Source organism: Micromys minutus, assembly GCF_963924665.1.
Source record: "Micromys minutus genome assembly, chromosome: 9".
Lineage (NCBI taxonomy): Eukaryota > Metazoa > Chordata > Mammalia > Rodentia > Muridae > Micromys > Micromys minutus.
This window is the reverse complement of record NC_137978.1, coordinates 54,880,990-54,933,315: the sequence shown is the minus strand read 5'-3', so window position 1 is coordinate 54,933,315 and position 52,326 is coordinate 54,880,990. Positions and strand designations below refer to the sequence as shown.

General features: G+C 45.3%; 1 protein-coding gene across 4 annotated transcripts; it reads left to right on the top strand.

The window, feature by feature from the left end:
* The first annotated feature begins 1,908 nt into the window (after window positions 1–1,908).
* Window positions 1,909–44,360, top strand: LOC308424511 (protein DDI1 homolog 2). 4 transcript variants are annotated; one of them, XM_080921504.1, is made up of 10 exons: window positions 1,977–2,250; window positions 11,185–11,314; window positions 16,820–17,053; window positions 19,231–19,357; window positions 22,334–22,461; window positions 25,757–25,885; window positions 27,729–27,832; window positions 30,830–31,019; window positions 36,325–37,791; window positions 44,292–44,360. In XM_080921504.1, exons 1-10 carry the CDS (start codon window positions 2,113–2,115, stop codon window positions 44,300–44,302), a joined length of 2,658 nt encoding a protein of 885 aa, XP_080777630.1. In that variant the 5' UTR covers window positions 1,977–2,112; the 3' UTR covers window positions 44,303–44,360. The 4 variants fall into 4 exon arrangements, with proteins under 4 accessions (XP_080777631.1, XP_080777630.1, XP_080777633.1 ...); XM_080921507.1 differs by lacking the exon at window positions 44,292–44,360 and adding an exon at window positions 33,778–33,839 and having other exon boundaries at window positions 36,325–36,373; XM_080921505.1 differs by lacking the exon at window positions 44,292–44,360 and having other exon boundaries at window positions 1,909–2,250; window positions 36,325–39,680.
* The last annotated feature ends 7,966 nt before the right edge of the window (window positions 44,361–52,326 follow it).

Genomic DNA, 52,326 nt, shown 5'->3' with positions numbered 1-52,326 from the left:
AATACTACTTGATTTAAAGTCTTATATTATTTTTTAAGATTTATTTATTTATTATATTGTCTTCAGACACACTAGAAGAGGACATCAGATCCCATTACAGATGGTTGTGAGCCACCATGTGGTTGCTGGGATTTGAACCCAGGACCTCTGGAAGAGGCAGTCAGTGCTCCTAACCGCTGAGCCATCTCTCCGGCTCAAGTCTTATATTTTTAAAGGAACAATTCCTACCACAGTGAACATCTTGATGCCCACTAACTGTAGAGGCACAACCGAGGTGACAAGGTGACTGGAGTTCCCATCCCGAAGGGCATCTGGCGTCCTCAGAAAACTTTCCTAACTCCATTTTGAAAGGTTCTCTAGCTGACATTTTCATTGCAATTTTCTTTTCTTGCGAAGCAGCTGGACTTTCTGCCACTTAGCCTTGATTCCAGCACTGTCCAGTAGTCCCAGATTCTCCACTTACGTCTTTTTTAAAAGTCTGCGCCTAGAAACTGCGTCTTTTCTGCAAATTGAAGTTCTTGCAGCATCCACAGCCACCCTGCTTCCTATTTCCTTCCTGTTCTGCTGGAGGACAGAGACGCCTGCTCCGAGGAGCTAAGAGTAGAAATCCTCATGTTTGTAGTGGTCCTGCAGTTTCTGTTCCTTGATACGCTATTTCTCCGACGGTGAAATGAACCAATTCAAGACAGATTGGCTTATAGTAAATGAGGGTTTGTTGGAAAGCTGCTGTCAGGAGTACGAGTTCACTGGCCCCAAGGAAGGATGCCAGGGAAGTCGCTGTGGGAAGGGAAAGGAGAGGAGGGAAAACAGAAAGCATGCGTGGGGAGAGAAGGAGAGTGTCAGAGAGAGTTTGATTCTGTGAGATGGGCACAGTCCAGCCCCTGGGCTGGAAAGTTGAGGGACGGACAGGGGCAGGTAGGAACTGAGGAATGCTGGGGGAACCTGAGCCCCGGTCTACTTTGATTTGTACACAACACAGCTCAGTCCCTTATCGAGATCTGAGTGCTGGGATCACAAACGTGGACCACCCTAGTGGGTCCCGGAGGAGTTTTTGGAATTTTACCATTCTTATGCCTTGGTAGCTGTATCTTCTAATGAATTGGGTGGCCGCTAAAATGGCAACTATTTACCAAGCACTGTCTTTTTGTAAGACTGAGGGTTGAGCTTGGGCATGGTAGGCAAGATGTTAATGAAGTATTTAGCAACAGCCTTAAAGTAAATTGTTCAGACTGGCCTGGAACTCTTGTAATCCAGGCAGGCTTTGAATTTGCCTTCCCTTCACCCTCCTGCGTAGCTGGGATTACAGGTTTGCACCACCAAGTCCCAGGACACGGAGTAAATTCTAAACCGTACCCAGTAAAGGCCCTGTGCTGGACGCAGTCTGAGGCAACTAAGACAGAACTGACCAGCCCAGAGGTACGCGGCACTGGGTATCCGCCGGCTGCTATGGGCCCCGAGAACAGCAATGTAAAGATTTAGGTTTTTGTCTTACATTCATTACCAAGACGAAAACAAGTTAATATTACTGAATTGACAACGTTTGTTTTAGAAAGATATGCTTAATTAAGTCTCCCATAGCAGACGGAGCGTCAAGGATGAGGATTCATTCGTGTCTTTCATCCATTTTTACATGCACACCAAGCGCAGAGTGCCCCGAGCATCCAGACTTATTCTCTTGGGTGGATAAGTGGGATCCTGGCGTCCTCTGAGCTCAAGTGTTAAATCCACCAACCGTGGGGTTTCTCCACCCCCGCCCATTCCTCCCGCCTCGCCCCACACCCTAGTGTCGCGAAGGCGGCTGCAGCCTGGCGCGCTTTACGGCAGCCGCGTTGCGACGGGGCGGGGCGCCGGGCGGCCCGCGCGCTTTACGGCAGCGGTGGGAGGCAGGCCGGCAGGCAGACGGCCTCGCAGGCGGGTGGCGGCGGCCGCGCTGGCTGCCGAGGGCGGGAGCGAGTGAGTCACTGCGCGCGTGTGAGGGAGGGAAGGAGCGAGCGAGCGAGCGAGCAGCCCGCGCCCGCCACCCTCCCGCAGCTCCCGCCAGGCCCCCCGCCGCCGGCTGCCCTCCGCCCAGCGCCCAGGCCGGGCCGAGCCGAGCCGGGTCGGGCCCGGGCCATGCTGCTCACCGTGTACTGTGTGCGGAGGGACCTCTCCGAGGTGACCTTTTCCCTCCAGGTCGACGCCGACTTCGAGCTGCACAACTTCCGCGCGCTGTGCGAGCTCGAGTCCGGCATCCCCGCCGCCGAGAGCCAGGTACGCCGGGGCAGCGAGCGGGGCCTTCAGCCGCTGCGGCCGGGGAGCTGGGAGGCGGCGGGGGCCGAGTATTGCAGCCGCGCGTAGATGCACCCACTGCAGCTAGAGGGGCACGTGTACGGGTGGGCAGCCCTTCCCCATCTTCTGGCCTTCGGGAGCTCTGGCTCCTCATCTCGTACCTCCTGCCTTCCCAACCAGAAATACCAGTTTGGATCACTGGGAGAAAGACGCTGGCCTGGGGTTCGCTTATTTGGACCGCTTCAATATGCGCAGTTTACCTGGGAGAGTGCAGATTTGCAGTTGAAAGTGAGGGGGAAAAGTTTGAGACTCGTCCGGCCATTGACGTCTCTGGAAATGCCTCCCTATGGCTTGCGTTTCTGGTTAATTTATGATATATATATATATATTTTAGAGTAATGACTGGGTCAGCTCAGTCTGTTTGCTTCTCTCGGGCCAAAGGCCTCCTCCTTTCTGGCCCAGTTCAGTTAGGTCATTTCAAAGCTCAGTGCTTTCGAAGGATATTAGCTTGAAAATGGCCCACTGAAGACCCCCCGAGGGACTCGGTGGCTAGGAGTTCAAGCCTTCTTTTGTTTTAACAAGAAAATATATTCTCAAAATGCTTTGGAGTCCTTAGTAGACTTCAAACAATAGGTGGACTATTCTGTAACCTTTGCACTAAATCCCTTAAGATTCTAACCAAAGTGGACCTGGCTGGGTGTAGTAGTCTAAACATCAGAAAATTATAGACGGCTCCCAAGGCCCCAGGATGTAAATCTTGATTTCCTTCTGCAATTATGAAATAGTTCCAAAAACTATTGCCCAACGACTGCTTGTTCTGTCCTGACTTATGGTAAACGTGTCAATATTTTGTTCAGAAGTATGATTTCTTTACACAATGTGAACTTTAGAACCTTGGCATGCAACTCTTTCTGGAAGGATCTATTTTAGGGAAGGAGGTGTCACTCACATACACAGTCTGGTAAAAGTTTGGAATAAACAGTTCCCCCAATTTCCATAGAAAAAGTAAGTAACCCACAAAAACCTTGCTCTGTCGACCTCATACTGGTGGCAGGGGCAAGCAGGACCAGGGGGTTTAGAGAGGGGTGAATTTGACTTTTAGAGGATTGATTGGGGGTTTTGTTGTTTTGTTTTTAAGGCAGGTCTCACCAAATAGAGTATGTTGGCTCCCATCTAAACTCACAGAGATCCCTGTTGACTCTGCCTCCCAAATGTTTGTAATAAAGGCCTGAGCCATCACAATCAACTCCTTTTGTTCTTTTTTGAGAGAAGGTCTCAACTGTGGGGCCAAGGCTGGCCTCAGACAGCAGCCTTCTTGCTTCAGGCCCCTGTACTGCTGCTGTACTGCTGGGTTACAAGAATCCACGATCACACCCAACTTCACTTTTCAGTTTTGAAGTTTTTTCAGTTGTTTTTGTGTGTTTGTGGGGGTGTTGATTACCCAAGTTATAATTTGCCAGTTGGTGGGATAATTTTAAGTTGTTTGTTAGTAAGACTTGAAGTCGACAGAGGTCGAAGCTGTTTCGCTGTTTCTCTTCCTACATCCTGTCTACAGGACATGCAAGCAAGGGCTACCCCTGGGTAACATGCTCCCTGCCCAGCCCATGGCACTCAGATGTCTGTAAAAAAAAAAAAAAAAAAGTTAAGTAAATTAAAGGGATATCAGATTGAATCATCATTGTATGGTTAAGGAGGGTTCTGTCTCCTCCCAGGTTGGGTTGTGAAGGGTACTATTCGAACAGTTAGGCTAGCTCTAGGTTCTCCTCCAAGTAAATTTGACATTTATTTTCTTTCTAACAGAAATTAGTGTACAGAAGCCTGGACTCCAAGTAGTGTTAAGCCTGTATTAAATAGCTGTAAACAGCACCCTGTTTTCCAAGGTAGTGCTCTTGGCTCTCTGTAACCTGACAACTTAGTGTCTATTTTAAGAGCTGGTTTTTAAGTGGGGGGCTGCTTGTCTAGTTCACTGGCTAGCCCCCTCAGGCAGGAACAGGATCCACCCCAGACACTGAGTCACTTCCTTTTATTGGATCATAAAAGTAAACGTCTTTTGTTTTGTTTTTTTAAGTCCTAGTCTGTCTTATTTGAGCTCCCCAACCAGTTTTTCTGTTTTGTCCCTTACTCTCAGCTCTCTTTCAGTCTGTTGACCTTAGTTCCTTCCATCCCAGTGTTTGGCTTGGCTTCAGAGTCCTACTTTAATCACATGTGAGGCAGAGAATCTACTATATCCCCATAAGTAAAGTGTTGTGTTTCTGATCCTGCTCACAGTACCTTATACATAAATGCCTGTTTTATGTACTGTACGTGTGTGTGTGTGTGTGTGTGTTCAGTTGTGTAGTACATGGCATGGTACACAGCTAACAGGCATTATATACCTGTTATATAATGTGATGCGTGTACTATACATCAGTTACATTATACTCACTAAGTAATAATGTACATTATAAATAGATGCAAAACAGAATTCAAGAAAAGCTAAGCTAAGTCGAGTGGTGGTGCATGTCTTTAATCCCTGAACTTGGGAGGCAGAGGCCGGAAGATCTCTGAGTTCAAGGTGAGCCTGGTCCATAGGTCAAGTTCCTGGACAGCCAGGGATACACAGAGAAATCATGTGGGGCTCGGGAGAAGGATAAACTAGAATGAATGGAAATGGAGTTCAAGAGACGGATAACCGTTAAGAGCGCTTATTTTACAGTCAGAGGTTTCATTCCCAGCTGCCATACAGTGAGTGGCTCACAACCATCAGTAAGTAAATTCAACGCCCTCTTCTGGCCTCTGTGGGCACCAGGCAGTCACATGGTACATGTACAGACATACAAGCAAAGTACACATAAATAAGTGTACATTTTTTAAAATGTAAAAAAAGAAATAGAAATCAAAGTGGTCATGCTTTCTGTTTCCTTCTTATATCCTTGAAGGATTGTCCTGCATGCGTGTCCCACATGCACAGGGAGCGCTGGTTTGGAGTTCCATCATTCCATCAGCATCATTTCAAGTCACTTGGAAAATGTGTTAATTTTTTAACAGCTCTAGTCTGATTACAGTAGTTCTGATCTAATGACAATAAATTTAGAATAGAAGCCATCTTCACTTGTGCTGCGATTAGAGCAGAACCTGTTCTGTCTCAGAGCGAGTGTGGGCTTGGCAGGCAGGCTCAGGTGAAGCTTTGATGCAGGCTTGGCTGGACTGACCTCAAACAACTATTAGGACTGAGCTTCACGTTAAATTAATGTCTCGATATTTTCGGGACATAATTTACTTCTGTAGGTGGTGTGGAGTAAAAGCCTGTACAGAAGGAAAGGACCCTCAATGAAGGGCATGTTTTAAGTAGCAGCTAACAGCAGTAGCTGTGACCCTAGAAATGCCACTTTGCACATGACCTGTGTGTAGTTTACAATGATGCTGCTTTAAACCATGGAAACTGAAAGTTTCGGTGGCGGCTAGTTTTGATGTGCTTATTTTCTTAAGAACATTTCTTTCCTTTTTCCTTTTTCTGGTAAATGCTGAGTAGTCATGCTAGAAAGTTTGTAACAGAAGAGAGATGGCTGCCACTCACTCCTCATAGCCCAGGGTGACGGCACACTGAGTGTCAGTTTGGTATTTGAGACTGACAGTTCAAGGCCAGCCTGAACTCCATTTCAAGTTTCAGGCCAGCCAAGACTGTGTAGTAAGAATCTGTCTCAAAAATAAACCAAAAGTTTTTGTTGGGGTGCTGATCATGGTGGCTCACACTTAATCCCAGCACTTGGTAGATAGACTTAGGTGGAGCTCTGAGATATAGGATAGCCTGGTCTACATAGGAAACCTTGTTTTAAAAAAGATAAGATGTACTAGGTTGGGGATAGATCTGGTAGAGTACTTGCCTGCTGTGAATTACATCCCCAGTACTGTCAAGAAAAAAGTGTTAGCTCTCCCAACCCCCAATAAATGAAAGCTCTTTCAGATACCAGGAAACTTTTGTTTTGCTTTGCTTTGCTTTGCTTTTCCAGACAGGGTTTCTCTGAGTAGCCCTGGCTGTCTGGAACTCTCTCTGTAGACCAGTCTGGCCTTACATTCACAGAGATCTGCCTCCTGAGTGCTGGGATTAAAAGTGTGAGCCACCACATTCAGCGATACCAGAAGACATTTGATGTCATACTTAAAGGTTTTGGAGTTGTATTGATTATATTAATGAGTCTGTTGCCAGGTGTTGACTAAGATTGAAATTGTGTCTTTAGAATGTTCCTCTGGTACCAACTCTACAGACTTATACCTGAATAATGGATTTATCCTAGTATGCTGTTCTGAGTGACTGGGCTCGGGTTTTCCATACTAGCTTTTGAGGGGGAAGCAGATGTGATAAGAGCTGTACCAGGACCACCACCAGCTTGCCTTTTGTTTGGCTGAAGAGACATGAAGTCACTGATCTAGGCACAGTCACGTTAAGTTGGAAGATGACATGGGTTTGTTTGAGACGGGTGTCATAGCCCAGTCTGTTCTTGAGCCATGGCCTCTGCTTCCCAAGTGCTGGGATTACAGGGTGACCATTTAAGATGCAAAGTTACTGCCTTTCTTGAACTATTTTGAGCTAGGGTCTCAATACCCTAGCCTGGTTTTAACCCCCCTAAGTGTTGGAATTACAGTGTATGTCTCCATGTCCTGGTTACTTCTTGAATTTGGTTCTTGTATTTTTTTCTACCCAGTGTGATGGCTAATTTTGTTGTCAACACAATTGAATTAGCCTTCCCAGAGGATCAGTGAAACACACCTCCACATATGCCTATTGCAGAATTTTCAGGGACAGTTGCATCATGGGGTTCTGACCTAACCCATGGATTAACCAATCTTGTGATGGATTCATAATAAAATGGAATTATTGGGAGGTGGTGAAGATGGTGCCTGGTTGGAGGAAGAGGGTCATTGAAAGTTACATCCTTGGGATGTGTCTTCCTGTGTCCTCTCTGTTTTCTGTCGTGCCACGATGTGAACAGTCCTTTGCTGTGCCCTTCTGACCACGATCCAAATCCTTTGAAACTAGAGCTAAACAAATGTCAACACCTAAGTAACTAAAACACCCATTTTGAGGAGATTGGGTCAAGTATTCCGTAATTTATTTACGTTCCTCACATCAGTGGCTATCTGGAACTTATCATTTCGTTGTTAATCATGTTAATTGTGATTGTCTTCATCATACTCCCCTCACATTTTTTTGAGACAGGGTTTTCTGTGTAGCCTGGGCTGTCCTGGAATTCTGTGTATACCAGGCTGGCCTCAAACTCAGAGATCCAGAGATCTGCCTGCCTCTGCCTCCTGAGTGCTAGGATTAAAGTTGAATGCTATTACTCTTGACTTCTGTTGCCATGCTTTTAAAGAGAAGAAACTGAGACTAGGAAGATAGCTCAGCAGATATGAGCACACTGGCTGCTCTTGCTGAAGCCTGGATTCAGTTCCCAGCATCCAGATGGTGGATCACAAACATTTGTAACTCCAGTTTCAGAGAATCTGACACTCGTCTGGTCTCCACACTCTACCAGGCATGCAGGTGACAGGTGAGATAGATATATAAATGCAGGTAAAAGGTTCATGTGCATAAAAACAATCTAAAAATAAGTAAAAGGAAAAAAATGGGCCAAGAAGAAAGACACTAGGCATTGCAATACCGTCCCCCCGCATTGCCATGCCCTCTGAAGTGTTGCGCCATTGAGCGATGTTACCCCAGCCCCAGGATTAGTTGATGATGTTTAGAGTAGCAGTTGTATATGTGTGTCCCATACCCCCATACTCAGAATTGAACCCAGGGCTTGACAGCTGGCAGGCACTGCTAATGGAGGTGTAGATTCTTATGGTAGAGGATGACTTAGAGGCCAGTCTCAGAGGCTGCTTTGGGTGCTGTAAGAGAGTATCATTTTTAACGTCAAACATATGGAACCCCAGTTTCAGACAAATGATCCCTGTTAAAATGATTGCATCCAGTGAGACAGCCTGAGAGTTAAGGGGAGAATGGGATGGAGGCACCTTAGCTGAGTAGAGCCTCACTCAGTGGTAGCAAGGTGCTCTTTTTAGTTTGGATGTTCATAGTGTGTCCCATGGAAGAGGATCCACGGGCTCTTCCATGCCAGGCAGATGCTTTCCCACTGAACCACAACCTCAGACCCTAAAGTGTTCTTCTCTTCCTGAGTTTGTTTCTTTATAAAAGAATACATTTTCTACTAAGATTATCTTGTGTGTCTGTCTACCTTGGGAGACTAGTCATGTGTCTTTAAATACTCTCTGAGCCTGAGAAGCTAGAGTAGGCCATGGGCTATCGGTGACCTCCTTACAGTGGCTTAGTGGTGTCAATGGCACCCAGGTGCACAGCCTCCCCTGATTGTTTTCTACTTACCCCACAAGTTATGAGTATTACAGCTTTCTCTTTGTATTCCTAAGAGAAAAAGAGGCCATTGCTTTCTACCTCAGGTGTGAGATCTGTCTGCACTATACCTAAATGTTAGGACAAGGCTTTTGGTTTTTGGTTTCTCTGTGTAATAGCCCTGGCTGTCCCAGACTCGAATTGTAGGTTGGCTTCAAAGTCACAGAGACCTGTCTGGTTGCAGTTATTTTTACTTATGTATAAAACTTGTGAAATTGGACAGACAAATTCTGTTCTCTTGTCTCTGGAAGGATTCAGTTTTGAAGGGTTACTTTTTTGCCCCTATTACCACAGACTTTGAGGCAGAATGACAGTGAATGGCTGAGTGGCTCTTGTAAATGTCACTGTAATGTCTGTTCACTCTGTGCCCAGGAACTTTGCTTAGAGAGTGGATGGATGAGGGAGGCTTTGGTGGTAGAGCTCTGTGGTAGACACGTTGCCTACCAGGTACAAGGCCCTGGGCTTACTGTGCAGAAAGAACTAGAAGAGACATCTGTTGTGATCAGTCCTGGTGGCCTGCTAGATACAAGAAATATGACCCTTGGCCCACCTAGTGACAGGGCCCCTCCCAGAGTTCCTGGCTGAGGTAATACCCAGCTCAGGTTGCTCAGTTAGCTTGTGGCCCAGGCTCCAGTCTGTTCTGTGGCTAAGTCAGTGTGCTGCTGTGTATTCCATCCTTCTTCCCCCACGCTGCTCTCCGCAGGTGTGTGTGACATGGAAAGAATGTCTGCTAACAGTACTTTGCTCACATTTCCTTTCCTGTTCATGTTTCTTTTACAAGCATGGGAGCAGTAGATCTTGAGGGATGAGGAGAAAAGCCTGCAAGTGCACAACTCACCTGAGTGCTTCCTGCACTCTAGTCAGCTACCACAGTTGGGGCTTGGTTTTGTGTTTTGGTCTTTTTAAAGATTTGTTTTATGTATGTGAGTACACTGTCGCTGTCTTCAGACACACCAGAAGAGGGCATCAGATCCCATTACAGATGGTTGTGAGCCATCATGTGGGTGTTAGGAATTGAACTCAGGACCTCTGAAATAACAGTCAGTGTTCCTAACCACTGAGCCATCTCTCCACCCCCCCCCCCCCACTTTATTATCGTTTGTCAGATGTTTTGTTTTTCAAATTATTTACATATTGGGAACTTGATCCTTGAGTGCTATGTTTGATCATTTTCTCCCTCCACCATTTATGACCTGTTTTATAATTACTGTTGTTACACGTATACTGGAATTTAGTAGCTGTGGCTGGTACTGGAGACAATTTTTCTGCCTTGGCCTACCAGTATTGCATGTTCTTTCACGGCTGGTTCACCTTGTAGTGAACATATCCAGAATGTCATTGCTGTTTCCCTGGTTGCTTGGAATGAAAGTGAAGTAAGATTCTCTATTATATGACCCCACCCTTCCTTTACCTGAGCAGACTGTGGCATTCCTTCTATAACAGACCTTGTCTAATCCTCTGTGATGGGCAGCTGAACAAATCATGGTTCCATACAGCCTACATTTCACTTGAGCAGAGAGACTCAGGAGCAGATCAGCACGTAGCATATTAGATGAAGAAAGTATAGTTTGCTTCAAAGTACATTGTGTGTTGTTAGGGATGGAACCCCCCCCCCCAGGCTTGGATATAAGAGAAAAGCTGTGTCATTGAGCTACACTCACAGCCTGTGTCCAGGGTACACTTTACATGTGGCTTTAGGGAAGAGCACTGAAGGATAATATTTGACTAGAGCCCTGAACAGAGTAATAGAAGAAAGAAACAAACTGAGAGGATGTGTGTCTCTCATTGAGACAATAGTAGAGCGAGGTCAGAAGCAGCCATCAACCAGGTCTAGTGTAAGGGTCAGAAAATCGCTGAAGGAAGACCCCAGAGTCAGGTAGCATGCAAAGACAGAGTATTTATTCTGCAGAAACAACCAGCATGCGGGGATGTGGGGGGTGTCAGCCATTCTTTGAAGTAGCAATCACAAAGGCTCACAGGCTTTCTTATGGGGGTGGTGGGGTATAGTAGGGAGTGCAGGGGGTACTCTAGAGGAATTAGGTAATCTAAAATTTCACTGGTGGTTGTTAGGGGGTCAGAGGTAGTCAGTCAGTGGTCTGCATTCCTGTATCATGAACATTTAACCATGGGATAACATAGGGTTGCCCAGCACAGATGGCCCATTCTTAGAGCTATTTCCTCATTTTTGTGGTTATCCTCAGGCTGTTCTTTGGAAAGGGGTTTTATGATCTTGTTCTGGATTTCATGGTCTGTCCCTAGAGCTGGTGTCTTATGGCCTAGTTTCTGGGACTTATGGTCTGTTCCTGGAACTGGTGCCTTCCAGCTTTTCCTTAAATGACTGGTCCTTAAATGAAGAGAAATGGGGTTTATGTTGTTCTTTCATGGTAGGAGACAGACAGGATTTTGGATTTTTTTCTTCTAGGCATGATGGGAACCCATGAGAGGGTCTTGCACAGAAAACATGATGAAAGGAAAAGTGTTGCCATGTTGCTTCTCCATACTTGATACCTCTGGATCTTCCCTTGCAGATTGTCTATGCAGAAAGACCTCTCACCGACAACCACAGGTCACTGGCTTCTTACGGTTTAAAAGATGGCGATGTTGTAATTCTACGACAGAAGGAGAATGCGGACCCTCGCCCGTCAGTGCAGTTCTCAAGTAAGAATACTCACCACCTTCTTGCTAATACAAACATCAGCAGGTAGAGCAGAGAGGCTGTGTGAGAATCAGACTAACAGTATAGACCTGACTGCCTGTTGTGTAACCATGGGCAAATCATTAGACTTCTAAATCCATTCTCTTCTGAAGTAAAGTAGGTGTTGTGATTAAGGTAGAGCTGGCACATTGTAAGCCCTAGTCAAGCTAGCTTAGCTTATGCTGTCCTCAGTGATGGTTCCATGATAACAGTTGTCCCTAGGAAGATCTTGGAGGCTTGGTTAGCCTGTGCTTCCTGACTGACTGGCTGTAGTGTATCTAGTCATCAGCCACTTGGGCCCACATTTCACTGATCTCCTTACTTACTTGGTTGTGGGGGATATAATTCCCCCCTTTACCTCATTTGGAGATGAAGCTCAAGGTTAAATGAGGTTGTCAGTTATGCAACTAGTAAGTAAAACAGTGACTGAACTTTGGCTTCCTGTTATTCCTCTTTTCTTGTTATAAGCTTGCTTTGTTTGTTTGTTGTGTATGAATGAGTTCACTGTCATCAAACACCAGAAGAGAGCATTGGATCCCATTACAGATGATTGTAAAGCCACCATTTGGTTGCTGGGAATTGAACTTAGGTGCTCCTAACCACTGAGCCATCTCTCCAGCCCTCTTTCTGTTATTTCAAACTTGGCGGATTTAAGAGGTTAGAGCATCAAGTTTGGGCCCCTCCCTGACACTACTAATCTTGGATACACCATTCAGATTGGGGAATTTCCTTCCCTTTGTAAAGATTTTTTTTTTAATCATATATTTTTACAGTTTACTTTTTTTATTATTTATTTTATATCCACATTGAGGTTTTCCCTTTTTCCCTTTCCCTCCTCCCTCATCCCTCCCTCCCTTTCTCCTCAGAGAAGAGGAGGCCTCCCATGGATATCAACCTGCTTCAGCATATGGAGTTGCAGTAAGACTAGGCACATCTTCTGTCGAGGCTGAACAAGGCAGCCTAGTTAGGGGAAAGGGAGTTCACAGACAGATAACAGAATCAGACACAGACCCTGGACATCTCTTATGTATATGTAGGGGTGTTTTTTTGTTTTGTTTTGCGTTTGTCTGTTTTTGTTTTTTACTCACTTGGAGGTTTTTTTAATGATTTACTTTGCTATGGATGGTTAGTTTGTCTCTTGTAATGTGTATTATGTGGAGGCCAGAAGAAGTGTCAGATCTTCTAGAACTAGAGTTTATTAGTTTTAATTTGTGTGTGTGTGTGTGTGTGTGTGTGTGTGTGTGTGCGTGTATTTGGAGGTTTGTAAACATGAATGCAGGTGCCTGCAGAGATCAGAGGTATCATAGCCCCATAGAAAAAGACAGGTTTCCATAAACCACTGGGGCCTTGGAGCTTTCTGTATGACCCAAGATGGCTTCCAGCTTCATCTTCCTGGGAGATAGAATTACAGGCATGCACCCCCACACAGCCAGCCATGGTGTTCATAGTCTGGAGCCTTCATTTAGATTTAGGAGGTTTCTGTGTCTCTAAAATATTCAGGACTTTGTGGGAGTGAGCACTTTTGTGCTTGATGCTGAGATGGCCTATAGCTTCCTTTAGTTATTCCTAAAGGGGCTCCTGACTCAGTTTCCAAGCCCTGATGTGGAACTGCATGAGGAAGTATGTGAGCCCCTACCCCCTTTCCCCTGACATATTTTTGTGAAAAATTTTCAAATAGTATTTAGGTCTCCTGCTTTTAAAGTTTATGGTAATAGGCTGACAGGTGTGTTAGGTGACCCATACAGCGGCCTGGAACACAGTGCTTCCATTCAGATAGCATGACCATCTTCAGGCACTCCCTGTATTTGTTCTGGAGTTTGATCCATCCCTTGGGCTTCTGCTTTAGAAAGAGTAGCCATTTGAGTTTGCCAGTCAGTTAAACCAAATATTCCCTGTGTACTTTGTGAAGGTGGTGCTTGAGAGTCTGTGTGTTAGTTTTGTTTTGTTTGTGTGTTGGTTTCAGTTTTTGTTTTGTTGTTTATATAGGGACTACATAGCCAGTGGTTTCTGTGGGGGTGGGGGGATTTATGTGGGGATCTGGTTTATTAAGTAAACAAGTTTTCCAGGATTGTTCTGAAGTGAATGGACACCTGCAGAGACTGCCCCACCTGTGTGCTTGGTAGAGGCAGCAGCTCCCCCAGGAGTTCACTATTCAGTTGCCTTTCCATTGTTTGAATGTTTTGTCCTGTATGGCCATTCTCAACTCGAACATACTGACTGCCAGCTGGCATCTGACTTAAGATTATTACTGGTTCAACCTACATATGAGGCTGAAACCTTGAACACAATGTGTGGTTTTTTTGTTTTTTGTTTTTTTTAAGGTTCATTGTCTCATTCTGACTCTGGTGTATTTTGGTTTGTCTTTTTTGGAGGCAGGTTTGTCTCAGACTCCCAGTCCTTTTGTCTCAGGTACAGGCATGAGCCACCATGTCTAGTATCTTTCTCGTGTGTGACATATTTATTGAGATCTGTTGTTGAAGCCACACAACCCATGATTCACCCATTTAAAGGATATGATTCGAGGACTGTTTCACAGCTGTCACCTTGGTTCATTCATCATGTGCACCTTCTCATAGTCACCCGCTGGTTCCCTTACACCCAGGACATTTCATTGCAGTGGACTCATGCATTATGTGGGCTCCTGTGTGAAGACTGGGGTTCTAGAGTAGTCTAGAACCTGGGGTAAAAAAAATTCCTACTCCTTCAGTTCTTCAGTCCCATAAAACAACTGTGTCCACTTACTTCCCAGGACCATGTGTGTCTGGGATGCACAGATGAGCTGTAATTCAAAGAGGTATGAAGACCATCCTCAGGCTTCCTCACACAGTGCTTAGTCATGTAGAATTTGACATGAAGTGTTCGTGCTATTCACTGATAGATACAATATTCTTTATCCCAAGTGTCAGGACTTTCAAGAGCTTATCAGGGGCTAATGATCCCAGATCTAGGGAATCTAGAATATGTTATATGTACTGCATGTGTGCCTGGTACCACTTGGAGTTCAGAAAGGTGTGTCAGAACCATTGGAACTAGAATTAGGAATAGTTGTGAGCTACCATGTTGATAGCTCTAGTTCTGCGCTCTTAACAACTGAGGCATCTCTACAGCCATGGAATATCTCTTAAGAACCTGAGCCTGTAAGGTGGCTTCCTGTGCAGTCTCTTAGCTACTGCTCCAGCACCTGCCTGTATCCCAGTGAGCTCCCTGCCATGGTGATAATGGGCTAAACCTCTGTCACTGTAGGCAAGTCTCAAATGTTTTCTTTTGTAAGGGTTGACTTGGTCATGGTGTCTTTTCGCAGCAGTAGAACATCGACTAAGACAAGGAGTATGCTCTGTGACCCACGTTACATCAGACATGTTCACACAGAAACCGTAAATACATTTCTCCAAAATCTTTCATTCATTAGTTTTGAGAGTTTCTTTATGTAGCCCTAGCTGTCCTAGAATTCACTCTGTAGAGTAGACTGGCCTCAGACTTACAGAGATCCATCCTGCCTCTGCTTCCTGAGAGATAGGATTAAAAGCCTGCACCACCATGCCTAGCTCAATAAAACTTTTTTCTTTTCTTTTTCTTTCTTTCTTTTTTTAAGGAACCATATCTAGAATTAGGCAATTGCAGTTATCAAGACAAGATTTTGTTTAGGACTGTCTCATGTGTCCCCAGGGTGGCCAGAAATTGACTTTGTAGCCTTAACGTCTAATCCTCTTGTCTCCATCTCCTGAGAACCAGGGTTACAGTTATCCACTATCACACACATAGTTCATATTTCATTTCATGTGGTGCTCCGCGTTGCCAGGTATTTGATCTCACTGTGAACCCCAAAATTGTGTTATTTACTGAAAAACAAAGTTTCTGTCGTGTGGTTCAGCCTTTAGCACACACCTTTAATTCCAAACCCTGAAGGGAAAGTTAGTTTATAGAATTAAGCACCCATGTTTGAAAGTGATGGGTAGTTGGGTGGTAGGTAAGTGACGAATCAGAGAAAGATTTGACATAGTGGGGTGTGCTTAACTCTCGAGAACAGAGAGGAAAGGGAAGCTACTTGAGGGGCAGTGCAGAGGGAAGAGGCAGCTGTACAGAGGCAGATTGAAGAGAGAACAAACTAAACACAAGTGGAGACAGAATGAGCCAGAGAATTAGAACAGATTATTAAAGTTAGTATGAAGCCAAGCAGAGGAATTCAGTCAGAAACTGAGACAAGCCAGATTGAGCTGAGAGCGGCTTGGAGAGGAGTTTGAGCCAGAAGAGTTGTGTTGAACTAGCCAGGGAGAGCTCAGAACTAGAACTAGTTATTCAGCACTAAGTCTCAGAGGCTGTAAACTAGGACTCGATTAGATTGTACAGTGGCTAGCAGCTTCCAGGATTAGGCCTAGGTTAGCAGACTGAGGCAGTGAGCCTCAGAGACGACAGCTATTCAGGCAAATAAGTTATATTAACAGCTAGGGAATGAACTCAGGGCTTTGGCATTCTGGGCAGCCTGACCACCCAAGGTAGACCCAGAGGTTCACAGTGAGGGCGGGTGAGAACTGACTTACAGTTGCCCTCTACTGTGCAGCCCTTCCCTCAACACAAACCAAATACATGTAATTAAAGTTTTGTTCTTTCCTTCTTCTCTTCTTTTGGGGGGTGGGGTGGGGACAGTAGCTTACTATATATGACTAGCCTGGAACTCTGTATGTAGACCAGGTTGGCCTGGAATTCATGGAAATTTGCTTTTTTTTTAAACCTCCCAAGTACTGGGATTAAAGAGATGTACTACCACATCCAGCTAAATTTTTTTTTGAACCTTCATTTGTTTTGGAACATTTTGTAGATTCAAACTTGGAGTTATTAGTATGATTAGTTATTGCCTGACACTGAATTATTATTTTTTAAGATTTTTATACACACACACACACACACACACACACTGTAGCTGTCTTCAGACACACATAAGAAGAAGGCATCGGATCCCATTACAGATGGTTGTGAGCCACCATGTGGTTGCTGGGAATTGAACTCAGGTCCTGTGGAAAAACAGTCACTGCTAACTGCTGGGCCATCTCTCCAGCTCCCTCGTTTTAATTTTTTTTTAAGATTAAAAAAAAATGTATGTGTGTGAATGCTTTGCCTGTTTTATGTGTTTTGTATGTGTACCGTGTGTGTGCCTGATGCTCATGGAGGTCAGAAGAAGGTATGGGATACTCTTGGAACTGGAGTTACAGGTCATTTTGAGCCGCTGTGTGGGTGCTGGGAACTGAATCTTGGTCCTCTGCAAGAGCAGCTAGTGTCTCTCCAGTGTACCCCTCCCCTCTCATATTCCTTCCTATGGATTTCCGTCTTGGAGGAAGAGCAAGGGGGAAGCAGCATAGTGTCTGTAGTCATCGCTTGCTGCTGTTCTGTGAGGGACGAGTGAGCGCTTTATTTCTTTCCGTGCTTGTTTTCATGGCGTGCATTATTTGGGTAAACTTGATTGATCTCAACAGACTTACCCCGGATTGACTTCAGTAGCATAGCTGTGCCTGGGACGTCAAACCCCCAACAGCGCCAGCCCAGAACACAGGCTCAGCACTCATCTCCTGGGGAAGTAGCATCGTCTCCTCAAGGCTTAGACAACCCAGCCCTGCTCCGAGACATGCTGCTGGCCAACCCGCATGAGTTGTCCTTGCTGAAGGAGCGTAACCCACCCCTGGCAGAAGCTCTGCTCAGTGGAGATCTTGGTAAGCTCACCCATGTGCAGGCTGACCTGAGGGGAAGTAGTTGTGTCAGAGCAGATTTGTGAGACCTAGGCAACTGTCTCAGGCCATTGGCTTCTTGTGATTCTTGGATGGGCTACTTGTTGATAAAAGGTGAGTTAGCATAATCTCAAAGGCTGGGCTAATTGGCAATAATGTTCGTATTTAATTGGATCATATTGATCCTGAGGAAGGAGTCTTCTAGATCACCCAGACTTCTGGCTGTCATTAAGGGCATATATCCAGCTTCTTATTTAATTTTAAACTTTCTGTATGTCTGAACATGTGGCCACAGCTTACACATAGAGGTCAGAGGATAACTTCCGGGGTGGTTCCTCATCTTCCACCTTGTTTTTTAGAGCAGCGCCTCTGCCGTGTGTCAGAGTCCTACATGTACCAGGCTAGCTGCTGTATGAGCTTATGGGGTTCTCTCACCATAGGAGCACTGAAATACAGTGTGACCGTACCAGCTTTGCATGGGTTCTGGGGGTCTGGACTGGGGATTTTTTTTTTTTTATAGTAGGCTGAACAGCATACACCACAGCCATAGTAGAGGACAACTCTCAAGAGCTGGTTCTCTCCTATCCCCTTCTGGGAGCAAGAGATTGAATTCAGATAATCAGACTAGTTCACAAATCCCTCTACCTCCTGAGTGCTGACTTTAAGGCCATGTGCTACCAAGTCTGGCTTGTTTTGGGTCTTTTTAAAGTGGGGGTTGCATGTATAGACCATGTGACAACCTCAGGTATCACCCCAAAGAATGTCATCCATCCAACAGGCCCCAAAGAGCTTCTGTCTGTCTCCTCAGCACTATGGTAGTGCACACTGTCATTTCCAGCGGGTCCTCATGCTTGCAAGTTAAGCACGTTGCTCACTGAAGCCATCTCAGTCAGAAAATCCACTGTGCTCCTTCCAGCCAGTATCCTGTGATAGGCTTCGGTCTGTCTCCTCATTTTCAGATTGTCTGGGATCATGGAGCACAGTCTTGTGTCAGGGTTTCCTTCAATTCACCTTTTAGGCACATGGTGTTGGGAGGGTTTAGTCCATGTGACATTGCCTTGCTTTCGTTGTTTTTTGTTTTTTCTAAGACAGTCAATATTAAAGCCCCTGACAGCCTCAAACCTTCAGAGATGGTTCTTGCCTCCACCTCCTAAGTTTTAAAGTTGTGCACAGCCACACCCAACTCCTAGTTTGAACACATCTACATACTGGGTTTTTTTTGTTTTGTTTTGTTTTTTGTAATTATGTTCTATAGTAATAGCAGGCAATGCTTTCTGTTACCTTCCTGCTTGTTTTCCATTAATACCATGAAGTTGTGGTAGATTGATTTATACTTAATTTATTTGGCTTAGTAGAACAAAGGGAGTGAGCCCAGGTGAGAAAGGGATGACACAGTTCTGTGCTTTGTTCCTGGTGGGATAACAATGTCCTAGGAAAGTAGGGAAGAGGAGCCATTTCTGCTATCCATGGCCTTGCCACACTTGGCCAGATTGGGAAGCTGTTGACTGATAGAGACAATACAAAGGGAACTTGTAATAATAGTAAAGAGGGAGGGGAGATAGAGTCAGGTAGATAGGGCAGATTTCCTTCCAGGCTGATCTGGAGAGGATGAACAATCCAGGTTCAGCACTTGGAACCCCATAGAATAGAAGGAAGGAATTAACGCCTTCAGATTACCTCTTCTCACTGCTACTTCCCTGTTGTGGCTGCACAAGCATCACATGGTTACACACATACAAATGTATGAGGAGAAAAACAACAAGCACACTGCTGTGGCACACACTGGTTAATCCTAGCACTAGGAAGCTGGAGCAGAAGTTTGAGATCAGAATGTTAATAAATGGATACACACCCAACAAAAGAAATGGAGGCACGTTCTTGTCTTCTGACTTTTAAACTAAGGAGTTCGAGGTTGTGGCTGTGAAAATGAAAGGTTTTTGTTGTTTTTTGAGGCAGGGTTTTTCCATGTAGCCCTGGCTGTCCTGGAACCTGCTTTGTAAACCAGGTTAGCCTAGAACTCAGATTTGCCTGCCTCTGCACCCCAAGTGCTGGGATTGAGGTCAGGTGCCACCATCAATTCACTGAAATAAAAGCTTTTCTTAAGATTATGGAGTGGAAAAAGAAAGTGTAGAGCTAAACATCCCCCTCCCCCATTTTTGTAGAGAGATTCTCTAGGGTCCTGGTGGAGCAGCAGCAGGACCGAGCCCGGAGAGAACAAGAGCGGATTCGTCTATTTTCTGCTGACCCCTTTGATCTTGAAGCTCAGGCAAAGATAGAAGAAGATATAAGGTAAGATCGTCTGTCTAATGAGCAAGCTCACAGCATCCAGGTCAGCAGGCTTTAGCTGGACGTCTGCTTGAAGTAGCTCCCCTGTCTCCAGGTTACGATAATAACTTCAGTCTTTTCAGGTAACTCTCTGTTTCATTGTCCCCTTATTTTGATCCAGTATTTCAAATACTTTATGGCTTTCTACTCTCAAGTTTTGTCTGATTAGCAGACAAAACAGCTTTTCCTAGGCCGGATGGAGGAGGAAGCCCATCTGCTAAAATCAGTAGACTGGCTATGACAGCTGATTTCAATCCTGATTATACCAGAGCTTGAAGGTGATTGGATTAGAGAGCTCTGCACAAGTGGCGTCTGTTAGTCCAGAGTCTGTCTTCTTTTTGCTCTCCTTTGCTGAGTTGGTGAATAAGCTCTTTCCCTGGCCCATGTCCAACGCTGAGCCCCTGATGCAGTGGTTCTTTACTGAGGCTGTATTAGAAGCATGCAGTACACCTTCAAAACTGCAGATGTTTGAGTCTTCTCTCTAGTCTGAGTCAGGATCTTCCAGAGGCGGGGGCCCAGGCAAGCGCAGTGGTGCTGACAGTAGTGCTGGCTGCATCACTAGTCATAAGCAAGATGCTGTCTGAATAAAATGGCATCTGTTCCCCAGCCCCAATTCAGGTTTAGTTGCTGATTGTAAAAACCTTGAAACTAAAAGGAGCAATTCTTCTATTTATGCGGAGTATAAACTTTATCTGTAGTTACCTAATTTGCTTGCTTTATTTTACTCACTGGCTCTCTCTGCCCTTTTGCTTCCATTGGGAACCTTGTCATTTATTACCAGGCTGCATCTCTGACCCTCTGACTATACTCAATATTGAAGAAATACAAATTGTATTCTAGAATTAATTGACAGCTCTAAGCTATTTGCTCATGTCTGGTGGTTAACTGTTCTGGTTACTTGCATCAAATTGGTGTGCTCCCCCCACCTCCTTCTTACATAGTTAGGTAAGTGTTCTGTCACTGAGTCACAGCCTCAGCTCTGCTTTTACAGTTTGAGACAGGATCTCACTAAGTTGCCAGGCTGGTCTTAAGCTTAATTTTCTGCTTTGGCCTCCACACTAGCTTGGGACTGCAGACCCTAATCAGACATTTTTGACTGTGGACATAACTAGCTGGTCTGTCCAGAGAAATAGACGGTTTTTGTCATATTGCAGCTGAAGGGAGCCTGCTGTTGATTTGAAGCATAGTCAGAGGTGGGAAGGGGTCCTAGACAAACTGGAAGTGGAGAGTAGCATAATGTAGCATATCCAAGCAGGTTATGGGTGCTGTAAAGGCAACTGGGAAAGTGAGGAAAGCAGATGACCAGATTACTCGATACCCCAAGCTGACTGGACACTGCTGTGTATCTGGGGCAGCCTTGAAGCTGTTTGTTTGTTTGGTTGGTTGGTTTATTAGACTTGTTCTTTTGAAACAGGGTTTCACTATGTAACCCTGGTTAGCCTTGAACTCAGAGATCCACTTACCTCTGTGCGTACCATCATGCATGGTAAATACTTAATTTTAATTTTACTGGAGTGTTGTGTCTGTGTCACATGAGTGTTGGTAGCCTGTTGGGTTACCTGCAGCTGGACTCACAGGCAGCTGTGGACTTCCTGCAGCGGATGCTGGGAACCAAACTCAGGTCCTCTGGGAAATGGTAACCACCAAGACCACCAAGTCATCTTTCCAACCCAAGAAATGTTGTCAGATCTATGTAGAGTTAAAACTTTTAAAAAAAGATTTATTTATTTTATATAAGTACACTGTAGCTGTCTTCAGATACACCAGAAAAGGGCATCAGATCCCATTACAGATGGTTGTGAGCCACCATGTGGGTGTTGGGAATTGAACTCAGGACCTTTGGAAGAACAGTCAGTGCTCTTAACTGCTGAGCCATTTCTCCAGCCCAAGTTAAAACATTTTTATTACATTTATTTGTTGTTAAATGTGTGACTGTCAGAAGACAACTTGCTGAAATTAGATCTCTCCTTTTCCTTGTGAAACCTGGGGGTGGAACCCAGGTGTTTAGGCTTAGAAGCATATGCCTTTACACACTGAGCTATCTCAGACCCATTACCTTAAACAAGTGGTTCTCATGATGTGAGTCAAGACCCCTTACAGAGGAAGGGGCATTGGATGACCCCTTTACAGGGGTCACATACTTACATTGTGATTTTTAACGGTAGCAAAATTAAGCTTATGAAGTATCAACAAAATAATTTTATGGGGGGGGGTATTACCACACATGAGAAACTTCATTAGGAAGGTTGAAACCACTCTCTTAAACTCTGTCCAGCTGCCTCTGGTTGGGATTACCAGGGGCACCATCTAGCAGTGCACTGTTTAAAAGAAAATATTAGCTGTGAGTTCTGGCACACATTTCAGAACTCAGAAGGTAGAGGCAGGCAGGTCTCATGAGTTTGAAGCTAGCATGGTATTCAGAGCAAGTTCCAAGACAGCCAGTGCTGCACAGAGAAACTGTTACAAAAAAATTCAAAACAGAACAGCAGCAACAACAAAAAGAATCCAAAACATAAGGAGCATTCTTGCAGGGTATAGTGGTCTATATTATATAGTCCCAGCACTGAAGAGGCTGAGACCAGAGGGTCACAAGTTCAAGTCCAGCCTAGGTTGTATAGAAAGAACCTGTCTTAAGTAGTATTTATGAAATTTCAATGTTTGGTGAGATACAGAGGTCTGTGGCCTTGCTTTCTAGTTTTCTCACTTCCGAGCTTTTAAAGCAGCATGATTGCCTCACTTGAAGATGATTTTTATGCTGTCTTTGGTCTTCTCCAGACTTGTGTCTGTTTCTGAGTCACCTATTCACCTGTTGGGAACATAGAACAAATTTCCCTTCTGTGACTCTGCTGTTCCAGTTAGGGTAAAACCCATTTACAAATGTGTTCCTGGTGTTCTTTCCTGGAAATGGAGCTTTCAGTGTCCTGCTCTGGCTTGTCTCAGGCAGCAGAACATTGAGGAGAACATGACCATAGCTATGGAGGAGGCCCCGGAGAGCTTCGGCCAGGTCGCCATGCTCTACATCAACTGCAGAGTGAATGGGCATCCTGTGAAAGCCTTCGTTGACTCAGGTGAGGGGAGGCCTGTGACTTAGATACTGTGGCCCCTGTGCTGTGCTTGCTGGGACTGCAGGTTATTCTTTTTTTCTTTCTTTCCAGTCTATGTGTTGGTAACAGTCCTTTTTCTAGTCGTTTCTTACCCAGGTTCGTATTTGAGGATCTCTGTTTTCAACTGTTAGGGTGGTCAGGGGGTTTCCAGGTTCTTGGCCTCTTAACCAAAGAACTGAAAATAGAGGCTTAAACAGAAGGAAACACTGTTGCGGTTGGGTGAGAGAGAGGTGAATGGGTGGACAGGAGTTAGCTCAGTGGTTCAGACAGAATACTGCTCTTACAGAGGCTGTGAGTTTAGTTCCCAGCACCCATCACACAGCCGACGCCTCTTAATGGCAGCTCCAGGAAAGGACTCCCTCTTCTGGCACCTGTGCACCTGCACACATTTACATTGTGTCCCCTTCCTACATAAAGTGCAATTTAAAAATTAGATCTTTTAAAATAATAAAGTAAAAAGATTGACAGTGAGCCAAATGAGGAACAGTCAGAATTCAGGGCCTCAGTTATTGTTGGAGGAGAAGGAAGGATTGTTTACTGAGAGGATGGTCTGAATGGTTCTCTGTTTTGATTGGTAAATTATGTTATGTAACATTGTCACGATATGATAAATTATGTGTGTTATGGCTCACAACTGTCCAACTTAAATCTCAGGAGATTTGATGCGCTATTCTGGCTTTTGTGGGCACCAGGCTCACGTGTGCTGCACAGATAAACACATAACATTGAAAAAAAGAAGGAAAGAGCAGGCAAGGAGATAGGTTTGCCACTTGAGCTTCAGGTGGCCTGTGCACTAACTGGCACCTATTTTCAACAATAACTCTACTTTTATTGAAGTCTTTTTTTTTTTTTTTTTTTTTTTTTTTTTTTTGTTATGCTTTGCCTACAAGTATGTCTGTGCCCACAGAGGCCAGAGAGGGTATCAGAATCCTGAATCCAGAATCAGCTGGAATTACAGAGGTAGTGAGCCACAGTCTGAGTGCTGGGAATCGAGCCTCTGGCCTGCTCGAGAGCAACAAGTGCTCTGAATTGCTGAACAGCCCCATGTCTGCTTTTTTTTGGTTAATAATTTGCTTCTTTCTGTAACTGAATCCTGTTATTTGCATATAAGCCTGCACACCAGAAGAGGGCATCAGATCTCATTACAGATGGTTGTGAGCCACCATGTGGTTGCTGGGAATTGAACTCAGGACCTCTGGAAGAGCAGTCAGTGCTCTTAACCACTGAGCCATCTCTCCAGCCAGATAAACTGTTCTTACTGTACACCAAGCACCATGCTACATGCTTAGTGCATCTTAGTGTATTGTGTTTAACCTCAGACCATCCCTTTGTGCCATGGTGTGTTCCCGTTTTATGGGTAAGGACATGAAGGACGAGAGAATCAAGTCTTGGCAGGCATAATAGGCATAATATTGGTGAATGGAGGACTTCGGATTTAGCCTCTGCTATGCTTGATGCCAAGGAATTCTTAGTCACTGAGTAAAAGGCATTTTTTTACCCACTTTGGGTGGGTGGGGTGTAGAGATCATTTCTCAAGGCTGGGCTACATAGGTACATTTCCAGAAGTGACCACTAGATTGCTTCATAGGCAGTTATGTGGGGCAGTGAGCTGAGTGAGCTTTTCCCAGATTAATGTGTGGAGACTAGGAGAACAGAATTGCCTTCTAGACATTTTCTGGGACTTTTAAATCTTAGTTTTCTCGTAGTAGTTTTGGACTGTCTGAGTGTGTGTGTGTGTGTATGCATACGTGTGCATGTTTGGACCCTGAGCCTTGCCTGCTAAGTAGACACCACCACCATTGTATGATACCTTTCTCATGTCCGAGATCTGCCAGTGCCCACAAGGTGCAGTGCTTAATGTCCACAGTGTACAGTGAATTCAGACAACAGGATTGGTTGGTGAGTCTCGAGCTGGGCATAAGCACAGGTGAGACTTTCAGAAAAGGATCCTTTCTAGGAGACCTGAAGGAATGGGTTTGTCTTCCTCTCACCTGGAAATGCCATCTAGATTTGATGGGGCTGCAAGAGGGGAATGGGGTGTGGGCGGATGTATTGCTAGAGAGGGCCTGAGTTTGATCTAGTAGTCTGTGAATTAACCCTGATAGCACAGACCTTAATCCCAGCACTTGGAAAGTAGAGGCAGGAGAATCAGAAATTTAAGGTCATCCATCCTTCAGTGAGACCCTATCGGTAAAAGAGATGGGGAGTATAAGGTTGAGGATGAACAGGATGCAATGAGCCTCACACTGGGGCAATGGGGCTTAACACAGCTTTATACAAAGTGGGGAGCCTTTGAGGGTTGAGGGTTATAGAGCAGGTAGAGAAATGATTTGAAGGTCGTGGTTTGGGATTACTACAAGCAGAGGCAGAGCTGGAAGAATTCAGTAACTCCAAATGGCATGCTTGTTTAAATTACACATGCATGGCACAGATTCAGAGCCAGAGAAGAATCCACTTAGGAGAGGTGAGGGGTGCAAGCCAGATCAACAGCTGTGGTGAGGAGGAAGGCCGGACAGAACAGAGACAGTTTTGAGATAACAGTGAAGACAGCAGGAGTCAACACTGAATGGTGAGAAGTGAGGTTGATAGTCTGCATCTAGCTTGCTGTATAGAATATGCCAGCTATATAGAAATCTTTCTCTGTCTCCTGAGAGCTGGGATTAAAGGTATATGCCATCATGACTTTTTTTTTTCTAAAGTGGTTCTGGTCCTTGTTCATATGATGTTAAGTAAGTGACCCACACCACTGAGCTATAATATCCCAACACTTTAAATAAAAATCACTTGACACTGTGTTGAACGACACACCTGTAATCTCAGGAGGCTGAAGGGGAGGATCAAGACTACCGTGGACACAGGGAGTGAGACTCTGACCCAGCAAACAAAAGGACGCAATATTCTGAGCGTATGGTGCTGCTTAATAGAACATTTCCATCTGTGGACACTGTAGCAGCTTTTGGATTTTAGAAGGTTGCCTCCAGATAAGCTTGTTTTCTGTTGGTGAAGTTTTTAAGTACCCTTCAGTTACTCTATAAACAACATACTCTTTTCTCTTAGTCATATTTCTGTACTTTGTTAGATTCTGGTGGAGAAATAAAGAGTGAATGTAAATATCGGGTGTTGCTGCACGTCTGTAATCCTGAACATGAGATTGGATACGGGACGGACAGCAGGAGCTTTACAAAGTAAACTAAGAAAAGCTAGGCGGGATGATGGTGCGTGGCTTATGTTTTAGTCTGACATTTCTCTCTTCCTCCAGGTGCCCAGATGACTATTATGAGCCAGGCCTGTGCAGAAAGGTGTAACATAATGAGACTGGTGGACCGTCGATGGGCTGGCATTGCCAAAGGAGTAGGCACACAGAAGATTATTGGAAGGGTGCATCTAGGTGAGTGAAGGCGGGCAGGTTTTATTAAAGTTCCTTCACAGAACCTCTGATTGACATGGCGTACACGTGAGAACAAGTGGGTGTGTGTCTTTGGGTAGACCTGCTCCTGGCAGGTCAGAGGACAACATTGGGAGTTGGTGCTCACCTTCCACAAGTCCTGGACTTGATTTCAGGTTGCCAAGCTTTTGTGACAAGTAGTTTACTTGCTGAGACATCTTACTGACTCTGAAGTGTGGCTTCTTTCCCTCTAGCTTGGCTTGGTCAAAGGTCATTTTCCTCACAGTGTCAGGCACTGCATTTTGAGCTCCCTGTGGTCATTGTAGTTGTGGGGATGCTTACTGTTCTTGGGCTGTGTGGCCCTCTCTCAGCTCCCCGATAGGGTGTTTCCATGTGCCTGAGTCTGGCTCTCTGTTTCTTATTCTCAAGTGTCGGTGGCTTTTTCAGTCTGGAAAATGATGGAAGCACACTCTATAACAGGCTGTCTCCAGTGTGATGTTCTCCAGTGTGATCAGTCAAAATCTCCTGTGCTAGGTTTATTACCACATTCTGAGAGAGTGTGTGTGTGTGTGTGTGTGTGTGTGTGTGTGTGTGTGTAGTTCTTGCTACTTTTGTTTGTTGTAACTCTGTGGTTTTGTGTTTTAAAGATTTATTTGTTATATTTTATGTATATGAGTGGTTTTTTTGTTGTTGTTGTTGTTGTTTTTTTTTTTTTTTTTTTTTTTTTTTTTTCCTGCTTGCATCTGTTGTCTTTGGAGTTTAGAAGAAGACATCAGATCCTTTGGAATTATAATAATGAGTGGTTCTGATCTTCCATATAGGTATCAGGCCCTAATCTGGGTCCTCTGAACGGACACCCATGCAGGTCTCAGTTAAGCTACCATCCCCAAACAGGTGTTTGCATTCTCTGTTAATGAACATGTAAATCTTAGAGCAAGAGAGAAGTCTGAGGTATTCTGGGATAGCTGCATATCCATGTGAAGAGAGGAGATGGAAGTCAGATCAGCTTCACAACACACACACACACACTGTCCAGATTGCAGCCCACACTTGGCAAAGTACTTGCTATGCAAGTGTGAGTATAGACCGGAAGATCTTAGAGGCTGATAAGCCATCCAACCCAGCCCAAGGACCGAGTCCCTAGTTGTGAGAGACCCTGTCTCAAAGACTACAGTAGAGAGCAGTAGAGGAAAAGACACTTAGCATCATTCTCCACACGCTGGCCCGCACATGCACACACAGCACTCGAACTGCTCTCCAAGGTGGAGCTTCTCAGCTGGACATGGTGTTATATAACTTCCAGAAATAAATAATGGATAAGTTTTCAAAATATTAGAATCTAGGCATAGTGGTACAAACTTTTAATCCCAGCTCTTGGAAGGTAGAGGCAGGCATCTATGTGAGTTCCAGGCTAACCTGGGCTACGTAGTGAGATCCTGTCTCAATAAAAAAAATTATTTGTTTTTACTTTGTATTCATGATATATGTGTGGTGGTGTCAAGTAGCTTTTTTTTTTTTTCTCTCTCTTTTTATTTATTTACTGTATGAGTGCTCTGCTGCATATACATCTAGAAGAGGGCATCAGATTCCATCACAGATGGTCGTGAGCCACCATGTGGTTGCTGGGAATTGAACTCAGAACCTTTGGAAGAGCAGTCAGTGCTCTTAACCACTGAGCCATCTCTCCAGCCCATCCTAATGGTGTTCATAACAGTAGCTCTGTCCTGTCCACTGTTTGTGTTGCAGCCTGTCTAATTGTCATGCCTTCACAGGTTGTCTGAGTCTCAGAAGATGGGGCACAGCTTGTCCTGGCCAGCATCAGTAATATCTTTTCTCTGTGCTTTAGCTCAGGTTCAGATTGAAGGCGATTTTTTGGCATGTTCCTTCTCGATTCTGGAAGAACAGCCGATGGACATGCTTCTGGGACTGGACATGCTTAAACGGCATCAGGTAATTAAGAGCTTTTGTATGTGTCTGTGTACATACATGGACACACATGTGCATGGAGGCTAGAGGTTGACAACAGGTCCTCAGTGTCCACTTGTTTCAGAGAGTCTTTCGCTGAACCCAGAGTTCACCAATTTGGCTACACTGGCTGGGCAGCAACTCCAGGGTCCTCCTGTGTCCACCCCCAGTGCTAAGTTCATAAATGCGCACAGTTGCAGTAGGCTTCTTGTGTGAGTGTTGGGAAATCTAAACTGCCGCATGCCTGTACAACAAATGCTTTACCAAGTAAGACATCACCCCAGCACTCCCCAGCTTGCGCTTTTGCTTTGTGTTTGTTGTGGTGGGTTGTTTTTCAGTTATGTATCCCTGGCTGGCCTGTAGCTCACTGTGTAAAGCAGAGTCCCTGAAACTTGCCGTGATAGATAATTTTCCCTCCATGTGCCATCATGCTGAGTACTCCACTATGTGTCTAGGATTTTTCCATGTACCGACAGACCAAGAACCATGGAAATATCCTTGGTAGATTCTCTGTAGTTATACAGAGTTGAAACAGTTTGTCATTGCAAATAGTCTGCCAGTTGGCTGAGGTAGTGTATGCAGTAAGCCCAGCACTTGGAACAGGGAGGTGCCAGGTATCTGTGAGGCTAACCAGAGTCACAGTGAGACCCTAACCCAAAAACAACAGAAGGCAGGGCTTTGGAGGTGCATGCCTTTAATCCATCAGTTGGGAGGAAGAGGCCAACAGGTCTTTTGAGTTTGAGGCCAGCTTGGTCTACACAGTGAGTTCCAGGATAGCCAAAGCTACACAGAGAAACCCTCTCTGGAAAACAAACAAAAAATCAACAGCATAAATCTCTCTTTGTAAAACCTCTAGGGATAAGTTAAATCTTAGTGTTTGGACATTATAATTAGCAGTTTTATTATTTGTTTTAGTCTTTAAAGAACTGGATTTATTTTTATGTGTGTTTTGTTAGTAAGAATGTCTTTGTATCACATTCATGCCTGGTGACCTTGAAGGTAAAAAAAGAGAGCGTTGGATCCCCTGGACCTTAGGTTCAGATGGTTAGGAGCCACCTAACCATCTCTGCAAGAAAAAGTGTTCCTTTTTTCTTCTTTTGTTGAAAATAGTTTTTTCTCACATAATATATATCCTGATTGTGGTCCCCGTTCTCTACTCGGTCCAGTTCACTCTCCCATCCAGATTCACCTCCTTTGTGTCTCATTAGGAAACAAATAGTCTTCCAAGGGATTATGACATAATAAGATAAAACAGAAATGGGAAAAACAGAGGAGGCACAGGAACAGAGATCACTGGTTTGCACACTCAGGGATCCTGTCAAACCACTAAACAAACTCCCTAAAGCCACAATATATATGCAAAGGACCTGGTACAGTTCCACGCAGGTCCTGTGCTTGTCTCTGAGTTCCTATGAGCTGTGACCATGGTAATGCAGACGGTCTGGTTTCCTTGCTGTCCTCCTCCCCTCTGGCTCTCCTCCTCTTGTTGCCTCCCCTTTCTCAGGGTTCCCTGACCATGAGGGAAGAAAGGAGACATCCTGTTACAGAGCTGAGCACAGTAAACCCAACCACTCAGCCGCCTCTCAAGCCCAGCACTTTTATCAAGTTGTACAATGTTAAGATTCTAATTGAAAATCAGGAGGGTTTTTTATTAATATGTTCTTTTCTCTTTTTTAAAATATTTATTTAGTTTATGTGAGGACACTGTAGCTGTCTTCAGACACACCAGAAGAGGGCATCAGATCCCATTATAGATGGTTGTGAGCCACCATGTGGTTGCTGGGAATTGAACTCAGGACCTCTGGAAGAGGAGCCAGTGCTCTTAACCACTGAGTCATCTCTCCAGCCCTATATCCTTTTTTTAGATGTTGACTAAACAATAGTTAGAAGGAACCTTGAGGTTAAAAGGCTGAAAAATGAAAATGCTTTGTTCACACAGGGAGAATTTTCTAACAGTAAGTTAATTTGTAATACTTGTATTCCTCATCTAAACCTGAAATCTGCCATGTATGTAACAGAACTTTAGGTAGTGTCTGCTGAGTAACAAAACACACTGAATCTAGCCTGAGTCCCATGGAGGGGCTTATATAAAGCCAGGACCTTATGCACCTGTGCTGTGATGTCAGTCAGAGGAACATTTGCCTAGTGTATGGAAGGTGCTGGATTCAGGCTCCTAAAAACAAAAAGCCTTGAAAAACAATTATATTGATTAAACATTGTAACTGGAAGGAATGAATATGTTTGTATAAATAAAGCCTAGGTTATTAATTTGTCGTGCATTGCTGTCATTTAGCATACATTGTCAATTTCTAACTTTACAAACATAAATCATAGGCAGGGGCAACTGTCAGATCTTAAGTAGAAATAAAACACAGGAAGGGGTACTATGAACATGAAGTAAAGTGGCTGTGTGGCCCACACTTGTAATCCCACCACTTGGGGCCGCAGGTAGATGGATCAGGAGGTCAGGGATGGTCTGGACTTTAGACCCTAGCTCAGAAGAAGACACAAGGGCCTTGGATGTAATGGATAATCCCGTGTGATGATCTAGACTTGATTACTGGAGGCCTTGGTGACCTTAGCACTCCTCACCCATGGCAGGGCATGGAGACAGAGTTGCTTGGGAACTCAATGGGCAACTGGCTTAGAATATACAACAGCAGAAACAAAAGATCAAAGAGAGACAAGAATCAAAAGTCCAAATTTGCCTCAGCATCTCTAAAATCAGAGAAAGTCTAGGGAGATGTAGTATGCACCCCTGGACACGGGCTGAGGAGGGCACATTGAAGGTTCTTGGGTCATAAAGTGGCCATCCTGGATCACGTAGAAGGCATTGATGCTTTCAGTGCATGGTAGCATTATGTCTACTTTTATTTTCAAACCATCTCTTTTCCTAGTGTTCTTTATTGGTTGAATGTGGAACCAAGAATTTCTTTGTAGGATGCTTCATCTGCTCTTGTTCTTTGCTTTTCTCTTTTAAAGTGTTCTATTGACTTGAAGAAAAATGTTCTGGTGATTGGCACCACAGGCTCACAGACCACCTTCCTTCCTGAGGGGGAGTTACCAGAGTGTGCTCGCTTGGCATATGGAACTGGGCGAGAGGACATACGGCCAGAAGAAATTGCAGACCAAGAATTAGCAGAAGCCATTCAAAAATCAGCCGAGGAAGCAGGTACTGACCACTTGAGTAGATCTGTGTTGTTAGTGAGTTAAAGGCCATTTTAGCTTATATGTAGCTTCACTGGTTAGCAGTAGATATGTTCACTGTCTTCTAACCCCCTCCTTTCGTTTCTCAGTGCCACTGGACAGGAAGTACAGTTCAATAGTAGAGTACTTGTCAACACACAGAAGCAGTGGGCTCACCACCCAGTACCACATAGACTGTGTGTGGTGGTGCACGCCTGGAATTCCAGCACCCCGGAGGAAATAATCAGTGCAAGCCTAGTGTGGGATATATGAGACTCTCAAAAAGAAGGAGAGGGGGTGGGCAGGGCTCTGCATTGCTGTGGCTCTGCAGGTAAAGGCACTTGCCACAGAAAGAAGCCTAGAAGCCAGAGCCCATATGAAAGTGGAAGGACAGCACCGGGTCCACAGTTACTCTCTGACCTAGGCGTACCCACACATATATAACATCATAATAAAAACTTTGAAGTATTTGAACTGATCAAGGAAAAAAGGTGCAGTGGGACACACCTGTAAAGCATCAACTGAGACCAAGGCCAAAGGATTTCAGGCTGAGATCCAGCCTAGGCTGATTATGGAGTTCCAGGCTGGTGTGGATTGTCTAGACACACCCTGTCCAAAAGGAAAGGATAAAAGGAGCCTGGGATGGCGCCACACGTAGTCCCTGCACTCAAGAGGCACAGTGGATCTCTGTAACTTGAGGCCAGACTTGTCTACATAGTGATTCCAGGGCACTGGGACTACACAGTGAGACGTTGTTTCTGAAAAACAAAACAAGAGGAACAAGAGCCCAGTGCTGTGCTCAGGATTAGATTGTTTCTTGTTTGGATGCTTCTAAGACATCCTGATTGTTCATAAAGAAAAGTACAGCAAGGACACTTTCAAAACCAGCAGTATTTCCCTGGAAATATGTTTCTTATTCTCGGCCAGTTTATTGATGTGAAGAAAGGCATTATCACTGTGACTCCACAGTAGAAATGTTACCAAAGTGCTGCCCACGGAGAAGAACCAGGGGTGAGGGTGGTTTTGCATTAATCAAATATAGTATTTGTGTTTTCTGAGATAGGGGACCTCTGAAAGCAGACAGAGCAGAGTCTTCTGTGACAGATCAGTGACTCTGGGGTGCATTTTCTACCAACTGAAAATAAAATTTAAAGTGAATTCTCTTGAAGTCTTGGGCCAGTGTTATTCATCAGTGGGACAGTCTCACACTTTGCTCTTTCTGAGTTTTAGAGTGCGAGCTCACAGGATAGCTTTCTCCTCAAGACAGAAGATAATGTATTTGAATAACAACGAGGTTTAGCTCCATTTCCTGGAGAACCCACGGGTGTGTCACCCTGAACCTGGAGTGTGAGGGAGTAGATGATCAGCTGGTCATGGTGTACTTGGTGTAATCGGGGTTGTGTTTGCAACTGACATATACTTTAAAAAGATGGAGAGCTTTAAATTAGCGGCAATCATTTTAATCTTCTCAAAAGGTCAGCTTGAGTAAGCTCATTCACCTTCTAAGCCTCTGGACAATGATTTGGCAGCTTAGAAGGGATACTAACATTTTGAGATATACATGTCCCACCCCCAATAGCTGTGGCTGATGGCAGCAGTATTACTAACCCAGTAACAGCTTCTCTCCTGTCACACACCTTAAAGTGTAGGTGCTAATGTAGGACCAGCAAATGGACTGGCCAGTTTTCCCACGAAACCTTGTCTATTGCCATGTGGGACCCATGGTGATCCGTGTAGTGTTTTAATAGTCTGATATTTCTGCAACAGTGCTTATTATTTATTTGAGAACTGACTGCTTAGGATCATGAAAGTTACACAATTCTGGACATGATATGAAACTATTTTCAAAAATTTATTTTTTGGGCTGGAGAGATGGCACAGTGATTAAGAGCACTGACTGCTCTTCCAGAGGTCCTGAGTTCAAATCCCAGCAACCACATGGTAGCTCACAACCATCTGTAATGAAATCTGATGCCCTCTTCTGGTGTGTCTGAAGACAGCTACAGTGTACTCATACATGAAATAAATAATTCTTTAAAACATATTAAAAATCCCTTGTGTTTGTCTGAAATCAGTAGCAGCACTGTCAGAACATGTCTGCTGATGAACTGAAACGGCAGCACATTCAACTGAAACTTGGTTTTTCTTCAGAAAAAATGAATTTTTAGCTGAGCAGTAGTGACACACACCCTAAATCCCAGAGTTCAAGAAGCAGAGGCAGGCGGATCTCTTAGTTCAGGGCCAGCATGGTATACAGAGCAAGTTCCAGGACAGCCAGGGCTGCACAGAGTTCCTGTCTTAATAAACAAAACCAAAAAAGAGAAAATAAGTGAGTCTTGAGCTTGGGATGGTGACACCCGCCTATAAGCCACACTCTCAGAATCTCAAGTTCTAGGCCATAGCAAGACCTTGTCTCAAAATTTTTTGAGGAATTTGGAAAGCTGCTGTACTTGCTCACTAACCTATGTGGAATGGTCGTCAAGCAGCTCCTTGATGGATTGACTTTGTGTGTGGCACATTTGCCTCCAATATCTGTGCAGAGCTATGGAATAATTCCTTTCCAAGTACAGGAACCTTGCTGGTTATGTTTGGAGAGAACTGAAGCACCAAAGAGTCTCTGGGATGCCCATGCTGTGGAAACTGCTGGTTTTACGGCTAGGAAGGAGTGAGGACTACGGCCCTGCATGCTGTGTGGTTCTGTACTGTTAACCCACGTTTGCTTGTCTGTTTCCTAATCCAAACAGAGCGTCAGAAGCCATGATGCATGTAGTGTGTGTGTGCTGCAGCTGGAGTGGGCCCAGACCAGGTATTTATAGACACCACACTAACCTTCCATCCAGTTGTCACGTGTACTCTGCAGAGTCTCTGTCTGGGATCATTCTGGAAACTCAAGACTTTCTCCCTGTTCACTCTGGTTACAACTAGCCTGTATGTACATTTATATGTATGTTGCCATATACACACATAGACATAAGTTCTTGTTTGGAAGTTGACTGGTTATGGGAAAAGCCCTAGTGAAAAGTATTCATATACCTGCTACCTCTGAGACTTGAAAATGCTGAAGAGAAAAGAATCAATCAAGACTATTGGTGTCACAGTGACTTGTAGATAAATGAAATTTTTAAGTCTTTTTTTAAAAAAAGCTGGAAGTCCTCATATGTTTGAAGTTTATAAAAGGATAAAATTTTCATTTTATTGAGCAGAAATTAAAATTAAAAAGTTGAACCAACTGGCTTCTTCCTAATCAGTATGAGGTGGACTGGGCATGCTCATGCATTCTTGCCACCCCATCCTTCTCCTTCAGATGATGACACAAGAGGAGCCAGGGTCTGAGGCCAGGCTGGGCTGTGTAGTGGAAGTGCAGATTTGATCTGACGATCTGACACAGGGCTTTATTTTAATAAGGGTTTGGAGGCTGGTTGTAATTAGACTTGTAGCATGTCATTCATATTCTCATTCTCCCTCTCCCTCCCTCCCCCTCACTCTCTCTCTCTCTCTCTCTCTCTCTCTCTCTCTCTCTCTCTCTCATTTTAGGAACATTAGGCATAGTTGATATACCTTAGCATTTTTTCTGTCCCCCTGTGGTACTAGTATTTCAGTTTTAGAGGGGTGACACATATGCTGCTCTATCAGTAAGTACAAAGTCCACTGGGCACCTTTGCCTCTCCTGCTCCTTTGGGGTGTGCAGGTCCTTGGCACTGAACCCAGGTGGTACATGTTCTCCTATGGTGCTGACATGGATATTCTTTTGCACTATGCTTTCTTATGTTAGCATTTGTCCAAAATTGAGTCAGCTGTATTGATTAGATGGATATAAAACTAAGGACTTTGTTTAGTTACAGGATGTAGTTTAAACAGATAAAGCACAATCCTATTTGCCACCAACTATAAGATAAGGTAATTCCTTAAGAAATCAGTAGTTGGCTTGAGGTGGTGCCACTGGCCTTTGATCCCAGCATTTGGCAGACAGGCATGTGGATCTCTGAGTTCAAGGCCAGACTGGTCAACAGAGTTCCTGGACAGCCAAAGAAACTGTTTCTCGAAAAACAAACAGAAAGGATAGCATAGGCTATTGAGACCCCATCACAACCCAGAAAAGGAAAAGCCAACCGCTTCCAGGATGGCCCATTCTCTCATGCAGCTAAGTGGGTCTGATTAATTAGTTAGAGCGACTAATCATAACTGCGCTCTACATGACCTCGAGTGGAAATCCAGCACTCATGCTCTCGTTAGTGGTCAGCACAAAGCATCTGCATTGAATTAGTAACCAGGAGCTGATGTTTCCAGCCTCGATAGCAGTTTATGCCTTTTAATTAAAGACATTATGTGTGGTTAGAGGCTGGCTTTTAATAGTGCCAGAGGAGCTGGACCACTGTGGCATCCATACTGGTATTGCCATCATGTTTGAAGAGCAATCAGATTAGGGTGAGTCTATGTTATTGATGCTTATCAAAAAACCTACTGCACTCCTTCCCTCTGTTGTATTCAGTTTTGTTGTACTGTATCAGTTACAGCATTTAGAGGCTGGATATGATTCTGCATGCTGTAATCCCAGCACTCAGACTAAAGCAAGAAACTCGCCATAAGTTTCAGGCTGAACAGAGCAACTTTACAGAGCTAGAGATGTAGCAGAGTGCCTCCTGGCATGGGGAAGCCGAGGTTTGTTTTGTCTGAAGCACTAGAGAAACGGAACAGTGATGCACATCCCTAGCTCTGACACTAGGAGGGCCATCCTTAAACATCAGTCAGAGGCCAGCCTGGGGTACAGGGAACGTCTAAATATGAATACATAGTTACAGTGGTTGAACAGAGAAATAAAATCCTGCCTGCTTTAGTTTTCAGTTTGTGTGTTCTTTAGTTGGGTGCTCAGTTTTGCCATGCTTTTTTTAAAGCTTGGCTGGAAATAAAGTCCACTGTTACTGGTCTGTCTTCTTGGATGCCCCCACTCAGTCTCCAGCATGCTTGTTTCTGGACTTCTGTGCTCACATGAAAAGCGTACTGGAGCCAGCAGCAGTGGCTCATGCTATAACCCCAACGCTCAGGAGCCTGACAAACAAGGATTCCTGACAGTTGAAGCTTATCTGGGTTTACTATAGTGAGTTGGCCAGCCTAGGCTAGAGTGAGACCAGTGAGCTCTGACCCAACCGTTGTAAAGTGCAGGTTAGTAGTGCTTTACATGCGGAATTTTAATAATGTTTATTAAGGACACACCCATTTCAGCTTCAGTGACAGATGCTACCTTGTCTACCACAGTGAGAAAGCTAACTAATACTTTTTTTCTTTTATTACAGAGAAAAGCAGTAAAGAATCTACCTCACTGGGAATGTCATCATTGCCGAGTTCAGATGGGTTCAACCATTCAGCTCCTTCAGGGCAGAGTCCTGAGGTTGGTAGCCCCACGAGTCTCGCTCGCTCTGTCTCTGCTTCCATCTGCGCCATCAAGCCCAGTGACCCCAATAGCATTGAATCTCTAGCTATGGAGGCTACGAAGGCTTCAGCTGAATTCCAGACAAACTCTAAGAAAACAGACCCTCCTCTGCAGGTTCTTCCTGATCTTGCTTCTTCAGCAGAACAGAGTCCAGCTATGCCTTTGCATAATTCATCAGAAGTATTTGTTACAGGTAATCTGGAGAAATCTGCTGAAAAAAGAATTCAGGGCCTCAGAGTTTATCTCCACACAAGACAGGATGCTAGTTTATCTCTCACAACTACTGGGATGCATGAGCAACAGATATTTGGGGAGGAAAAGAGTTGGCATCCGGAAAATCAGAACCCAAGCCAAGTGAACGGCCTTCAGCAGCACAGAGAAACAGAGAGTGTGCAACAGGAGGCCGGACCGCTGAGTGTCCCACACGACCAGGAGTGTCTCTGTGGCACAGAAGACCTTGAGCTTCAGGAAGAAGTTGTCAGTTGGGAAGCTGTGATGAAAGGGGCTGAGCCACAGAGGGCAGCTCCTCTTCCCGATGCAGAGGAAGGGCTTCCAGCCCCAGGGCACTGCAGCTGCTCGTGCTCAGAAGCCCTGATGGAAGTAGATACAGCTGAACAGTCTCCGCTTGCTCTGTGCAGCTCAGCAGGCAGGCAGGATGCCGTCTCAAACCCTGCTCCTGCTGTATCCCACCTCGCTTCAGATAATCCCTCTATGGAAGTGGAAACATCACAGTGTAACCCCTCCTGTGAACGTGTGGAACATTTCATCCTGACTCGGGATTTGCAGCTCCCAGAAGATAATGTTGAAATGTCTACAATGGATAGCAAAGATGACAGTTCCTTGTCCTCTCTAAGTGGCCATGGTCAGCCCTCTGTGGAGTCAGCAGAAGAGTTTCGTTCACCTGTCACAGTGGCCTTGAAAGAATCACCTGCACTTTTGGTCATTAGCTGTAAGCCAGCTTCATATTCCTCTGAGGATATTACCTGTCAGTCAGAAATAGGAGCTGAGAGTGTTTCATACCTTACAGGAAGGAGAGCCCAAAGTGAGCATCTGACCCCTAGTGACCAGTACCCACAAGTCTCCTGTCCCCAGGCCACCTCTGAATCAGAAAAGACAGAATTTGTAGGAACTGCACCTTGTGCTGCGATAGAAGGTGAAGCATCTACTCGCTTTGGAGGTCTGGGTGACGCCTCGTCACCTGGCCGAGAAGGTGTCCCCAAATCAACAGAGTCAGTCAGAAAGAGCTGTTCTGTCGCCATAACCTCAGCTAAACTGTCTGAGCAGTTGCCCTGCACCTCAGGTGTAGAAATTTCACCCGAACTTGCAGCAGGTGAGGAGGGTGCCCACAGTCAGCCTTCTGAGCATGTGCAGAATCCAGGCCCAGACAGGCCAGAGACCAGCAATGTCTGCCCTGGAGCTGTGTTGCCCTGCAGTGGATTGGACCAACCTACCACACAGTCCTTGTCCACTCCCTCCGCTCTTCCACCATTTGTCTTTCCTGCTGCAGATGTTGACAGGATTCTTGGTGCAGGCTTCACTCTGCAGGAAGCCCTGGGGGCTTTGCATCGAGTTGGTGGAAATGCAGACCTTGCACTTCTTGTTTTGTTAGCCAAGAACATTGTAGTCCCTACATAATCGTGGGAGAGTGGGCTAGGCCACATTTCATTCCTTTTGAAAAAGCCCTTTTCACACAAATATACTCAGTTACACACACACACAATATGTGTAGAAAATCTGCAAGCAAAATGTTGAGCCAGATTTTTTTTTTTCCGGCCAAAGTAATTTATGATCTTTTGTCTGATGAATTTGTCTATTCTACTTGTTAAAATTTGGGCCTTTTAAATGTATTGGCAGTGTGTGCATACAAAAGCTTTTTATTCTCATTAAGATGATGTATTCTGGAATAAAGCGGATGGTTTTGTGCATAGCATACCATTTTAGAATGAGTGAATGCTTTGAAAGTAGGAGTCATGAGGAGCCTGCCACCTATGGAGCTAGGACAGATCAGCTGCTCACTGTGGCTCTGCCTGTGCTATGTGCAGGGTATGGCTTGTAACAGAAAGTTGGAGAAGATAAAACTTCGAGAGTTGTATGTTTTGAGGAGATAATAACTTCTAGAGTTGTATGTTTTGATTTGCTTGCTCAGGGTTGACATTTCAATGGGTGAGTGGGAGGGCTTAAACCTTGGGCTGTGTTGTGCATCATAGGCTGCTGCATGGACTGATCGCCAAATACCTTCATGACCATGGGTAGGGTGTGGGGAAATTCACGTTAGAGTGAAACATGGTGCTACTTGTATTTAAAAAGGGAAGGGAAAAAACATGATCATAATCCATTTGTAAGTGTCAAGGACTGTGAACTAAAGATAATGGCTTAGACAAACACTGGCCTGGACTAGAGACTGGGTGGAGGCATCTCACTACACCCCAACCCTCGCAGTGATCTACTAGGAAGTTCTTCCCATGCTCAGTCAGAGTGAGAGAGAGCATGGGACAGCCTTTGTCCCTGTCCTCTCGGTCTGTGAGCGCCCCTCATGGCAGTGGAAATATGGTGGACGTTCTGGCAACAGTGGCCTTGGTACCGTCTTCATCCCTTTCTTTCCTCAGCCGGATCCATGTTTGTGTTCGTCGAGCTAGAGTTGGGTCAGGATGTGTAGCTGTGTGTATTGTGGCCTTTTTACTGTCAGCTCTCACCTCATAAATCGCTGTCCCCTGGCCCCACTGTGCAATAATCACTCTGGATAGATTTAGAGCATCCTTTCCTGGAACATAAACTGTTGTCTTGGGTTTCTGGCAGGAATCTGGGATCTTGTTTTTCTTGAAAAGAATGTTAAGGATAATTCCTGGTTCCAGGTTGAGAGTTTGCAGTTTATTAAAAAGAAAGTGTTGAAATCAAATTCTGAACTGATTCTGAACATTAACTGAGTTTGTCTAAAAGTCACTATGCCCCCCCCCATCTCTTTCTCTCTCCCTTTCCCTCCCTCCCTCCCTCTCTCTCTCCTTCTCTCTCCCTCTCTCTCTCTCTCCCTCCCTCCCTCCCTCTCTCTCCCTCCCTCTCTCTCTCCCTCCCTCTCTCTCTCTCTCTCCCTCCCTCTCTCCCTCCCTCTCTCTCCCTTTCCCTCCCTCCCCCCCCCTCTCCCCCCCCCTCCCTCTCTCTTCCTCTCTCAGTCTTTCAAAGGTTGGTTTTATCCATCAAATTTGAAGTCACTGAGCACAGACAGGTTCCTATCTCAGGAGTTTTTGAAACTTAATGGGCACTAACAGGGGTTTCTGTTCTTTGCTCTAGTTCTTTTTGCTGCATTGTTTGTGTGCTGAGACTCACTTGGTGAATGACATGGTGACAAGTCACACCAAGTATCCTGATCCTTTCTGGAATTCGGAAATGGTTGCTGAATGGCTTCCTGCTCTCCATAAGGGCCCTCAGAACATTGGGCTAGTCAAGGTGTCTGAGAGATTCTTGGTTTCAGATGGGCATGGCACGTCCGCCCTTTGCCTGTTCTACACCAAAGATGTCTGTGTGTGACTCACTAGGAAACTGCTCACAGGCTTCTGTCACCGACTTAGAGCAGTGACGCCTGGTATTGACTTGAGGCAGGGTCGGGGCCACAGGGTGGGGTGGGGAGGGGAGAACATCTTGGTGATAGACTCCTCCCAGAAGACTTGTGTGAGGAGAAACGGGCATGCAAGGATGTGGATGTTTCAGAGGCTGCCCTAGCTGGAGGGTAGAGTCGAGTCTGGAAAAGATGTCATTACAATAGCTTTCAACGTGTGCGCTTGTGCATTTAGTTTTAGAAGCAGTGTGCTAGCTCGATGACTTGTACAGGAGTTCTTAGGAACACTTGGATTGAGTTTGACTGGATTGCCAAATACTTTGTTCCTTTGGTGGTTATTTTCTTTGCAACAAATAGTTGCTTTTGATTTCTAAGATCTGTCAAAAATAAAATCAAAGGCCAGGCATGCTGACATAGGTTTTGTTCTAGGAGGCAGGTGGATATCTATGAGTCCTAGGCCAGCCACCCTGTCTTTTAAAGAGTAGATTTTTTTTTTAATTTTTTTTTTTTCTGAAGTTTGTGTAACGTTAGGAATTTGTTAGGAATTGATTGGCTTAAACTGAGCAACTCTAGAAGAGAGGACATTGAGGAACGTCACATTAGTGGTACTTAGCTTTCACTACACGTCATTGTAAAACCCAGTGTTGAGCCAGCCAGGTGACAACTGTTCTGTGGTGGCTGCTTTACCTCCTGCAGTGGTCTCCACTCAAGCACCAAAGGATTTTCTTGTAAAACTCACACTCAAGCAGAAGGGCTGAAGCTACCACCCTTTGGTTCTGTGAACAGTGGTTTTAAGGTGTTGGCAGGTGAGGGTAAGAGTAGGTGCTTGGCAAAAGAAGCTTTAGTAGATGGTCAGTAGTGTGAGAACATCTGCCTTGAAGCCTACTTCCTCTGATCATCTCTAGATGCAAGAAAGGGGAGACACAGCCCAAGGTGTTTACCCAAAAACATTCCTTGGCAAGAGGGTGCCTAGGAATGGGATAGGGGACCTGGTGTCCTGGATTTTATGACTAGCTTGTGTAGCATCTGCCTGTTCGTCCCTCTCCACAGCTTTCTATTTCTAGCAGAAGCCATAAGAATTTGTTTCAACTATTCAGCTCGTGTCTATAAATAAGGACTAAGCTATCTCAAATATAAGGTTGTTGATAAATACTTTACATAGGTTGAAAAGCAGCTTTTATGTCTACAGACACCTGCACGTCTGGCGGCTTTTTTTCCTACTGTGTATATAATAAACTGCCTTGCAAATAGCAGTAAAAGAGTGTCAAGGCAATTTTTCTTTTTTTGTGTGTGGGGATTTTGTTTGTTTGTTTGTTTGTTTTGTTTTTTGAGACAGGATCTCGCCATAGCCCAGGATGGCCTCAAATTCACAGCAATTTTCCTGCCTCAGCCTTTAGAATACCAGGATTACAGGTGCACACAACTATGCCCAGTTCACTCAGCACATTCCAGTTACTACTACCTGTGGTGAGCATAAGACTCGGCTGAACTGGCTGGTGCATCACTAGCAATGACACAGGGCTGAGGGGCGTGGTTTGGCGGAACCCATTTGTAATGAGATCCTAGGTTTGATCCTTACCACCATAAAATAAAAGTAAAAGCCAGTCTTGGGATTTAATAGTCTGTGGCTGGCTAAAACCATGTGATTTCCCTCTCAGTAGTTAGCATGATAGCATTTGGTGTTTCCTGCATCCCCTCAGGGCTAGCACTGAGCCCCGTGAATTACCTGACTCCCTGAGTGTTGGTAGAGCTGAAGTAAGGACTTTGGGGGTGAGCCTTTGATGTACTTGCTTTTCTTTCGTGCCTTAATTTTTTTGAATAGCAGAAGCTTCACATCTTGGGATTATCAGGGGAAAGGTTAGAGGGCAGCCCTCCTGGAGAGGACTGCCACGAGGTGTGGCCCTTGGTTCCTTACCACTTTGATTCGCTCTTACCTGCTTCAAACATTAGGTTTCCCCAGACAGGAGTTTCTGGATCCTGTATACCAAAAATGGTTTCTAGATGTTTCTTAGGTTTTCTGTTGCACCTTTTGTGCTGTGATAGGGAGAGACCAAATCTTACGTTCTTAATAGGAAGTTAGCTCCTCCCATCAAAGCTATGCAGTATGAGCAGGATTCATCAGCTTGTTCATCAAACATGGACTACCCCTGAAGCCCAGGAGTTCAGCAGCAGCTAAACCAGACAAGAGCCTGGCTTTAGAAGCCTTCAGTCTAGGGAAGTTATGGGGCTAGTTTTAACTGAGATCTGTTTTTACCTGTTAGCATGCTACTCCAACCCCACCCCAGCATGCCTTTGTTTTTGAGATTTCTTACTGCCCAAATTGGCCTTGAACTAGCAATCCTAACATGGCTGGGATTATGAAATTACAGGCACACTCTGTAATGTTGGGGTAGCATGCTTTTAAACTTTTGGTTGCCTCTTAGAACTAACTGACTAGGGGAGGAAATCAAGCCCATGATGGAGTTCAACACTGTACACATAGAGCTCTACTGTAAAGTACTTTGTTTTAAACACCTGGGGGCTGGTGTGGTGGCATCTTTAATCTGTAATGCAAGGCCAGTCAGGGCTACAGAGAGGAACCCTCTCTAAAAACAGTTGAGGATGTAGGGAAATAGCAGTGGTAGGCATACGGTTTGCCTAGCTGCAGGAAGCCAGCCCTCTGCCCAGCACTCAGCATTGCATAGACCAGGTGTGTGTATGTGTGTGTATAATCCCAGCACTGGAGACAGGAGGAGGATCAGAAGTTCAAGGTCACTCTTGGCTACATAGTGAGTTTTAGGTCTGCTTGGATTACATGGAACCCTGTCTCCAGAAGAGTGGGTGGAGTCTACCTGTGTAGCTCAGTGGTTGAACACTTGCCTGATGGGTACAAGGCCCTGGGTTTGACCCCCAACACTGCACAGATAAAAAAGAATTAAGGGACGGGCAGCGCAGATATCATTCAGATAAAGGAAGAGAGGAGGGATAGCTGTTTCCCTTCAGGACACAGGGTCTCATGCAGCACTTGAGATGAGTGAGTGTGTCCCCTCCACCCTCCAGAACTCAGCCAATGCCTCTGCAGAATGTGCAGTGTGTGGACGAGAAGCCAGAGCAGAGGTGGCCGGTGTTGGGGATGGGCAGACAGGATTGCTCTGCAGACCTCTGCCAGCCCCACAAGGCATTCCTCATTCCATTTAAAACAGCCAGGCGTATGCCTTCCTGAAGCAAAAATGGAAAGTGGGTTCTTAGTGATCTCTGAGCTTTTATGGTTAGGAAATATACTTAAATTTTGATTGGTCGTTAAACTTGAGGGTCAGGGCTTCAGATATTGGGGAGGGGGGCTGCTAAGTTTTAAGATATCATCTAGGACAAACTCACATATACATACATATGTATGTATGTATGTATGTATATGGCTCAGCACAGGGGTTTCTTTACCTGCAAAGCTTGAACCACAGATCAGAAGGCGTGGAACATAAGATCGGGTTTTCTTACATTGCATAAGCAACTTAAGGTTTTGATTGGCTAACTTTAGGTAAAGAGCGTTTCCCTTCAGTAATTGTACTTGGAGTTTGGTTGCCCAAAACCTGCAAACTTGAGTGAGTGTGTCTGTGACCTGCAAAATAGACCTGTGCTCCTATAGGAGCCAGCCAGATGTGTGTTCGCGGGCTCCTTGAGTAGTCCTTACAACCCGGAAGCCATGTGGCCTCATACTCTTCCACCAAGGCTTGTGATCTCCCTGCATCCCCTGGGCGTCTGCTTCCTCTAGTGAGACATCAGAGGGAATACGTTATGTTGGGTGAATCTCCTCTACACACACCTTCCGTAGGAAAATAATAGTGCATTTGTATCCAGATCTCTTAGTGGCAAGCAGCCCTGATAAAGGCTTCAACCCCAATAGAGGTTCCCTGGCTTTCTAGCCACAGCAGGCAGATTGTAACTAAGAAGCCCTCTTTGGTTTCCTGCAGTTGCCTGGGTGTCATGAGGTTTTCTGGCTTTTCTTTAAGCTTTGACATAACTTCATCTTTTGAGATCTAGTCCGGTTAGCAAAATCTGTGCTTGCCTGTGGCCCGCCCAGCCACGCCCAGATGCTTTGAGAGTTGGGGAAACTGAGAACTGGGAAGCTGCACTCAGGAATCCGGAAGTCAGTTGCTGTGTGTGCTGGTTAGGGCTGTCTGCAGCTGAACACACTAGATGCCTTTGAGTTTGACTTTTTTTGTTTTGTTTTTTTTGTCTTATTTTGAAATGTAAGTCAGCCCTGAATAATCCAAACACTTTATTTTATTTTTCTTCTTTAATAGGAACTTTCTGAAGAAAACGTGATGTGTAAAACCTTTGATATTTAAGACAATAAAGTTTTTATCATAAGACTTTGGTTTGATCTGCTTCTTCTAACGTAAGAGGATTTCTCCCCCTGAGTTCCGATTTCTGGCTCCCTGGCCCTTTAAATTACTTCTGCCCAGGTATGGGGCAGCAAGGCCTGTGAGCCTGGACTCCACCCTGAAGGGTGCAGCCATGAAACTTGACTTCCCAGGTTCCTGGAGATCTCCCTGCAGGTGTCAGGAGAGCATTTTGTATGCACTTGGATCAAACTAACAAAACACTGGCAGTGGAGTAGCGAGGTTAAAATTGGCCTCTAGAGCCAAGCAGATCTCTGAATCCAAGGCCAGCTTTGTCAACAGAGAGTTCTGGAATAGAGCAACATTCACAGGGATTGCCTAAAACCACCAGAAAACAGATACTTACATTATGATTCGTAACAATAGCGAAATAACAGTTATAAAGTAACAGTTGTGGGTCACCAAAACATGGGCTATATTACAGGTCACTGTTAGGGAGGTGGAGAGGCACTGCGCTAGAGCCAGGCTGCTTGCTATGCTCCAGCTTTGCCAGAACCCACAGTGCTGAGAGCCGGTGCACGGCACTCAGCGGGACGGAGACAGGCCAACCCCAGAGTTCACTGGCTTACCACACTAACCAGTTGAATGCTGGGTCATTGTGAAAGGTAAGGTGGAGATCTATGGAGGGAGTGTAGATCTGTCCTGCACATGTGTGTTCATATGCACAGATGCCATACAGAAAATGAGGCACAGTGAGGACGACTAGCCAAGTCGATGCATGCAGCCTTTTCAGAAGCTGGTGACTTCTTTCAGATTGATAGTCATTTCAAGGCAGGCTAGAAGCCTGTAGACTTGAGAAGCTTCTAGAACTGGGTGCCATGACCTTACCAGACAGGCTATAAAGTACAGTCTACTTGTTTGCTTGGTTTGTGTGGGGCTAAGGTCTCTAGCTGTTTCATTACATTTACTCTGGTTTGTGCTGTGCGTTGCAGGGTGAAATTTACCTGCCACTGCCTCCAAGTCCTGATTAAAGGTGAGCATGTGGCCCATTGCCTGGCTCACCTTTCTGGCCTTTTCTAATTTCCTTCAGATCTTTATGCATATATAACCCTTGGCCTTCTGTGGCTACGTCATCAAATTAATAGCTGCCTCCTGGACAGTCTTCATTTTCTCTCTTTAGGCCTGACCACTTCTCACACAGCCTAAAATCAACTCCTGGATCTTGCTTAGACTGTTTTATTGTTTTGGGTTTTTTTGAGACAGGGTCTCTCTGTATAATCCTAGCCTGCCTAGAGCTAGCTCACCTTGTAGATCAGGTTGACCTCAAAGTCACAGAGATCCTTCTGCCTCTGCCTTCCCTGTGCTGGGACTGAGGTCCACTGTGTGGGCGCATTACTCATGACCTTTCATTCATAAGCTCTGAGAACAGAGAATCACCACAACCCCATTGCCTACAAATGTGCCTGTGGTTTTAGCTTTGGATTTTGAGAGAGGCCAAGAGAGCCTCAAACTTACTAAGTAGCTAAGGATGAGCTCAAACTATATCCATCTGCCTCTACCTGCCCCAGCCTACTGTTGGAATTACCACCACACTCCACTCTAGAGGGGGCTGGGGAGTCAAACCTAGGGCTTTGTAGACAAGCATTCAGACCAACTGAGCTACATGCCCAGCCCCGACCCCTGTGTTTTAAATGAATAAATGTGTGAGCACAGAGATCTGCTTGTCTTTGCCTCCTGGGATTGAAAGCTTGTACTACCATGCCTGGATCTAATTTAGCTGGGTGGGATCTTGCCCCATTTAAAGCATTCCATGGCTTTCCAGATCCAAAGTCCCAAAATCTACCTTCTTCCAAAAAAAAAAAAAAAAAAAAAAAAAAAAAAAAAGAATGGTCAGGCTTATCACAGTAATACCCCAGTCCCTGGTACCAACTTCCATCCTAATTAGGGTTTTGCTACTGTGAATAGACACCATGATCAAGGCAAGTCTTATAAGGACAACATTTAATTGGGGCTGGCTTACAGGTTCAGTCCATTATCATCAAGGCAGGAACATGGCAGCATCCAGGCAGAGATGGTGCAGGAGGAGCTGAGAGTTCTACATCTTCATCTGAAGGCTGCTAGCAGAATACTGAGTTCCAGGCAGCTAGGATTAGGGTCTTTAAGCCCACACCCAAAGTGACACACCTACTCCAACAAGGCCACACCTTTTAAAAAATATAGTTATTATATATAACTACACTGTAGCTGTCTTCAGACACACCAGAAGAGGGCATCAGATCTCATTACAGATGGTTGTGAGCCACCATGTGGTTGCTGGGATTTGAACTCAGGACCTCTGGAAGAGCAGTCAGTGCTCTTAACCACTGAGCCAGCTCTCCAGCCTAAGGCCACACCTTCTAATAGTGCCAGTCCCTGGGCCAAGGATATCCCAACACACCCTGTCAAAAAATAAAATTAAAAAAAAAATGTCTTTAAATGCCAGATATGATGAAGCTCACTTAATTACAGCACTTGGAAGACATCGCAAAAAAAAGAGAACAAAATAAAAAATTAAAACCAGAAACGGGGTGTGGGGTTCAGGGAACGCTGCAGGAGTACTCATTGGAGGTAAGCATACTGGCTGCTGTTCCAGAGGACCCAGGTCCCATGTAGTTCCCAGAAGACCACGGCGGGAGGGATGTTACTTACTGGCTTGCTTCTCACAACCACTGTAACTCTTTCTTCCAGGGACCAACCCCCTCTTCTGGCTCCCACTGACACAAAGATCACAGTGATGCACAGACATCCATGTGGCCAAAATGTCCATGCATATGAAATAAAAAAAAAATGTATAAAAAGAGAAAGTGTAAAAAATAAATAAATAACATGCCCACTGTGAGAGGAAGTTGCTGGAGGCTTTTTAAGAGAGGGTTGGGTCACAGCCCAGTTTTCCCATGCATTTTACTGACTGGACAAGCTGGAAGGAGGCACTGGACATTTAACATAAAGTCAGACGCCCTGGATGAAGCTGAGTTGCTTCAGCTTGAACCGCCCGCCCACTTCTGGAGGCTTCAGTGAAAGATGGTGGACTTGCAGTACCATATATACACAAACCCAGCCCCTCCCCAGTCGCTCTCCGATGGGACCCAAACAGCCTCACCAGCCTGCTGGCCAACGAAAGCATTCTTCTAAACACAAATAGAGTTGGCTTGACTGGGGAGGAAAGGAAAGAATCCCCCCCCCTCTTTACTTTGCTTCTATGGGTGTTTTGTCTGCATCCATGTCTGTGTATCACTTGCATGCCTGGTACCCAAGGAGCCAGCATCCCCCTGGGGCTGAATGTAGCCATGCATCTCCCATGCGGGTGCTGAGAATTGAACCTAGTCCTCCGGAAGAGAGCAAGTGCTCTTAATTGCTGAGCCATCTCTCCAGCCCTCCCCCACTCCCCCTTTTTCTTGGCTCTTTGAGACACCACCCTGTCTACCCCTAGGGACCCTCCAATGCTGAGGGTGACCCTGAACTCCAGACCTTCCCGCTCCTGCCCCACAAGTGCCGGAGCTACAGACTTGTGCCACTACACCTGGCTTTAGAATTCCTTTTTTTTTTTTCCTGTGCCACTGATTTGGAAACCGGGGCAAGTGACTTACTTGCCTGGGGGCCTGGCATGATTCAGCAGAGGCTTTTGATTCTTGATGCCTTTTGACTCAGAGTCTCATGAGCGTCTCACATGATACGGAAGTGTTGTGCAATGAATGAAAGAGTTTTGATTTCCAGCTTCATAGACCCAGCAGTAGGCCCGACCCTGAGTTTCACAGTCACTGTTCTTTTTATACATACATATATGTGTGTGTGTGTATATATATATATCTAAAGCTTTATTTATATAAGTACACTATCTCTGTCTTCAGACACACCAAAAGGGGGCATCAGATCCCATTACAGATGGTTGTGAGCCACCATGTGGTTGCTGGGATTTGAACTCAGGACCTCTGGAAGAACAGTCAGTGCTCTAACCATTGAGCAATCTCTTCAGCCCCCTATATTTATTTTTAAATCTTTATACGTGTTAATGTTTTGCCTACTTGTATGTCTGTGCACTGTGTGCGTGCGTAGGGACTAGAAGGTATCAGGTCCAATACAGATGGTTGTGAGCCATCATGTGGTTGCTGGCATTTGAACCCAGGTCCTCTGAAAGAGCTGTCAGTGATAAGCCATCTCTCCAGGCCTTCACCCTGTTTTTGACAAACTAGAACCTGTGTTTAACTCCAAGTGTGGTGCAGCAGCCTACATATGGGCATGCCTTCTCAGCAGTAATTCCTGTCAGACTGAGCATGTCCCTCTCCCTCTAGACACACACATACTCTCGAACACCTTGAGAAGCTAGTAGGCCATGAAAACATATGTTTGTCCAGAAGCTGTAAAAAGTTGAATGGGACCATTATCCCACAGTTGTGGATACAACCTGGTGGAAATGTCGTCACCTCCCAGATAACAGGAAGTGGACACTCACAGCACACAGCCAAAGAATAAAATACCTCTTGAGAGCTGCATATGTAAATCACTTGGTAGGATGCTTGTGTAGTGTGCACAAAGCCTGGGTTGCTGTTTTTTGTGTATTTGTTTGTGCACTAGCTGGTTTTGTGTCAACTTGACACAAGATGGACTTAATCACAGAGAAAGGAGCCTCCCTTGAGGAAATGTCTCCATGAGATTCAGCTGTAAGGCATTTTCTCAACTAGTGATCAAGGGAGGAGGGCCCAGCCCATTGTGGGTGGTGCCATCCCTGGGCTGGTAGACATGCTTTCTATAAGAAAGGAGGCTGAGCAAGCCAAAGGGAGCAAGCCAGTAAGTAACATCCCTCCATGGCCTCTGCATCAGCTCCTGCTTCCTGACCTGCTTGAGTTCCAGTCCTGACTTCCTTTGGTGATGAGCAGCGATATGGAAGTGTGAGCTGAATAAACCCTTTCCTTCTCAACTTGCTTCTTGGTCATGATGTTTATGCAGGAATAAAAACCCTGACTAAGGCAGTTTGTTTGCTGTTTTCTTTTTGTTTTGTTTGGGGGGTTTTTTGTTTGTTTGTTTTGTTTTTTGTTTTTTGTTTTTGTTTTTTTTTCCAGAACAGGGTTTCTTTGTGTCTTGGTTTGCCTGGAATTCACAGAAATCCACCTGCCTCTGCCTCTTCAGTGCTGGGATTAAAGGCGTGGGCCACCCCACATAGTTGTATTTTGTTTTGTCTTGTTTTTAGTTAGTTGTATAAGGGGAGGCCAGAAGAGGGTGCCAGACCTCCTGGAGCTGACATATCACGTGACTGCAAGCAACTATGGATGCTGGGAGCCCAACTCCAGGTCCTCTAAGAGAAGGAAGTTACTCCTGACTACTGAGCGTCTCTCCAGCCCAAAGCCTGACTCTCACACATATAAATTAGATGTGGTGGCATGTATCTGCCATTCCAGCCCTTGGGAAGATTAGAAGTTAGAAGTGTTCTTCAGCCACATACATAGGGAGCTGGAGGAGAGCCTGGATCTGAAACACTGTTTCCAAACAAACAAACAAACAAAAGGAGGTGGGGACTGGGGGATGGCTTGGTCTGTAGAGCCCTTTGCCTGGTGTCCAGACTCTGACCCTTCCCCACTCCATCCCAGGTATCTGATTCACGCTTCCTCTCCCAGAGCTGGGGAGGCAGAAGCAGTTCAGACAGTAGGTGAGTGGCAGGCAAGGAGAGACCCAGCCTCAAGCGAGGTAGATAGTATTCCTAAACATGACATGGTAAGTTATCTTGTGGCCTCCATATGTGTGTGTGTACATGCACACACATGCACACACACACAGACATGCAAACACTTTTTTTTAACCTTCATTAATGTATTTATTCACTTTACATCCTGATCAAAACCACCTCCTCCTCCCAGTTCCTGCCTCTTATATCCCCTCCCTTAGCACCCCTTCCCTTCTCAGAGTAGAAGAGGAAGTCCCCCTGGGTATCATCCCACTGAGGCCAGAGTTGGGGGAAGAACTGAAGGACCTGAAGAGGAGAGGGACTCCTCCAGACCAACAGAGTCAACTAACTGGACTGAACCTCCAACCAAAGAGCAAGCATGGGCTGGACCTAGCCTTCTCCCCCCCCCACCCCCCACATATGTAGCAGATGTTCATCTTGGTCTTCATGCTGGTCTCCTGATAATTGGAGCACAGGCTATCCCCTAATGTCTGCCTGTGGATCCTGTTCCCCTGATCCACACACATTTGAAAAAAGCTGAATCGGCCTTTAATCCAAAACATGAAGTGGCGTTTGTCAGAACATGGTGCTGAGCAGGTGGCTTGATGTTCAACAGCACGAAAGAACCACATGGCTTGTGGGTTATACCTTTGGTCTACGTGGTTGAGCCAGGCCTTCGTCTCACAGGTTGGGGACTTGTAGGCCCTGGCTAGGAGGGACGGGGAGGGAGTCCTTCATTCAGGCCAATCTTCCTCCTCCTTGCCACAAATAGCTCTGGGCACCTCTCTCTTTCATCATTTCTGCAACGTGTGTCCTCTGCCCTCAATCTTTCTTTATCTGGGCAACAAAGGCCGCCTTGATCCCCAACCGTCCTCGATTTGCCCTCTGCCATAGTTCCATGGTGACTCTTATTTTTCCTGAATTCAATATACATTTTAAACCTATGGCTTCAGTTGCTATAGAGACTCTGTTTTTCTCCCTGAACGTCAGCTCAAGCCCTTGGCATGGCCTGCTAGAACAGTCTACAAAACAGAAAATGGGTCCTGGGTTCAGGAGAACACAGGAGCGACTCCTGGAGTCATGTGCTGGACTCTTTGGAAAGCACTTGATTCAAGTTGATCCTGGTGGTGTGTGGCACAGTACTTGAAGTCTGAGGCAGGAGGATCGCCTCAACTTCAAGGCCAGGAAGGGCTAGCGTGAGACCCTGGTTTAAAAACTAGTACAGGATCTAGTGGCGTGATCATATACACACAGCCTTAGTCATGGTACTGAGGAAGCAGAGGGAAGCAGGTCTCTGAGTTTAAGGCCAACTTGGTCTACATAGTGAGTTCCAGGCCAACCAGGGCCACAGAGTGAGAACTGTCTCAAAACAAAACAAAGAACAGTACTGAAATTACAGACGTGGCTTGATGTTTTTGCTTGGGTTTTGCTGTTGTTTTTGGAGACAGGGTCTCAGTAGCCCAGGCTAGCCTACAACTCACTGTGTAGTTGAGAAAGGCTTGTAAGTCCTCCTGCCTCCACTCCCCAAGTGTTGAGATAGATGTGTCCTACCTGTATGTACTTTCGTCCTAGAGGAACAAAACTTTGAAACTATCACCATCTTCCGGCTCTCCTTGGAGGTCAGGGAAGTGGTGAGGTCCTCTGTTTGGTCGGTTGTAGATAGAATTTGTGCTTCTGGGGCACGTTAGAGATAAGTTCACCTGAGCAGACATTATTAATAACTAGGGATCCAGAGTGGGGAATTCTGGTGTCTCGGAACTAAAGAGTAGATGTACTGTTCTGTGAGGTTACATTTATCTGGGGACCAAACTTAGAAAAGTGACCCAGGTAGGAGATGGAGCCCCTGGTGAGTTTGGGTCAGGCATGTGTTCTGTGAAGTGTTATACTAGATTTCACACTGAGGGAGTGAAGCCCTTAGTAGGACAGGGTGGAGGAAGGTGTGTCTCAGTTACCTTCCTATTGCTGTGATGAAACACCATGACCAAAGCCACTTGGAGCTGGGGGAAGGGTTTATTTGGCTGAACTACAGTTTATAGCCTGAATTATGATCCATCGAGGGACAAGACAGGAATTCAAACCAGGCAAGAACCTGGAGGCAGGAGCTGATGCTCAGACATGGAGGATAGCTTACTAACTAGATTGTTCCTCCTGGCTTGCTCAGCCTGCCTCCTTATAGAACCCAGGACCACCAGCCCAGGGATGGCACCACAATGGGCTGCCACCCCTGCCCCCTATTGATCATGAATTAAGAAAATGCCCTACAGCCTTATCTTATTGAAAGTATTTTTCTCAACTGAGTCT

Excerpts from the sequence above, each read along its gene's own strand:
- LOC308424511 (XM_080921505.1), top strand. The coding sequence starts at position 2,113 with ATGCTGCTCACCGTGTACTGTGTGCGGAGGGACCTCTCCGAGGTGACC. Across the intron at positions 17,054-19,230 it reads TCTGCTCAGTGGAGATCTTG|AGAGATTCTCTAGGGTCCTG; the intron begins GTAAGCTCACCC and ends CCATTTTTGTAG. Across the intron at positions 22,462-25,756 it reads GAAAGCCTTCGTTGACTCAG|GTGCCCAGATGACTATTATG; the intron begins GTGAGGGGAGGC and ends CTCTTCCTCCAG.